Source organism: Salvelinus namaycush, chromosome 28, assembly GCF_016432855.1.
Source record: "Salvelinus namaycush isolate Seneca chromosome 28, SaNama_1.0, whole genome shotgun sequence".
In the NCBI taxonomy this organism is placed as follows: Eukaryota; Metazoa; Chordata; class Actinopteri; order Salmoniformes; family Salmonidae; genus Salvelinus; species Salvelinus namaycush.
In genome coordinates, this window is record NC_052334.1 from 20,905,150 (window position 1) to 20,977,238 (window position 72,089).

Below are 72,089 nucleotides of genomic sequence, written 5' to 3' on the forward strand. Positions count from 1 at the left end.
TTGGCACAACTGTGGGAAGCATTGGAATCAACATGGGCCAGCATCCCTGTGGAACTCTTTCGACACCTTGTAGAGTCCATGCACCAACAAACTGAGGATGTTCTGAGGGCAAATGGGGGTGCAACTCAATATTAGGAAGATGTTCCTAATGTTTTGTATACTCAGTGTATATACACACTAACTAAGCGTGTGTTGGGCTGAAAAACCTTAATGTTTCTCAAGTCCATCTGTGTGTGTAAAGCGGAATGTTTATCCCCATGATCATTGCCTGAACTCTTGTCCCAAGTCCCATTGGGGTCATGCCAGGACATGAGAACCAATGGGGTGACAGTCAAAGCAGCTCACGACACTGCACTGACTATAGTTCAGAATGCCATCTGTGCTACCAAGGATACCAGCTAAAGTATATGTATCTAGACAGACTGTCACGAATACCAAGTGATAGATTTCACCTTCGGGGATCGATGAAGACTATTCACCAACCAACAACTCCTAGAAAGCAGCCTCACACACCAACATTCATTTTGAAAGCGCAGTAATGCACATTTGCTCAATGCTCAATAGCATGTACGCATACTCAAATTTACAGAGCTGCACCAGTAACTCAGTCGAAGGTAGAAAACGACTGTTTAAAAGAGTGGAGGGGAGCTCAATCTAATTTCACTTCTTGACACGCTTGTGGTTCATCCTTGTTTAACTCAAGTTTTATTTTGAGGGTAATTCATGAATTTGCTTTGCTGCAAGGAGGCTATTCAGTCAATGGTTAAAACCAGGTCACAGTGAAACAGTCAGGTTGGATTTTGTGACACTTGACTGGACATATTCAACCTTTACTACTAATCCATGCCACTCAGTCCACTGTAGTGGGCCATGAGTTGCATAAGGAATCCTTGTGCAGGCCTTTTCTGCCAACTCAGCATGTCTCCCTGCCCTGGTTGACGGTCACAATGCTTTCATCTCTGAGCCGTCCCTCCCTGGGCCTTTCAAGTCAGAGTCATCCAAAGTTAGATTTGCGGTATGGCAGACAGAGCGGAAAAGCTACTTTTTTCATGGGATATATTTTATGACTACTTAACGGTGCGTAGGGGTCGAGCAGTTTGGGTTCTCTAGTGGCGACGGAGGGCAGCAGTGGAGGTAGGAGAGATGCCCAGACGGCAGTAAGATCATTCTCTCCAGCCAAATGCCATGTTGGAAAGTTGGGAAAAATGCCCCCCATCAGCACATTTCGCTCCACCCATCCTTCTGGAAGAGGAGGAGTTGAGACAAAAGAGGGATCAGAGAGAGAGAGAGAGAGATGAAGAGACAAAAGTGTTTCCCTCCAAAAAAGCTCTCTCCCTCGCTTTATGAATTACTACATGTTTTATAGTCTTGGAAGACCTTATTGACATTGGGGAAAATTCAGACCATTATGCAGCATTTGAATTGTATGGCTTTACAACTTGCAGCGATACATTTTAGATACATTAGCCACATTGGATGACAAGGCAAAGAGTAAAATTTGAGCTCTCTAGAATGTTTGAATAATATACCTCGACTTTTCCTGTTTCCTTAAATGTCTAGGCTATAGCCTATGTTAAATATTATTAGCCACTATCGGTAGCGACCATAAGTAATAACTATGTATATTTTACTGCCAATTTAGTTTTTGTTCCCTTCTCTACATTGGTATCATTCCATTGTTTTATTTAGCCTAACTTTTGTTCTCTCTGTAAATGCTGTCACGTCCTTGTGGTTGTGGCTCAGGGTCAAGTAATAGTGTATACTGTTTAATGAAGGCCAAATACAAATTGAAGTAAAAATGCAGGCTTAGTAAATCATTATGGAGCTCAAACCATTACTTTAAACTTGGCCCACGGTGCAAGACTTGGCACATCAGTGAGGGTTATTAAGGTATATTTGTCATACTATTGTATACTATTCTCCATATTATAATTATATTGTAGGCTATACTACTTCCAACAAACTACATGTGGCAATTTTCTAAATTAATCAAACCACCTTTCTTTCGTTTGTGCGTAAAGGCTCTATTTTTCCATGAAGTGGGATTCATGATTATTCCCTAAACGTAAAATCGGACTCTTTTTAAATCAACCATGAGATCTGAAATGGAGACAAATATGCATGTTTCATGGCTCTCCCTCTATATTCTGAAAGGATTCTCTAGTCTACATTCAAGTCTTGTTACATTCAAATGAAAAAGGTACACCATATTTAAAGGGATTGCTTTAGAGAAATGAACAGAAAAAACGAATTTAATAAAAACTCCCTGCTAATAAAGGCCACCCATTATGTGTGTTTTCTGGGGTTAAATTCAATTTATTTAGTGTGCGCAAGGGAACCATGCCCTAGGAAAGGCGTAAAATGTCCTACGTTTGAATCGGCTGCATGGGGATTTGTCCACACACCTATAAGCATAAGTAGGCTACACAGTTCATTCTTCAGCATTTCTAACATTCCCACACAATGTCACTGCTAATTACTAGGGCACGGGCTGAAGTTTACGTAGTGCCAAGAAAGGAACACCAGAGCACCCTTGTCATTTGAACCCTGGATTGCTCATTAAACCAATAAAATTCTCCATATGCTCAGAGGACCAATCTTTGAAAGCGCTGACAAAGAATGGTCAAGTGATGATGAAAAAACTACCCAGGGTCAAAAAGCAGTCAGATGTAAAAATGTTATGTTTTTCCTAAAAATCACCCTCTCTCCCCTGGCCCCCGCTCTTCCCTTTACACACCATGTAAGCCAACATCAGAGCTCAGATGGTGACGTGTGTGAGGTCGCTTCTCAGGGAGGCCCATTCAAGCACACAGTGAGGGGATTACTCTGTGAAAGCAGCCCCACCTCGGCTTCTTTTGTCTGGACGGCTTTGGCCCGCTGAAGCAGTGCACGCTGGTAAAAATGCCCATTTTGGTTGCCTCAATGCAAAATGGGAAAGCTGAAGGGTCTGAGGAAGTTACTGCTCGTCTTGCTGTGAATGAGTCAGTGTGGCAGTAGATATATATATATAATATATATTATTTAACCTTTATTTAACTAGGCAAGTCAGTTAAGAACAAATTCTTATTTAAAATGACATGGGTTAACTGTGTTGTTCAGGGGCAGAACAACAGATTTTTACCTTGTCAGCTCAGGAATTCGATGCAGCAACCTTTCGGTTACTGGCCCAACGCTCTAACCACTAGGCTACCTGCCGCCCCAATAAATACCATGATTTGGTGATTCGATCAAATACTATTCCAATAAATTAATGATGTGATTGTGGTGAAACAATCTTTCACACATTTTTTGGAAGCTCTTTTGAATGTATTCAAAGGAGACACATCCCAAGTTTTCAAACTGTCATCTTAGGTTAAATAAAGCATGAGTTAGTTAAGCAGCTCAGTTAATTGGCGGATGGAGTATTCAAAATAACACAAAATACAATTCAAGTAAGCAGTAGGCCTACCACTGCCAAAAAAGGTCAGAGGTAACAGATTAATACACTGCTCTGAGCTGATTTTAGACAGCCTAAACAGAAATGCATCCTATTGGTTATTTATGCATTTTCCTTTCTTTGTAATATCTTGGAAAAAGAGTGATGTGCTACAGGAAGTGCCAACTGAGCTTGACCCACTTCCTGTGGCCTAGATTTGGCGTATCCATGGTGATGGTTTTGTTGAGCGAAAAAGAGGATCCTGCCAAAGAAAACAAGCGTGACCCGCTGTCCAAACCTGAGAAAGATAAACTAACCATTCCCACATCAATCAGTTAGCTGTCTGATGATAAGTTATCAAACGACAAACACGACCTCAGGCCTGAATGAAATCAATTTCTCCAAAGTTCACTTTTTAATATCTCAGTTGACAGCTTGAATGCGCCTCGTATGATTGGTGGTGACACGCAGTCACCCTCTCACTTTCTTTCCCTCTTTTCTTGCCAAACAATAAGGAAAAGTAGGCCGGGGCGATCAGCTATGTGACCCCCTGACAGCACACAACAGTGGTTAAGATACAAAAGGCTAGGGAAGCTACTGCATCTCCATTGTTCAGATCTACATCATCTACCCACTGCCCATGCACCCCTAACCACCACCCCACACAACTGTGCCATGAAGAAAGAGTCCCCTGTTCTTCACCAACTGAAATGTATGTCATTATTGTATGAAGACCACAAGCCTCAACTCCTCAAAGACACTCAATATCCCTCATTATTTCTGTATCTGACTGCACTCAATTTTTTCAGCTTTACTATACACATGACTATATGGTCAAGGCCTTCCTTTTGAATGATACCATTGAATCTTGAGATATGCTTGCATAACTTGGACGTTTGAGTAAATGCATTGACGTCAATGAGATTTGCAGCCATTTAAGAGTTAGGGAGTTGATTTGTCATAGTAGATAATTCATTGTATTTTGCATTACATGAGTTGAACGGTTATCCTTTGTTTCGCCTGTTATACATCTCACTCTGCAGCAACCAACAATGGAGACTAGAAGGCATAGCTTAAACTTTCTTTAGACATCTAATATTTGGATTACATTTGTATGTCATACTCCACTCACGATGAGCTGGGCAAAGTAAAATGAGTTTAACAATTCTAGGTGGGACTAGTGAGGGTAGAGGGTCAAGCACCAAACAGGCGGGAAGGAAGAGCAAGGGAGGCAGACAGTGCCTAAAGCCTCATGGTTTGAGGCCCCAGGCAGCAGTTATTTAAGGAGGGGGTGGGGGTGAATTTCACAGCACCTCCTCCCATTTCAAAAGGGCCAGGGAAGGAGACAGCAGGGCCAGCCATGTGTGAACCAGGGGGATGAGAGGTCAAACGGAGAAAGCTGCTTCCAAGAATTGGGGCTCCATGTTCTCAGGACTTGTCTTCACCTTTTTTTCCTCTTCCCTCCTTTCTTTTTTAATCTGTCTGGACTAGAGTGAAATAGTGGTGGTTTAATATCCACAAAAAGTGTTATGTCATACCAAGGAAGTAAAATATATTTGTGAAGCCATTTAGAGTTGTTGGACATGCCAGTGGATGGACATGTATTTTCGGATGCTAATCATTATAAATGGTACGTCAGTTAATAAAATACAACTTTCCCCATACAACTGAGACCTTGTGTCCAACTGTTGGACTTATTTGTGGATAGCTTTTTCCAACATAGAACTGCATCCCCAGATATCATAAGGCCACTATAAGAACATAGCACAGACCAGGGAGCTATACGTTTAGTATAAATCTTTTATGTGTCAAGCACGGAGCATAATACAGACATGTTCAGTCTGCACTACAGGAAAATTAGGATTGTGAAGTAAAAAAGAACACAGTGAATGTCAGGAGCTTCTCACGGACACACACGTCAAAAAACATGTTTTTACTTTGTCATTATGGGGTAGTGTGTGTATAGATGGGTGAGAAGAAAACACAATTGAATAAATGTTGAATTCAGGCTGTAACAAAATGTGGAATAAGTCAAGGGGTATGAATACTTTCTGAAGGCACACACAAAAGTGCACATACGTGGATGCACAAACTGCATACACCACACAATCAAAACATTTTGCAATCAATAGATAATACACATTGTATCCTTTCATAGCAGCTCCACCAATATATCTTCATAACTGTGTTACAGGACAGGTCACAATCGATCAGCTCACTTTTGCATCACACCCCACACCCTCTCGACTCCCAGACGGTAACAAAGTGTCATTCTGCCACAAATTAAGTTGAGAAATGGCTGTGAGCAGCTGCACAAAAGACATGATTCAAACAGACTGAATCATTTGACTTTGGGATTCTTAATCGCAGTAGTGTCACAGAGTAGTTCCACTACCTCTGCCTCTACCTCAGTAGTGCCCCTGCCTCTACTCCCACCCCCCCCCTCTAAATCCACCTCTACTCCCACCTCTGCCTCTAAATCCCCCTCTACAGGTGTCCTGCGGACCTCCTCAGCTTCTTCCTCTCCTCGTGGTGATCACGCTCTGCCTGCTGCTGCCGCTGTTGCTGCTCCGACTGAAGGAGATCATTGAGAAAGGACAGGAAGAGAGGGAGGCAGAGAAAGAGATACTTTTCATTGGAGTATGATTAGGCGACCTTGTGCAAAAAAATAATAGCTTTTCTATTGTCAAATCTGTAATCAACATTGACCTTGGCACTGCTTCCTCCAGCTCACGCTGTAGTCCAGGGGATTTACCCAACAGACCCTCATCAGTCTCTCTGCACGTGCGGGAGCCTTACCCAAACCTAGCTTGGCCTTGCACCATCAGTGTCCCGTGCAAAACCAATGGTATTGTTTTTTAAAACTGCAATATCCATGCAACTTATTGATAATTGAAGCATGTTTCAAAGGGTGCTGATACAAGATAGAAATACAAGACACAAGAGTGAGTCACTGACTGATTTGGGAGCTCAACCTTTATCTGGGGTTATAACACAAAGCCTAAACAGTCAAAAATGATCATGATCAAAACACAGCATTTCCTGTGACATTGGTCCTCTTCTGCATGCACCATTACAGATTATACACAGTGACTACACTGCAGTGTCAACTTTAACCGGTACTTTCGTATTTTGTGTAAACATCTACGTTTGGGAGAACAGACTGATGGAGGTAAAATGTCAATGACAAGCTCTATTTGTTACTGTTACTGAACCCAGGATCAGCAGAAATCCAGATTAGTAGTCAGTAGTCAAATGGAAAGTTGACCTCACCAACCCACAGTCACCCACACACTCACGTTCCTCATGAATCATTCTGACTGAATGGACTACAAGTGAGAAGAAAATGAAAAGGACTCTGGATAAAAGAGACTGCTCCATTTGAAAAGACAGGACTGTGAATGCAGCATTTGTTGCATGCAAATCACACATTGTGTTGAAATGCAGTACCTAGAAAGCCTGTTTCCTATACTGCTTTCACATAGGATTCCCGGTATTCTGCCTGTAAATAAATTGGGCAATGTTTCTTTCAAACAGCCCTATTTTACTTCTTTCTTGTCGGTATTCACTTTTTATATAGCCATTGCCGGGAAGGAGCAAGAGACATTAAACTTTGACCTGGTTGTTGTAGTCAGTTTAAATTCAGACCCTCCACTGCTTTAATTTCTTCACACTCACAACAGTAGAGCGGGCGGCCGGAGAAAGCAGAGCAAGGTGGGTGGAAAGGACGGAACAGGCAGAGCAGTGACTGTATGCTTGCATGACAGTCCATATCTCCAATCATCTTTGCTGATAGCGATGGGTTTCCATAAGTGGAGGAATTGGTCTAATTTAGTATGTATGGTAAAGCTTCAACCCTTAGCTACCTCTTCCAATTCAAAAGAGCCAAAATGCGTCAGAGGATAACCCGCCAGCCCGGCTTCAGTTGGGTCATTATAATTAAAAACGATGCATTCTAAAATAAATCACCCACATGCCTCGCATGCTTGCCTTTGGTGAGTTTAGGCCATAAGTTAGCAGTTTGCCTACTTGTATTTGGATACTCAAAACTTTGTCAGATATGTTCTGGTAGGCTAAGTATATGAGCTGGCTAGACAAAGAAATACATTATTAATTAGTTAATGCAGGTCCTAAGAAACATAAGACTAATACAATACATTTTTTAAAGAATTTAATAGCATATTTTGAGTTGAATTATGTTACTGGTCAGTGCAGCCCATGGCTACACAGACCATTGTCTGAATTGTGGGTGTCCCTGGCTCCCCAGTGGGTGGGCCTATGCTCTCCCAGGCCAACCCATGGCTGCGCCCCTGCCCAGTCATGTGAAACCCATAGATTAGGGCCTAATGAATTTCTTTCAATTGACTGATTTCCTTATATGAACTAACTCAGTAAAAATCTTTGAAATTGTTGGATGTTGCATTCGTATTTTTGTTCATTAGAGGATCAAAGGTCAAAGAGGGGTAGAGTGGATAAAGTAAAAATAAATAAAAGGCATTTATGCCAACAACAACAATTTATGCCAACAATTTTTGTAATTGCCCTGAAATCTTTGCAAATTGTAAGTGTTGAGAGTGGGGTACACTACAACTACTGTTCTACTATTTACCATTTAGTCTTACTTCACTCTAAAATATTTGCTTTTTAATGAGTTTGAAGCACAAGAACCAAGTAGAGGGTGTTTTACATAATGGGAGGTAACCCTTGGGACACCCTTCCCTTCCTATATTTGACCCGTGTCCTCATTTGTCCTGCTGCATGTGTCCACCTGTCAATACAGTGATGGATGTGACAGCCTCTCTCAGGCTGTGACCAAGGCAGGCCATACGTTTCTGTCTGCTGCAGAGAACACAGCACAGTCAGACACCTTAAGACACAGTCACGTGTTTCCCTGCTAATCATTGTAATGGCAAAAAAAATAACTGACTATATACCATGTCCATGTGAGGGTTGATTATTTGTGCTGATTGACAGTAACAATGTGAAAATGCTTGGCATTTGATGCAATCACTGTAGTACTACTCCATGCTTGCTTTGGATTGTGTGCTGTGACGTTCCGTGGCATCTATTCAAAATGTTATGGTTCAGAGGTTGTTCCTAGAGACTAGAGCATCGCCAGAAGCTCACTGGATCCCGTCCCTCCTCATATATGAGGCGCCGCTGCTCCCTGACCTCGTCCACCCAGCTCTTTTCGTCATCAGAACTCTCGTCTGAGCTGCCACGCCCTCCTGGCTCCTCCTCTTCTTGGTCTGCCTCAGTCTTCAGAGAGGAAGGTGGTGACATTGTAGAATTAGAATGGGTAGAAAGTTTGTTTACATTGAAAGCCACAATCCATATTCGGTGTAGGCTATGATTTAAAAGCGTATCTATCAAACTTCAGTAGGGGTAGTATTGCTAGCTAGTCTTGTTACCTTTTCAGAGTCTGTGGTTTGCTTGGCTAGCAACCGCAGCTTCTTCCTCCTCTTCTGCCCCACTTTGGACACGATGGGGTTGAGCATGCGAAACTCCTCACTCTGCTCCTCCACTTGGTAGTCTGGGTTCTCAAACATCACCTGGAAACGCTCGTTGCTAAGGATGCTGGGTAGAGCCTGGCAGAGAGAGGATTTGATTAACAGCTTAGGCAGCTGACATTCGCTAGATGATCATATTTGAGATATGTAACTAACAAAATAATGGAAACACAAGTAAATATGGGATACAAAGTATATTGAAAGCAGGTGCTTTCACACAGGAATGGTTCCTGAGAATATTAAGCAATTAACATCCCATCATGTTTAGAGTCATGTATAAAAATGCTGGGCAGGCCATTATTTTGGATACCATGGCTATGCCCCCATAAGATGACAATGGTCCCAGGCACGAGTGGTCACTGAGTTTGAGGAGCATGAAAACGATGTAAACCTTATGCCATGGCCATCTCAGTCACCAGATCTCAACCAAATTGAACACTTACAGGAGATTCTCAGTCTCAGCTTGAGACTGAGTTTTCCAGCACCATCAACAAAAGACCAAATCATGGAATTTCTTGTGAAAGAATGGTGTCACATCCCTCCAATAGAGTTCCAGACACCTGTAGAATCTATGCCAAGATACATTGAGGCTGTTCTGGTGCCCAACACCCTATTAAGACACTTTATGTTGGTGTTTCCTTTATTTTGGCAGTTACATGTACATGTCAGTTCCCTCTACATTACCTTAGAACCTAAAATATATAAACACCGCCTTCAGCTCTGAAAAGACCAGTATAGGGCAGTCCCCAAAAGAAAAAATAAATCTTGGTCGACCAAGAGTCGTCTGTTCTTTCGACCAATCAATTGGTCTACATTTGTTAGTAGTATTTTTCCCTATATAAACACACCCAATGTGTTTTAAACCCCCTAGAGTCAATGTCCGCGCATAATAAAATAAAACACCATAAAAATCTGTCAGTTTAAGCTAGCAATATCTGCTAGAGCTAAAGAGCTAAAGCGGTGTTTGGTGGACTTTGTGACATCCCAAAATGTGTCTGTAGCGTCCGAACGGTTTGGCCTACAAACTATTATGACCCTTCTATGGTACAAACTATTACGACCCTTCTATGGTAAGACGATACTCTCGAACACGACTGTGTTCGCCGTTTTGCTCTCGTCTGAAATCGATACAGCCGATCTGACAACTTCTGTCTGTAGCGTCCGAACAGTTTGGGCTACACACTAATATGACCTCTCCGTGAAAAAGTGAGACTCTCACGAACACATACGTCAGTTAATTTTGCTATTGCCAACTATGTAAAAATAGCCTACATAAAGCCAAAAAATTAAAACATTGCAGCCTGCAGGTAGAAAATATCCAGATAAAAATAAATATCCTATAAATCACATTGGCTATGCATGGCCTGTCTGCAAGGAACTTGAAACATTGTATCAACTTGGTTGGCCTGAAGCTCTTGCTAGCAAACTTGCAACATTGTATAAAATATTTTGGCCACTCAGTTTCCCACCAGTGAGCTCCAGACAGACACAGCTGTAGGCTATTCCGCAAGGGATAAGAAGTAATCAGGTAGGCTTATTTTATTACGTTTCCACCGGATCAGAGCATGACATTTTTTTCACCTTTCACGTCAAGTGGTTATTGAAAGAGAGCTGTAAAGATTTTTTTTTAAATAGGCTATGTTGAGGAACTATTGTCATTCTCAATGGACTTAGTTATTAACTTGCTGTTTGAAGTGTAGAAAATATTACTTTTGAGAAGCGCCACAGTTCTCGTGAGTTAAGACAATCAGAAATACTATCAGATCCCCAAATGGGCATATTTAAATGCCTACATTTGCATGCAGGCAAGGTAGCCTAGGCCTACTTCTATGTATAATCAGGTGTGCGTCCTTACTCAACATTGACAGGAGATTTATATTTTTAAAAAACGAAAAAAAAAAAACTTGTTCCTCACAAGTGTAGCCCGCAAACAACGTGTCTACTCCGACAATAAGAACAGTAAAAGACTGTAATAAATATATTGAATGAAATAACAGAAATTACCATAACCTAGCAAACATTGTAGATTAGAAATTATGGGAATTAACAGTAAATGGTGATACTACTGGTGTGCCGTCCCCGTAGCCTCCACAATGAATTAGTCCACTGAAACAGGAGTGAATCAGACAGGCGTCTTGTGTGCCATAAAAAAATATACACATATTTGTAACTGCTCGACAAAGAAAAATATTGGTCGACCAACAACCTATCGACCAAACAATCGACCAGTCGACTAAATGGGGTCAGCCCTAGACCAGTAGCATGTGAAACCCGAGTGTGTGTGCAGGTGTATTTGCTCCTACCTTCTTCCTGGCAGACAGTTCCTCCTCGTTGTCTCCCTCCTCCATCAGTTTGAGAGCCAGCTCTTTGTTCACCTTGGGCAGCTTCTGTCTCAGCAACACAGAACATTCATACAACACAACACACAATATATTAGCTATATACACACTTCTTAGATAACATCGTCTGTATCACCATGTCCTTCAATTAATCAATAAAATGTGCACTACATGAAAATTACTATGTGAACATCTCATTCCAAAATCATGGCCATTATTATGGAGTTGGTCCCCCCTTTGCTGCTATTATTCTAAAATTGATTCAATTGTTTTTTCCCCCTCATCAATCTACACACAACACTTCATAATGAACATGATGGTCACTCTGACAGAGATCTAGATTTCTTCTGTGGAGATGAGAACCTTCCAGAAGGACATTCATCTCTGCAGCACTCCACCAATCAGGCCTTTACGGTAGAGTGGCCAAACGGAAGCCACTCCTCAGTAAAAGGCACATGACTGCCTGCTTGGAGTCTCAGACCATGAGAAACAAGATTCTCTGTTCTGATGAAACCAAGATTGAACTCTTTGACCTGAATGCCAAGCGTCACATCGAGAGAAAACCTGGCACTGTCCCTACGTGAAGCATGGTGGTGGCAACATCCTGCTGTGGGGATTTCTTCAGCGGCAGGGACTGGGAGACTAGTCAGGATAGAGGGAAAGATGAACGGAGTAAGGTACAGAGAGATCCTTGATGAAAACCTGCTCCAGAGTGCTCAGGACCTCAGACTGGGGTGAAGGTTCACCTTTCAACAGGACAACGACCCTAAGCACACAACCAAGAAAACTCAGGAGTAGCTTCAGGACAAGTCTCTGAATGTCCTTGAGTGTCCCAGCCAGAGCCCGGACTTGAACCCGATCTAACATCTTTGGAGACCTGAAAAAAGCTGTTCAGCGACACTCGCCATCAAACCTGATAGCGCTTGAGAGGATCTGCAGAGGAGAATGGGAAAAAGGCCCCAAATATAGGTGTGCCAAGCTTGTAGCGTATGAATACTTTCCGAATGCACTGTAACAGCCTCCACTCTTCTGGAAAGGATTCCACTAGATGTTGGAACATTGCTGCGGGTACATGGTTCCATTCAGCCACAAGAGCATTAGTGAGGTTGAGCGATTAGGCCTGGCTCACAGTCGGCATTCCAATTCATCCCAAAGGTGTTTGATGGGGTTGAGGTCAGGGCTCTGTGCAGACCAGTCAAGTTCTTCCACACTGATCTCGACAAACCATTTCTGTATGGGCCTCACATTGTGCACAGGGGAATTGTTATGCTGAAACAGGAAAGGGCCCTCCCCAAATTGTTGCACCAAAGCGTGATTCATCACTCCAAAGAACGTGTTTCCACTACTCCATAGTCCAATGGCGGCGAGCTTTACACCACTCCAACCGACACTTGGCATTGCGCATTGGTGATCTTAGGCTTGTGTGCAGCTGCTCGGTCATGGAAACCCATTTCATGAAGCTCCCAATGAACAGTTATTGTGCTGACGTTGCTTCCAGAGGCAGTTTGGAACTCTGTAGTGAGTGTTGCAACCGAGGACAGACGGTCTCGTTCTGTGAGCTTGTGTGGCCTACCACTTCGCGGCTGAGCCGTTGTTGTTCCTAGACGTTTCCACTTCACAATAACAGCACTTACAGTTGAGCGGGGTAGCTCTAGCAGGGCAGAAATTTGACAAACTGATTTGTTGGAAAAGGGGCATCCTATGACGGTGCTACGTTGAAAGTCACTGAGCTCTTCAGTACGGGACATTCTAATGCCAATGTTTGTCTATGGAGATTGCATTGCTGTGAGCTCAATTTTACACAACTATCAGCAACGGGTGTGGCTGAAATAGACAAATGCACTCATTTGAAGGGGTGTCCACATACTTTTGGTGATGTCATGTATTTTTGAAAAGCCTTTTTACATCCTTGTCTGTCTGAATGTATTATATTTTTAACAGTGACAGAGTATGATATCCCACCTTGATTTGTATTCTCTGCGCCCTGGACTCCTATCTTTTGGCGAATCTTGTCCTTGCGGTACTCATCGTAGGCAAATGGATTGGCCATGGTCTTCACCTGGACAAGTCACACAAAACGTATTTAGACACACAACTCTAACATCGACAATCAACTAGGAATATGCAGTTATACACACACAAATAAGAAGACAAACACACACCCTACCTTATGGTACAGTCTGATGTCCATGAAGAAGCCATGCATGTAGGCCCGCAGTAGAGAAGATCCCACCAGGTCAGACAGACCTATAGTTGAACACAGGGCAGGTAGCATTATAGATTGTAGTGACATTAATCATACATATTTCCTGAATGAAATTCATTAAAATATTTGTACTCTTTCAAATTGGCTGACATGCCAAGGACAGTAAGGCTGAGTAATTAACTTTGTGAAGCAGCCTGTTTGAATGTGCTGGAAGAAAATGACATGACTGTAGACAACTATTTTTTGCCCTGAGGCTGTGTGACATCAAGGCTGGTTGCTCCCATTTAAACTGACACATTCAGGACAGTGGGGAACAGAGGGTAGGCCTATAAGTGGCGATTAAAATCTTAAGCTTTAACTTCATATAACAGATTTTAATTTTAACTGCTTTGTCCAAGCTCACGTCTTTCAACAGGACCGTAGTGATAGCTTGTTTAATTTTTCTGTCAAAATAGGCCTTTCTGCTAACATAGCTATTTGGTAAGAAACCTTTTGAGAGTTTAGATAAAGTTGTGTAACATCAGTCTCCAGACACCATTCCTTCAGCACTGAATAAACTTGTTAGTGACTGCCATGAGGCTTTTTGGTCCCTGTAAGATCACTTTAGTTCAGGAATGTGTGGTAGTTGTGGCACACAAGGACTGTGTGTGTGTGGTAACCAGATAGAAACCCTCTTTCCCCAGAAATCTTACTCTATACGCCCCGCTGCCGGTCTGTTACATAACAAGGACACATTTCACAGTTGCAGTGAACTGAACTCCCCTCCCCCCTAGGTCCCTCTCCCCCCTCCCATCTACTCCACCCTTATCTCTCCTTCCCTCCCCAATAACCGCCTTTCTCCTCCATGTCATTTGATCTCTTTAGTGCTGACCCAAGCATTCCTCTGTTCTTTCAACCCACTCTGTTCTCCGCCCCTTCCTCTTTCCCTATCCCTCCCATCTCTTAATTTCTCTCTCCATTCCGCCAGTGTTTCCCTTTTAGGCGGGACGGGTAAGCCTGGAGTGTATTCATTATGCCGATTCTGTTGCAAAACGTTTCTTAAACGGAAGCAAACGGAATGGTGGGGTGGACCTAAATAAACTTTTGTTTTAGTTGCAAAAATGTGTATACCCCTGACCTAGCAGTGTTGCCCCAACCTGCCTAAATACAAATACAAAATGGCCTCCACTGAATGAAAAGTGTAGTGTACACAGCCCTGGAAGGTTCCTTAGGAACTTTAGGCCAAAAATAACTTGAATGCTCCATTCCAATTCAAGGCCCCAAACCTCTATGTAATAGGTACTTGTATTTCTGTAGATTTGAGAGGAACAAATAGATAATAGCTGATACGTAATATGCCAATAGCTCTACCTCCACCCCCCTCTCACCCAGGTTCTCCAGGTCCTTGCGGGTGACAAACTTGTAATCATCGTAGGTGGTACTCTCAGGGCTCTCCTCCAGCTCCTCTGTCAGGTTGTCCAGGAAAGAGCATCAGCGAGGAGCAGGCCCCAGTGCCTACACAGGGACAACATGTAGGGGAGGAAGGAGAGACAAGAACAAGGGATGAAGTGAAGGAGGGACAAGGAATGAAGAACGAGGAAGATTCATGGAACATTTGAACAATTCTAATTCAATATATTTCTACTGCTCTTGAGGGCTGGTAAGGGAGGTAGGTGTTGGCAACGTTCCTATGGCTAGGTGTAGTTTCTTGCACCTATCCAATCCTCTAAGGGCTCTGAGGATGAATCGACAAGGATTGCCTGCGTTACCAGATTGGAATCACCCCTTTACTTAAGATAATTGAATGCTACTGGGTTCAATCCGAACTGACTTCTGTTTGTCTATAAAATCAGAGCTCAAAGTCTACGGAATGTCCACTTTGCTGGATTGAATCCCTGAGCTGACAAGGTAAAAATATGTTGTTCTGCCCCTGAGCAAGACAGTTAACCTTTACTTAACACCCATCCCGGATCCGGGAGCATCCTCATCAGTAAAAGCTGACTAGCATAGCCTAGCACCACAAGTAAATAATAGCATATAAATATCATAAAATCACAAGTCCAATACAGCAAATGAAAGATAAACATCTTGTGAATCCAGCCATCATTTCCGATTTTTAAAATGTTTTACAGCGAAAACACAATATGTATTTATATTAGCTAACCACAATAGCCAAAGACTCAACCGCATATTTTCACCATGTTTCTACCGCATAGGTAGCTATCACAAAACCGACCAAATAGAGATATAATTAGTCACTAACCAAGAAACAACTTCATCAGATGACAGTCTTATAACATGTTATACAATAAATGTATGTTTTGTTCGAAAATGTGCATATTTGAGGTATAAATCATAGTTTTACATTGCAGCTACCATCACAAATATCACCAAAGCAGCCAGAATAATTACAGAGAGCAACGTGAAATACCTAAATACTCATCATAAAACATTTATGAAAAATACATGGTGTACAGCAAATGAAAGATAAACATCTTGTGAATCCAGCCAATATTTCAAATTTTTTAAGTGTTTTACAGCGAAAACACAATATAGCATTATATTAGCTTACCACAATAGCCAAACACACAACCGCATTTATTCACCGCATAGATAGCATTCGCAAAAACCAGCAAAAGATATAAAATTAAATCACTAACCTTGACCAACTTCATCAGATGACAGTCTTATAACATCAGGTTATACAATACACTTATGTTTTGTTCGAAAATGTGCATATTTAGAGCTGCAAACCGTGGTTATACATTGTGAATATGTAGCATCGATTCACCAGAATGTCCGGAGCTATTTTGGACATTCACCTAATCTGACCAAAGAACTCATCATAAACTTTACATAAAAATACTTGTTGTATGGCAAATGAAAGATACACTGGTTCTTAATGCAACCGCCGTGTTAGATTTTTTAAAATAACTTTACCATAACAAACAGCTTGCGTTATTGCGAGACAGCGCCCGCCAAAATGGCAGAGAATAGGAATCAACATTTTCCACAGAAATACGAAATAACATCATAAATTGTTCTTACTTTTGCTGCGCTTCCATCAGAATCTTGTACAAGGAGTCCTAGGTCCAGAATAAATCGTTGTTTGGTTTTAGAATGTCCTTTTCTCCTGTCGAATTAGCAACCTTAGCTAGCCATGTGGCGCGAACATGCCCATCTTCTCTTGATGCAAAGAACGGAAAATTCCAAAAGTCCCAATAAACGTTGAATAAACTGATACAACTCGGTTGAAAAAAACTACTTTATGATGTTATTATCACATGTATCAAATAAAATCAGAGCCGGAGATATCCGCCGTGTATACCGAACGCTTTTCAGAAGCCAATGTCGACGTACTTCGCGCACCAGAGAAGACAAAGAAATTTCCAGACCTGTCACTCCAAAAGCTCTTATTCGGCCTCAGATCAAGCTAGACACCCCATTCCACCTTCCACTGCCTGTTGACATGTAGTGGAAGGCGTATGAAGTGCATGCATATCGATAAATATTAGGCAATTGAATAGGCAGGCCCTGAAACAGAGCCTCGTTTTCAGATTTTTCACTTCCTATCTGGAAGTTTGCTGCAAAATGAGTTCTGTTTTACTCACAGATATAATTCAAACAGTTTTAGAAACTTGAGTGTTTTCTATCCAATAGTAATAATAATATGCATATTGTACGATCTAGAATAGAGTACGAGGCAGTTTAATTTGGGCACGATTTTCCCCAAAGTGAAAACAGCACCCCCCTATTGACAAGAAGTTTTAACACACTGTTCCCCGGGCGCTGAAGACGTGGATGCCGATTATGGCAGCCCCCCGCACCTCTCTGATTCAGAGGGGTTGGGTTAAATGCGAGACACATTTCAGTTGAATAACTGACTAGGTATCCCCCCGTTCCCTCAGTGTAATCATTGACGAGCCAATGGCTAATGTTAACTTCCAAACAATTCCCTACTGTTCTATAGGCAGCTAGGGAGGCATGCGTTGAAGGCCTTTGCACACCACTCGAATTAAAAATCAACTCTCAGGAACTGGAATCATAAACCAAACAAGTTGACAACTTTGTGTTGGTTACCATTGATGTTCATAGCACACAACTTTGTGTGATATTTGGGGTTACCTGAGTGCATACCCGAGTGAAAAATGTAACTATTTATTCAGGGCAGTTTGAGCACTGCTATATCAATGTTTAATATCGGCCGCTGAAGTATTCTAAAACTCCCAATAGCAAAAAATATAACGCCTTTGCCGTTAACAGATAAACACAATATTTCCTAAGTTCAGTATTAGCTCTCTTTAGGCCCAAACACACGCTAGTTAAGACCTTGTTGTTCTGTAGCTCAACACCACAGTGATCTAATCAGTGGTTGATGAATGGGACAGTACTTAGAAACTAATCATGTGTCAGGGTCGACACATCTTTCAAAGCAGACTACTTTACAGTACACACACAATCTTACTAAACAGAGACTACTTTACAGTACACACATCTTCCTAAACAGAGACAACTTTAAAGTGTACACACGCTTTTCCTAGAAGAACTGAAAAGCTGGTATAGGGGTAGGCACAAGACGACCTGTTGCTGAAGAACATGCACAACCCAACAAGGGCACTTTCTAGGTGAAACCAGGTGGGCAGCTTTCTACGAATAGTGCCCTTGGTTTAGCTTTTTTGCAGACCATAGAAAACCAGCCAAACCAAACAAATGAATGTCTCAAACACTAAAGCCCTCAAATAGAGATCGTCCTTTCGTGCCTTCTCTATACTGCCTTGGTCTGTTTGGTTTCAATTCCCACCCTGGAGTAAATCCATCTCATGGAAAGATTTGACTTTCAAACCAAACCTGCGGCACACTGAGATATGCAAAACTAGCCTGAGGGAGTGTGAGGATTGTAGAACTCACAGTGATGTAGAACGTATTCATCTTGGGGTCTTCATTGCCAGTAAAGAGCATACCTGTGACGTTAAAAGAGAAGAAAAAAAGCGTGAGATAAGCTAACGATATAGACAGATCATTTTCAGATACTGAAGTTAGCAAAGTAATAAACTAAGAAAGTGGAACTGTACAAAGGCGTCTGCTGGTTTTGTTTGACTCCAGTTAAAAACCCTAACTGCATGTACATGCAGAAAGCAAAGCCCACTTAAGCATAGGATGACAGTAGTACGTTTGCAGGCAGACTAGACAGGGACAAGTAGACAACAGCAAAAGAACCAAAAAGTCTTGCTGGGTTTTAAAATGTATGTTACCATTACTGACAAAAGCCTGGCTTGTACCATATCTTCACCTGACCACAAATCATTCATAAATGGTTCTGGGAATTTGCTAAAAATGTGAAATTACAGTGATTATATCCTGAATTAATAAAGCAGACAATGGGCCTTTTTGAGCAGCTCCATTCTTTGTTTATTACTTTGCTAACTCTAGTATGTGAAAAATAATGTAAGCATGCTTTAACAAAATCAAGAGAGCCCTGCGTGAGGGCCCCCGCCAACCCAGAGGACTGACTGAACTCTCTCTCTGAGGCTGACATGAGTCATGTTTTTAAACGGGCCAACACTTGCAAGGCCGCAGGGCCAGATGGTATTCCAGGGTGTGTACTCAGGGCATGCGCAGACCATCTGGCAGGTGTCTTCAAGGACATTTTCAACCTCTCATTGTCCCAGTCTGTAATCCCAACATGTTTCAAGATGACTTCCATCATTCCTGTCCTCAAGAACTCTAAGACATCCTGCCACAATGACTACCGCTATGTAGCACTCACATCTGTAATCATTAAGTGCTTTGAAAGGCTGGCCATGGCACACATCAACTTCATCCTTCAACCTTCTCTCAACATCAGCAAGGCCGCAGTGAAGCCAGTCAAGAGCTTCAAGATCTTCTGTATCCACATCACTGAGGACTTATCATGGTCCTCTCACACCAGCACAGTCCCTCAGGAGGCTGAAACGATTTGGCATGGCCCCTCAGATCCTTAGGAACTTTTACAGCTGCTGCATCGAGAGCATCCTGATTGGTCATATCACCGTCTGGTATGGCAACTGCACCACCCTCGACCCGAAGTCCCTACAGAGGGTGGTGAGGACGACGCAGCGCATCACTGTGGGTGAGCTCCCAGCCATCCAGGACATACATGCCAGGCGGTGTCTGAGAAAGGCCTGAAAAATTGCCAAAGACTCCAGCCACCCGATACATGGAGGGTTCTCCATGCTCCAGTCCGACAGACAGTACCGGTGAATCAAGGCTTAGACCAACAGACTCCTAAACAGCTTCTATCCCCTGGCCATAAAAATCGCTAACAACTACTGCACCGCCTCACACCAACACTTCTGCTAAAACTATTATTGATTACTACCACTACGCTGCTGTTTACTGATTACCATTAGTATCTATTTATCCTGCTACTGGTTACTATTACTGAGTGTACAAGATATTAGGAACAGCTTTCTAATATTGAGTTGCACCCCCTTTTGCCATCAGAACAGCCTCAATTCTTTGGGGCATTGACTCTACAAGGTGACGAAAGCATTCCACAGGGATGCTGGCCCATGTTGACTCCAATGCTTCCCCCAATTGTGCCAAGTCGGCTGGATGTCCTTTGGGTTGTGGACCATTCTTGATATACACAGGAAACTGTTGAGCGTGAAAAACTCAGCAGCGTTGCATTTCTTGACACACTCAAACCGGTGCGCCTGGCACCTACGACCATACCAAATTCAAAGGCACTTCAATCTTTTGTCTTGCTCATTCACCCTCAATGGCACACATACACAATCCATGTCTCAATTGTCACAAGGCTTAAAAATCCTTCTTTAACCTGTCTCCTCCCCTTCATCTACCTGATTGAAGTGGATTTAACAAGTGACAACAAAAAGGATCATAGCTTTCACCTGGTCAATCATGAAAAGAGCAGGTGTTCCTAATGTTTTGTACACTCAGTGTAGGTCACACACTGAATCAAACAGATGTCTGTACATGTGCATAGCCCTGAGGGAGGGAGGGTTACTGGAAAGAAGAGGGAGGTAGGTAGGACAGTATAGTGGGAAGAGATGGCCTAGATGCCAATAGCCTAAAATGGCCTCCTTTCCTCTCCTTCATGGCCAGTTATGAGTGAGAGAACACATGGGAAGCGCTAGGTGCCTCAAGTTGAGTAGTAACTGGCAGAGCACTCCGGACGCTTCAAGTTTCCTTTTGGTAGCCGCGCCAACCCCCAACAACACGTTTCACGTTTTGTGTGACTAATTAGTGGAACATCCTCCATTCCTATTCGTTCCCTTTCCCAATTAATGAATAGTTGTAACACCCCATTGACACACTTCCACACCCCCCCTACACACTCGTCCCCAAATGAATAACACTGGAACTTCAGAGACTGTTTAGAGCAAGAGGGTGGGGTTAACAAAATAAATATTTGGTAATTTCACACAAACATCTCATGCCAGGAGCACCTGAATTGGAGACAATGCGTGCCCATCATGGGATGGTTGGGAAAGAGGCACGGGCGTAGACAAAACTTAAATGGCATGTGTGTCTGCAACGGAAATACCAAAGAGATGAGGTGTGTGTGTGATCTCTGTGATGAAGTCACGCATGGAGAGAATGTACATGCCAAAAAGAACTGAAGCAGGATTGTAATAAATTGGGGCTGAATAAGGGATCATAAACTTTACCTGGATTCACCTAGTCAGTCTATGTCATGGAAAGAGCAGATGTTCCTAATGTTTTGTACACACTAGTGGTAATATATACCATAAATATTGATATATTCCTGCTACCAGTCACTTTCCAGCCCTGTTTACATGTATATCACACCTACACTCTCACACACACCCACCACTTATGCTGCTGCCATACTGTTGACTATTTATCCTGCTACCAGTCACTTTCTCCTAATACCCGCCTATATGTACATCTCTACCTCAAATACTCCAGTATCCTTGCACATTTGTTATTGTCACTGACCCTGTATATAGTTTCCCATCTAATGTTTCGTGTTTTCTTTATTATATATACACATACATCTTTTATTAGTGATACTATTTTGATATTGATTATTCACTGCTGGGTAGAGCATGCAAGTTAAGCATTTCACTATACTTGTGACAATAAAACATGAACTTGAATGAGCGTCTTAAACAGTTTAACTCAAGTGCTCAGTAAAGATTGATGTAATTAGACATAATTGCTGGTAGAGAAGCTGTCAGTGGACAGTGTGGCAGTCTTACTTAAAAAGCACAGTCCAAGCCCTCTTTACAGTAGCACAGGGGAAAGCAACTAAATTCAGCCGTAGGACGATTTTTGTTGGAGCGAATGGTTGGGGGTACTGAAAAAAATTTGTACACTGCAAATTGACCATAACTAAGCCCAAAAAGGGATTGTTCTTTTCAAATACAATCATTTCAAAACTTGATCACATTGAGATACAATCACTTGTATTTTTTTTTTGAAGGGGGCTTGGGACACACACCTGGAAACAGATTTCCAAATTTTTCCCGAATTCATGGTGATTTTACAGTTTTTTGTAACATAAAACTAAATCACTTGTGGGCTGTTTCTGTTGCCGACCCTGCAGGAGTGTTAAGGACTTGTTGATGAGGTCAATGGGCACCATCTAGTGGTAGTTGAGCATACTGGTAAATGACTACCCAAGAAAATAACAAGAGTGTCTGTTGGCCAACCCTCAGAGATAAACTTGGTACAGAAGCAATGTTTAATGTATCTAGCTCATTGCTAATAGAATGTATCTGGTGATCTCACCAGAATCAGGGTAGATGCACACATCACTGATGTTAGTCTGGGGCTCAATGGAGGAGAACACTTTCCCCTAGGGTGAAACAGACCAGAGGTATGGTTAGAATATCAATTCTAGCACTGTGATAGTTGATGAAGGACAGACCACTAATTAACTAAGTGTCCAATGACAAACACATTTTTACTATCAAAAATGCAAAGCTATTTCCCCAATATTACCACAACATTTATTGTAAATACTTAAAGCTGGAATGTAACACTTTTTGGGCAACCTGACCAAATTCACATAGAAATTTGAGTTATAGATCCTTCTAAGAAAGTCTAAGAAGCAGTAGATCTGTTTTATGTGCGCCATTTTTACGTTTATTTTTGTGCCTTTTATTTTCGGTTTTGTACACCAGTTTCAAACATCGGAAAATAAAAAATGTTTGGTTATGGAAAATATATATCACAGCGGTTTAGACTGTACAATGATTCTCTACACTATACATTTCTTGTTTGTCACAAACTGAAATTAGGCGACCATTAGAATTTTAGCATACCAGGAAATGCAGGTGGGATTTCTGCATATTGCACATTTAATTCAAAGTGAGTTTGGAATAGCGCAGTTGGCAATACTTTCTAAACCAGCATAAATCATCTTTGCTGTTTTTGGAACATCCAAACAATAAAAACACTTAGGTTTTCAAATGTCCAATATGTCAAAATGTCTAGTTTTAAAAAAACAATCACATATTTTTTGCAACATTCATAAACATTTACCGTGTCTTTGTTCCAGATCTTGATGATCTTGGAGTCTGTGGTCAGAACCAGGTCTAGGTGGTCCTGAAAGTTGACAGACTTGATAGGAAGGCCGTAGTAATGGTATTTAACCAGCAGGGGGTGACTGGCGCGCAGGTCGTAGAGGAGGACCTACAGTACCCGGCAGACCGATCTTCAATAGGGAAACTTGTGGGGAGGACTACAGTTAGGCAATAAGTCAAATTCAACATCTATTCCAGAGTTTTCCGCAATATCCCAGCTATTACGACACCATCATTGTAAAAGTTCATACCTGACCAGTGCTGGTTCCCACAGCCATGGTGAGAGAGCCGTTAAACTTGAGTGTGTTGACCGACGGCAAGCCCTCCACTCTAAAGACAAACACATTCACATTATGGATTAGAACAATGGTGTTTTTCTAGATGCATCTAACTGTTCATGTTCTAGTGGTGTACTTACTTTGTTCCCTCTGTGACACTGCTCAGGGCACAGTCTAGCATCCCCACCCGACTTCGTACACGAGGGTCCCAGCATTCCACTTTCCTTAACCACCGACAACACAGGGAACACAATTAGACACACACAGGCACACACACTCAAAATGTTCAATCCATTAACTCTTTGCGGCACATAGGCTCCACCCACCTCCGCGGTTCCTGAGGCCAACACTTGATGGACAGGGTTGATGTCACACACATTGTGCTCCCTGTCAGTCATAGAAAGGGCAAAACGAGACATGATCACACTACATGCATACTGCCGAATCTTGTAATGACTGTGTTTACAGTATTGTATTTTAATGTACAGCTGCATTCACAAATAAAGTATTGTACATGTATACTTACACAGCATCTGTCTAAAGGGAGTTGAGGAACCTGCCTTGCTCCAGATTGAGTCTGAATATCTCTGAGCTGAGACACGAAAAAGGTCCGTCTTACTGTAGTGTCAACAGTAACACAACTCCAACTTGTCAAGTTGAAGCCAAGTCTAATGATACATAGGAAATCAAGACAGTGAATGATCCAGCTTCTTTTGGCTTTTAACCCTTACCTTGCCCCCAACAAAGTACAGGTCGCAGGAGGGGTAGTGGTAAGCAAAGTCCCTACCAAACTTGGGAATACGCGTCTTGTAGTAGTGTCCATGCTGCGAGTGGAACTCCACGTACCGGTTACAGTGGAGAAACACCAGCTACACACACACACACAATATCAGGTCACATTTATTTATTGAAAAAATAAAAGTTAAGGTAACCCACACTGCAGGAAACAACCAAGGAAATCTGTCTTACCTTCGAGTAGTTGTCGGACAGAATATCAAAGGCCACAACTGTGAAGGGGAAAAAACACTTTGAGAACTAGCTACAAGAAAAAAATAACATCTACAACATCGGCAAAGACTGTTGCACAATGCAAAAGCTGTATTTATTGGTGTCCATCACAGCATGGCAATTGTTGGGTGTGTGTTTACTGAGAATATGTGCCTGACTGTACCCTAGTTAAATATTAAATGTGAGACATGTGAACGCTGCGTGTAACACATCCGGTGTCAGGATAAATAAAAAGCAAGGTCTGCTAACTTTCTTTAATTATGTTTAATTACCGCAAACAATGAATGGCAAATGCAATTTTCGGGTTCGCTGTATCACCGCGCAGGGTTCACAGGGAACTAGCAGGAAGTACGTAAACAGCTGTTCTTATACCGTGATGACGTAGTTTCAACGCGTCTGTTGGCCTATCACAGTAGAGGCGGGGCGTGGTTTAGACTTTGCCCCGCCTTTGCTGGCCCTCGGATTTGTCCAAGCCCCTTGGCGCGTTCCTTTTGTCCACATCTGGTTGCTGGGTAGATTAGATCCGTCTTGTGTCTGTCGATTCTACACTGAAACAGTTCCTAATATGGTATTGTCCAGTATTCTAACCTCCTGGTTGGTCTAGAGAGATGCACCCCTCCCCTCTCCAGACTGTCCACAGCTTTTATGGCCTGTGTTGGTCAGTCCTTACATCTACACACACACCCCCCTCTGTATTGTTTGTGTGTGTAACAAAACAATATTCATCTTCAACCAATATGCTAACAGCCTATAGTGCATAAACATAAATCCTAACAGACACCATCACTGAGATAGCTGGATCCTCTTCTTATGGACCAGCCACTCACTTCACAACAAAAGGAGGGACGGATACTTGCAGGGATTCCCATAGCACATCGAAGTTCCAGAGGACCATAAAAGCAAAATAGTTTTTTTTTTTTATGCAACTAGTGGGTCTATCACTTACCGTCTGAATCCAGACAGCGCTCAAACTTCAAGGACAACTGATACATGTCATAGCATCGGATTCTGGGTTTTGTATGTGCCTGAAAGGATGTTAAAAGAAGTTGACAAATCCATACATAACAGTAATTACTTATAATACTGTCTACTCTAGTGATATATGCCAAATTTAATCTGAACGTGACAGCAAGCCAAATGCTCACCTGCTGCTAGAATGAACTGCCCATCCCTTGACACTTTGATAGAGGTGCACACTGTGGGCATTTCAAAGTCCTGGATGAGCTCGATCCTGCGTTGGATGTCTGAGAAAAAGCAGTTAGGGAGGTGAGGCGTGAAATAATAGCCTGGCCACTTTGCCAGCACACAAACACCTGTAAGCCATTAGTTAGTAAAGGAATACTCACCAACATCTTTATTTTGCAAGGCCCGTTTCTTGAGAGCCACTGGGAAACAAATATTGAGACGTGTGCTATCACATACTGTGGTTATTAGAAGCTACTGCATACTCTGACCTCAAACACAATTTTACAGCAATATATAAACTTGCTTGATGACCTGGATGCAGCGTTAACCAGCTGCCTGACTGGCTAGTTGCTTAGCATGCCTTTGCTTCAAGTGCGCAATAACTAATGAAAAAAGGACCTAACTACAAAATGTAATTGGTTATCAATTGGTGATCAAATAATATTAGCAGTAGCTAACTTGCTTGCTTTTTATTGTAAGTTAGCTTGCTAAACTAACAAGAAAACTAGCTAGCTAACATTAGCTATTCATGCAACCGTGTTATAAATCAAGTTATACATCTTCACACTGGATATCTGCATTGTCGAGGCTGTCAAATACACTTTCCACTCATAACACCAATGTACAATATTTGTAAATTCTGAATATTAGTAAATATTCATGCCCCACGTTGCTACAAACAACAGGACGCGTTGGTCTGTACTTTTAGGTCCGTGTGGAAACGTGGACGCCACACCACAAAACAACAGATGGTGTTCGCATTGATTTCTGTAAAGAAAGTCTGTAGGTTTTGTTTTTGGATGTTATATCAAATTAAGAATATTGATAGCGCAAACGAACACACTTAAGCATGGTAATACAATCCTCCTGATAATCATTTTACATTCTAGTCATTTAGCAGACGAACTTACAGGAACAATTAGTGTTAACTTCCTTGCTCAAGGGCACAAGAACAGATTTTTCATCTAGTCGGCTCGGGGATTCGAACCAGCTAAATAATTAAACTCTACTGTACTGTACCATACTATACTGTAATGGTCACTCACACATTCACCTACAAGCAGCCTGGTCTCATAGACTAGACGTAACATAGTAAATGTCCATCCTGGACACTTAAATTAGTATGAAATGTTATGTTTGGTATGGTTACATAAGACAGATGGTTACTTAACCAAAAATACAGTGTTAAGAAAAATATTTACTAAATAAACAAAAGTTTAAAAAAATAAAAGCGCAACAGTAAAATAACAATAATGAGGCTATTGTGGGTACCGGTACTGAGTCAATGCGTGGGGGTAGTCGAGGTAGTTTGTACATGTAGGTAGGGGTAAAGTGACTATGCATAGATAGTAAACAGCGAGTAGCAGCAGTGTAAAAACAAAGGGGGTTGGGTCAATGCAAATAGTCCGGGTGGCCATTTGACTGGGGGTAGAAGCTGTTAAACCTCTTAAGGATCCGCCCCTTTTTTAAATTTTCGCCTAAAATGACATACCCAAATCTAACTGCCTGTAGCTCAGGCCCTGAAGCAAGGATATGCATATTCTTGGTACCATTTGAAAGGAAACACTTTGAAGTTTGTGGAAATGTGAAAGGAATGTAGGAGAATATAACACAAAAGATCTGGTAAAAGATAATACAAAGAAAAAATAACTGTTCTTTTGTAATTTTTGTTGTACCATCTTTGAAATGTAAGAGAAAGGCCATAATGTATTATTAGATTTTGGCCACTAGATGGCAGCAGTGTATGTGCAAAGTTTTAGACTGATCCAATGAACCATTGTATTTCTGCTCAAATGTGCCTGATTTGTTTATTAATAACTTTTCGTGTTCAAAATTGTGCACTCTCCTCAAACAACAGCATGGTATTCATTCACTGTAATAGCTACTGTAAATTGGACAGTGCCGTAAGATTAACAAGAATTTAAGCTTTCTGCCAATATCAGATATGTCTATGTCCTGGGAAATGTTCTTGTTACCTACAACCTCATGCTAATCGCATTAGCCCACGTTAGCTCAACCGTCCCGTGGAAGGGACACCGGTCCCGAAGAAGTTGGAGTCTTTTGGATCAAGACTTGGTGCTCCGGTACCGCTTGTTGTGCGGTTGCAGCGAGAACAGCCTATGACTTGGGTGACTGGAATCTTTGGCAATTTTTGGGTCCTTCCTGTTACACCGCCTAGTATATAGGTCCTGGATGGCAGGAAGCTTGGCCCCAGTGATGTACTGGGCTGTACGCACTACCCTCTGTAGTTCCTTACGGTCAGATGCCGAGCAGTTGCCATACCAGGCGGTGATGCAAAAAGTCAGGATGCTCTCGATGGTGCACCTGTAGAACTTTTTGAGGATCTGGGAACCAATGTCAAATCTTTTCAGTCTCCTGAGGGGGAAAAGGCGTTGTCGTGCCTTCTTCACAACTTTCTTGGTGTGTTTGGACCATGATAGTTTGTTGTTGATGTGGACAACCAATGAACTTGAAACTCTCGACCCGCTCCACTACAGCCCTGACGATGTGAATGGGGGCGTGTTCGGCCCTCCTTTTCCTGTAGTCCACAATCATCTCCACGATCATGACCATGTACAACCTTGTGTTACAGTACAGTATGTTGATTAGGTGAATGTGTTAAGGGTCTAGCCTCATTGTCTACAGCTGGACAGCCATTCTCACCGATGTACCATAGCAGGAAAGTCCTCATTGAAAGTCCACTACACAACAGAAGGTTAGGTAATACCATGAGGGTCTAGCCTCCAAAGAACATTACAAACTAAAACAGCAATGTTTTGCTGTTTTCTTTCTTCACAATTTACAAATCACAATAAAGACTACCATAATGACAGTCACTTCATCCAAGTGTGTAGCTCACAACATGATGTATAAACAGTCATCAACCAGGGGAAGATAACATACAATTGAAGTCGGAAGTTTACATACACCTTAGCCAAATACATTTAAACTCAGTTTTTCACAATACCTGACATTTATTCCTAGTAAAAAAATCCCTGTTTTAGGTCAGTTAGGATCACCACTTTATTTTAAGAATGTTAAATGTCAGAATAATAGTAGAAAGAATGATTTATTTCAGCTTTTATTTCTTTCATCACATTCCCAGTGGGTCAGAAGTTTACATACACTCAATTAGTATTTGGTAGCATTGCCTTTAAATTGTTTAACTTGGGTCAAACGTTTTGGGTAGCCTTCCACAAGCTCCCCACAATAAGTTGGGTGAATTTTGGCCCATTCCTCCTGACAGAGATGGTGTAACTGAGTCAGGTTTGTAGGCCTCCTTGCTCACACAAACTTTTTCAGTTCTGCTCACAAATTTTCTATAGGAATGAGGTCAGGGCTTTTTGATGGACACTCCAATACCTTGACTTTGTTGTCCTTAAGCCATTTTGCCACAACTTTGGAAGTATGCTTGGGGTCATTGTCCATTTGGAACACCCATTTGCGGCCAAGCTTTAACTTCCTGACTGATGTCTTGAGATGTTGCTTCAATATATCCACATAATTTTCCTACCTCATGGTGCCATCTATTTTGTGAAGTGCACCAATCCCTCCTGCAGCAAAGCACTCCCACAACATGATGTTGCCACTCCCTTGCTTCATGGTTGGGATGGTGTTCTTTCTTCGGCTTGCAAGCCTCCCCCTTTTTCCTCCAACAGTTCTATTTTTGTTTCATCAGACCAGAGGACATTTCTCCAAAAAGTACAATCTTTGTCCCCATGTGCAGTTGAAAACCGTAGTTTGGCTTTTTTATGGCGGTTTTGGAGCAGTGGCTTCTTCCTTGCTGAGCGGCCTTTCAGGTTATGTCAATATAGGACTCATTTTACTGTGGATATAGATACTTTTGTACCTGTTTCCTCCATCATCTTCACAAAGTCCTCTGCTGTTGTTCTGGGATTGAGTTGCACTTTTCGCACCAAAGTAGGTTCATCTCTAGGAGACAGAACGCGTCTCCTTCCTGAGCGGTATGACGGCTGCGTGGTCCCATGGTGTTTATACTTGCATATTATTGTTTGTACAGATGAACGTGGTACCTTCAGGTGTTCGGAAATTGCTCCCAAGGATGACCCAGACTTGTGGAGGTCAACAATTGTTTTTCAAGCAGAGGCACTGAGTTTGAAGGTAGACCTTGAAATACATCCACAGCTACACCTCCAATTGACTCAAATGATGTCAATTAGCCTATCAGAAGCTTCTAAAGCCATGACATAATTTTCTGGAATTTTCCAAGCTGTTTAAAGGCACAGTCAACTTAGTGTATGTAAACGTCCGACCCACTGGAGTTGTGATACAGTGAATTATAAGGGAAATAATCTGTCTGTAAACAGTTGTTGAAAAAATTACTTGTGTCATGCACAAAGTAGATGTTCTAACCGACTTGCCAAAACTATAGTTTGTTAACAAGAAATTTGTGGAGTGGTTGAAAAATGAAAAATTAATGACTCCAACCTAAGTGTATGTATACTTCCGACTTCAACTGTATGTGCGCATATTTTCCAAACCAAATTCCAACATTTACTGTAGGGTGCCACGTATGATAGCAGCATCCTGGAAAGACACTTGACCAGCTGGTGTGAGGAAGTAGTCCTTGAGGTTGTTGCGCTTGTCTATAGCAACTCTGGTTGCCCTGTATGTTGAGCTGTTTCTTGGGTCCAGGAAGCTGATGTTCCCTTGTACCAGCTGTCTCCACTCTCCAGTACGCAGGTCCCCAGTGGGTGTGAAGCTTTCAATAAACGTGAGATGGATGTATTGTGTTGATGACTGTGTGGTCAGTGTCTGTAGTGCAAAGGTAATTGTGGAGAGCCACATAGGCCTTCACAATGGTCTCAGCTTTCTCTGGGGCAACCTCAAGGGCTAATCCCAGGATCCTCCATCTTGCAGAAAGGATCCCAAAGCAGTTCTCTGAAATTCTTCTGGCTATTGAGTGGTGGTAGTTGTAGATCTTGTTGGAGTCATCAAGGCCAGAAGAACCTTTGAATAAAATAAGTGTTTCCAGGCTCCTGAATTGCACAGCGGTCTAAGGCACTGCATCTCAGTGCTAGAGGCGTCACTACAGACCCTGGTTTGATCCCGGGCTGTATCACAACCGGCCCTGATCGGGAGTCCCATAGGGCGGCGCACAATTGACCCAGCGACGTCCGGGTTAGCGGAGGGTTTGGCCGGGGTAGGCCGTCATTGTAAAATAAGAATTTGTTCTTAACTGACTTGCCTAGTTAAATAAAGGTATAAAAACAGGAACATGAAGGCTATCAAATGTGTACTGTAACAACTGTGTAGCCCCGGGTTTCCCAAACTTGGACCCCAAGGGGTGCACATTTTGTTTTTTCCCCCTAGCACTACAAAGCTGATTCAAATAAACAACTAATCATCAAGCTTTGATCATTTGAATCAGCTGTGAAGTGTTAGGGCAAAAACCAAAACGTGCACCCCTTAGGGTCCTGAGGACCAAGTTTGGGAAACGCTGGTGTAGCCTATGTTTCGGACATACAGTCCATCTTACTGGGATGTCAGATCCCTTTTATGTGAGGCATATAATTACAACGTCTATATTGGTATAATTTTCACATCATATGTATAATCAAATGTATTTAGTATATCTTACATGGATATGGTCGCATCAGGTTTACCATCAGCGGGAATGCCTCGTCTCCCACAAAGACAAAAGGGCTCGTGTTTGGGTCCCCCGACAAGCACTCTGGCCTTGGTAGCAGCATCTGGCCTGCAATGAGTTGGGAGCCGAAGTTGCTCCTGACTACGATCCCACTTCGATCATGGTTTAACGCAACAAAAAGAGTCAGCTACCCCCCAAAACCGACTCCACCTATGAACATGCAAACACGTAGATCTACGCACGTAAACTGTGTAGCCGCCTTAACTCCTAACCCTAACATCTAGCTGAGCTAATGTTAGCCAGCTAGCTAACGTTAGCCACCTAGCCACCTTTTGCATATTTGTAACATATAATACGAATTTTCATTTGTAACATACTGTATATAGGCCTAAGGCCGAGACAATAAAAAGACAGAGTGGCAGAATAAATTCAACCACACATTTGTTTTATTATAAAACCGGAGATCAACATCTGTCTGGTGAAGTCCACAAAACATATTGCACATAACAAACAGTTACATGACCCAAAGCATGTTCAAGCTAGGTAAGTCCAAATCCTTATCTCCATCGATGGCTAATTTAGGAAAGGGACGATTTTAGCTAGCTAGCTAGCCACTGGAGGATAACAACACAACGAGATGCAACAATTCAAGTTTTTTTCTGTCAATAATGACGTTTGGCTTGTGATGTGATTGGTCTGAAACCAAATCCAAACTGGCTTCCCATGTTTTTTTGTTTTTTTGTTGGTCATTTTTGGGGGGAAGCCTGGATTCCCTTGTCAGCGATAAATACACGCCACTGCATACAGAATAATACGAAATGCTCTGAGACCAGGTTGTTAAAAGTCAGTGCATAGATATGGGAAACTTGAGAGGATGCCTCTGAATAAGCAATGAGTCACTGGCTGTAGGTAAATGTTTGCGCATTACCTGTTCGTTCTCAATAATGTAACAATGCTCATTTTAGCAGATGGCTGTCCTGTCTTCGCCCAGAGGTTCGGCGCGGGAAGCTGTGAAATTCTCTTCCCACGCCACCAATTTCTGATCATTGTGAGCGTACAGTAGCTCGGAATATGGGATGGGCTCTCATAACTAACGATAAACTGATTTATATCTTTACAGTAGCCTTAGCTGTCAAATGTGTTTATTTTGACATGTCAATTATTCGTTTTTGTCAAACTATTAAAGTGCTCTTCATTACGGCGATGGACTCAATGATAACAATATAGGGAAGAAATCAGATTTTTTTCCCCACGTAAAATCCACTTGAGCTAGCCTGTTAGATTAAGGTGTATGGTTCCTCATTATTTTATTAATGGCCATGATGACAAAACCATGTCCAGTAGCTACATGTTCTAAATTATTTAATAAATTGCAGTATTCTATGCTGTGTTATAAAGCTGCATTGTCCTATATAGCCTATTTTATATGGAATGGGGTCCACATAATAAATTACTATTTCATTTTCTATGTTTTTGGAGATTAGGGGGCGCCACATGGAAGGCAGAGAGAGGTGGCACCAGGGTGCACAAGTCATGACAGGCTTCTGGAGAAACTCAAGCACTCTGTAGCCAAAACCAAACTTGCCACCAGCTTCAAGTTCTCCATCCCAGAATTGAAGGTTAGGATTTGTGTCTCATAGCTACCAAGAGGCTCAAATAGACAAACAAAGTCACTTGGCTTGGAGCGTACCTCCTTCATCGACCTCCCAAGCATGACATAACATTAGCATTTTCTATGTACAGTAGCAACTCACATCTGACAACACAGCAGCTCTATGGTAATGAATGACAACACTGCAATCCACTAGAAATGAAGGTTTAACGAGACCACAGTTGGACAAGTATTTCCACCTCACAGTCAATATTCCACGCAATACATCTGCGATGACTGATGGTGTTCAGGTCAGCAGTGGTCAGACTCAAGAGTATTATATATTTACAGGACAAAGGTGTTCAGTTGCTTTCTCTGGTGAAGTGGTGGGCTTAGATTTCACTCTTCAAGTGGTGGTTTAGAGTCTTTCAGAAGGTTTTCCATTCGACCCATTTCACTCAACTTGATCGATAAGGTCTACTAGCTTGTCCTACGTTTCAATTGGGGGGAAAAGCTAACTGAAACGGGCTCCTTGTTTTGAGGCTAAGTGGAATGTTACAATGTAATCACCTGTTATACGTTTACACTTCAAGTGTTATGATTGTAACATTTACACTTCTAATCTCCCAGGTTGGTACATTGGACGTCCTCCTGGGTGTGTGAGATGACCTCTCCAGACTGGACACTCACTCAAACTGAGAGGTAAAAGCCCTTTTCAGGGTCATGTTGGCGTATTTTGTGCTTGTGTGTTTCCTCACTATGTTATAGGCTAGTAGTAATTTACTCTACTAACTCAATACCTCTTTAAGTTCTTCTTTCATGATTCATTTATGCTAGGAGGATGCTGACATTTTGTTTCCTGCTTTTCCATTGGCTTGAATTAGATTTTGTCCACCAGATGGCAGCAGTGTGTGTGTGCAAAGTTTACGACTAATCCAGTGGAGAATTACATTACTACACAATATGTTGTATCAAGTCTGCCAGGAGTTTGCCCAAATGTGCCGAATTGGTCAATTGATACATTTTCACCTTCCAACAGGACAAGGACCCTAAGCACACAGCCAAGACAATGCATGAGTGGCTTCGGGACAAATCTCTTAATGTCATTGAGTGGCCCAGCCAGAGCCCGGACTTGAACCCGATCGAACATCTCTGGAGAGACCTGAAAATAGCTGCGCAGCGACACTCCCCAACCAACCTGACAGAGCTTGACATTATCTAGGGAGAAGAATAGGAGAAACTCCCCAAATACAGGTGTGACAAGCTTGTAGCATTATAACTAAGAAGACTCGAGTCGGTAATTGCTGTTAAAGGTTCTTCAACAGAGTACTGAGCAAAGCGTCTGAAAACTTATATAAATGTGATATTTCATTATTATAATTTTTTTAAATTTGCAGAAATTTCTTAAAACCTGTTTTTGCTTTATTATGGGGTATTGTGTGTAGATTGATGAGGGAAAAAACGATTTTAGATTTTAGAATAAGGCTGTAACGCAACAAAATGTGGAAGAAAGTTCTGACAGCTGACATTCTACAGCTAAGAGACTAGCAGTAGTATGCTCACTGTTCTCCCCTCATCTCCCCACCACATCTACCCTCATCAGAGGGGAGATGTTTTTGTCTTTGACACAAAATTGTCAGACTCCAGCCACCCTAGTCATAGACTGTTCTCTCTACTACCGCACGGCAAGTGGTGCCGGAGCGCCAAGTCTAGGTCCAAAAGGCTTCTAAACAGCTTCTACCCCCAAGCCATAAGACTCCTGAACATCTAATCAAATGGCTATCCAGACTATTTGCATTTTCTCCCTGGCTACCCAGACTATATGCATAGTCACTTTAATAACTCTACCTACATGTACATATTACCTCAATTAACTCGACACCGGTGCCCCTGCACATTGACTCTGTACCGGTATCCCCTGTATATAGCCCCGTTATTGTTATTTTACTGCCGCTCTTTAATTATTTGTTATCTTTATATAATACTTTTTTTTAGGTATTTTCTTAAAACTGCATTGTTGGTTAAGGGCCTGTAAGTAAGCATTTCAGTGTAAGGTCTAGACCTATTGTATTCGGCGCATGTGACAAATAACATTTTATTTTATTTAATCATAAAGTCTCCCAGTCACCCTCGAAAGCTTACTTCAAGGGCAAGCTGGGTATTTTGGCTTGTTTTGGGGATTTTATCTTCTTTGTTTGCAGGATTGTAATGGTGATGCAGAGTTTAGTTGGTTTGATGGATGTGTTTTGGATAGTTTTCTTAATTTAGTCTTTACTCTCATGCACATGTATACTGAACAAAAATATAAACGCAACATGCAACAATTTCAAAGAGTTACAGTTCTTATGAAGAAATCAGTCAATTTAAATAAATTAATTCAGCCCTAATCTATGGATTTCACATGACTGGGAATACGGATATGCATCTGTTGGTCACAGATACCTTAAAATAAATGGACCTCACAATGGACCTCAGCTTCTCATCACGGTATCTCTGTGCATTGAAATTGCCATCAATAAAATGCAATTGTGTTTGTTGTCTGTAGCTTAAGCCTGCCCATAACATAACCCCACCAACATCATGGGGCACTCTGTTTACAGCATTGACATCAGCAAACCGCTCGCCCACACAACGCCATGCACGCTGTCTGCCATCTGCCCGGTACAGTTGAAACCGGGATTCATCTGTGAAGAGCACATTTCTCCAGCGTGCCAGTGGCCATCGAAGGTGAGCATTTGCCCACTGAAGTCAGTTACGACACCAAACTGCAGTCAGGTCAAAACACTGGTGAGGTTGACGAGCACGCAGATGAGCTTCCATGATACGGTTTTTGACAGTTTGTGCAGAAATTATTCAGTTGTGCAAACCCACAGTTTCATCAGCTGTCCGGGTGGCTGGTCTCAGATGATCCCGCAGGTGAAGAAGCCAGATGTGGAGGTCCTGGGCTGGCGTGATTACATGCGGTCTGCGGTTGTGAAGCCGGTTGGACGTACAGTACTGCCAAATTCTCTAAAACAACGTTGGAGGCGGCTTTTGGTAGAGAAATTAACATAAAATTATCTGGCAACAGCTCTGGTGGACATTCCTGATGTCAGCATGCCAATTGCATGCTCCCTCAAAACTTGCCATTGTGTTGTGTGACAAAACTGCACATTTTGGAGTGGCCATTTTATTGTCCCCAGCACAAGGTATAATTAATGATCATGCTCTTTAATCATCTCTTGATATTCCACACCTGTCAGGTGGATGGATTATCTTGTCAAAGGAGAAAGTCTCACTAACAGGGATGTAAACAAATTTGTGTAATTTTTTTTTTGGTGCGTATGGAACATTTCTGGGATCTTTTATTTCAGCTCATGAAACATGAGACCAACACTTTACATGTTGCGTTTATATTTTTGTTAAGTGTTAGTAGATTGTCCCTCCTATCACTGCGGGAACACTGTTGAGATATTATGCTCTCTGTCTCCCTCTGTCTGCCAGGTGGCCCTTGAAATGACAGGATTGAGCGCTGTGTTTCCGCAGGACTACTACTCCTACATCTGTGTCCAGATCAGTGTCACGCTTCTGGATCATAGCTAGTATCCAATGAGGAGTGAGCCCCAATCCCAAATTAAGTTCCCTGTTAACTTCAAAAGCCTAAATAAGTCTTAACAATATTGTGGGCCTCTACCTTGCCACCAGAGGGTTAAGATTGAGAGATGGTCATATTGTTAATACATATCTAGTCCTTTCAGTTGGATGAAGGGAAGTCAAAAAGGCTCTAAGGTTAGGAAGGAGGGATTGGTTTGGGATTGGGTTGTCAATGCATCCTGAACTCCCCATGGACTAGAATAAACCCTGTAAAAATACCAAAACCCTTTAAATAAGTGGTTGATCTTAGCAAAGATTTTTTAAAGATTTAGATATTATTAATATCAAGATAGCCAGGAATTCAAATTTCAGTCGCCACTTTTTCAGCTTTGATGATCTTCAATGACTACAAGCAAGCAACCTTTTTCAGATGTTGATTCCAAGAACACAGGATGAGATGTTACTATCCTTTGTGCAAGCACTTCCAAGAGTTCATGAACAGTGAGCCTGGTGAAATTTGGGGAGCGCATCGTCAGTAGTGTACCTTTGGTTCCTAGGGTGTTTCGGCCTTTCACACTATACACCCTCCCCAAAGGCGGCCAGCGACAGGGTGATCAATCCTACGCTTGCGTCCCATTCCCAATTAGTCATAGGAGTTGCCTTGTTGTTGATAGCCAACATCCCATGGGACTATGCATGGCAGGGGCGTCCTCCTCCCTGAGTCAAGCATTGTTGACCGCATACCTCCTGGCCCTCTCACTTCGGGGCCCAGCTGGGGTCTTTCCTCTTCATCCAGAGCCATTGACTGCTGCCTTCTGCCGCCTCTGATACAGCTTTGATTGCCGAACGCTGGCTCTGGCCCTTAATTCCCAGGTCTCTAAGCAGTCTGGTTGTAGATGTTGCCACAAAACCTCTGCAGCCCACCTCAGCTGGTCGGACATCTGTGTTCCAGCCATGATGCCGTGCTTCGGCAGCTAGATCGGCATAGCGCAGATGTTTTCGCTCATAAGCCTCATCTACTGAGTCCTCCCAGGGTACTGTGAGCTCAATGATGAAGACCTTCTTGAGTGAACGGGACCAGAGCACCATGTCAGGTCTTAGGGTGGTGGTTGCGATCTCCGGAGGAAACACAAGTTGCCGGCCAATGTCAGCTAGCATTTTCCAGTCGCGGGCCAAGCGCAGCTGGTCTCGCTCTAATGGTGTAGAGCCGCTCTTCGGTGGTTTAGCCCCTTCGCGGACAAAGGTCGTCCGTAAGGGGTGTGATGCTGCTGGGGGTGGTAGGGAGTTGGTGGCAGCTCGCTTGTCCTCCAGGGCGGACGCAAGGTTTTTAAGGACTTGGTTGTGACGCCAAGTGTAGCGTCCTTGGGTGAGGCTTGTTTTACACCCTGTGAGAATGTGCCTGAGGTTGGCTGGCATGGAACAGAGGGCACAGTCCGGATCTTCACCATACCATTGGTGAAGATTAACTGGTGTTGGAAGGACGTCATATGTTGCTCTGATGGAAAAGCTCAACCGCCTCGCTTCCATGGCCCACAGATCCTTCCAGCTGATCTTCCTCTTCTCCACACTGTCCCATTGAGTCCACTGTCCCTGTTTGGCAAGAGAGACTGCCTTGGCCCACCTTGCAGCCTCCTCCTGATGGCGTACTTCCTGCACTACCATCTTCCGCCGCTCTGGTGCAGTGGCCTTACTCCAAGCAGCACGGCTAGTTAGCCCAAGGCCTCCTCTCCCTTGCTGAACATGACCCACAATGTCAGCATGTCTGAGGGCTGCTGTTGCCTCCTGGACTGCTTTTCCTGGCCTCCATTTGCGCCCAGTTGCCAAGGTCGGCGCGTTGTTGCTCACCACTGGGTCTCGAGATTCATTCAGTGTCATCTGGAGCCTGGTTTTTGCACACTTGAATTCTTCTGTTAGACTGGTGAGGGGCAGCTTGAGGACACCATCTCCATAGAGGCCTATGGTGGTAAGGCATCGTGGAACTCCGAGCCACTTCTTTAAGTAGCCTGTGACTCCTCTTTCCATCTTCTCCACTGTTGAGATTGGAACCTCATACACTGCTAGGGGCCACAACACCCGGGGTAGGAGACCAAACTGCAGACACCAGGCCTTTAACTTTCCAGGTAGCTGGGTGTTGTCGATGGACTGTAGGCTACTACTGATGTCTTTGCGCAGCTGTTGCACCTGGTCTTTGTCCTTCAGGCTTGCATCATACCACCTTCCAAGGCTTTTACCGGCTGCTCAGACACTGTTGGGATTTGGTCATCTCCGATTAAGAATTTCAGGTCAGAGAGTACTCCCTTCACAATCGAGATGCTGCGTGACTTGGATGGTTTAATCTTCATACGGGCCCAGCTGATGTTCTCCTCGAGTTTTCTGAGCAGTCTCCTGGTGCATGGGACAGTGGTGGTCAATGTTGTAATGTCGTCCATGTAGGCTCTGAGTGGAGGGAGGCGGAAACCAGAGTCGACTCGCTGTCCACCAGCAACCCATTTTGAGGATCTGATGATAACCTCCATTGCCATTATGAATGCCAACGGAGAAATGGTACATCCCGCCATTATACCTACATTCAGGCACTGCCATGAGGTGGTGAACTCTGAGGTGGTGAAGCAGAACTGCAGATCCTGGAAGTACGACTTCACCAGGGTTGTGATGGTGTCCGGTATGTGGAAAAATCTGAAGGCAGACCACAGGAGTTCATGGGGCACAGAGCCAAATGCATTGGCGAGGTCGAGGAAGACTACATGGAGGTCCCTTTTCTCCACCTTGGCCATTTGGATCTGGTGCCAGATCATGTAGGAATGTTCCAAGCAGCCAGAGAACCCTGATATTCCTGCCTTCTGTACAGATGTATCGACGTACGCATTCCTTTGCAGGTACTCGGCCATCCTCTGGGCAATGACCCTAAAGAAGATTTTACCCTCGACATTCAGTAAGGAGATTGGGCGGAATTGGCTGATGTTCACTGCATCCTTCTCCTTAGGGATCAGGACCCCGCCTGCCCTACGCCACACTTTGGGTATTATCTTCTTTTGCCAAGCTGTTCTCATAAGCCTCCAGAGGACCCTCAGGACGTCTGGTGCGTTCTTATACACTTTGTACGGGACTCCATTTGGCCCCGGGGCTGATGCTGTTCTTGCCCGTCGAACTGTGTTTTCCACCTCTTTTCATGTCGGAGGGCTGGTCTCAATATGATGTTCCGGGGGTTCAATGGGTGGGATATCTGATGGGATGGCCAGATGTTCATGTCGCTTTGAGTCAAAGTTTGTTGTTATCAGGTGCTCCTCTAGGTCTTTCTTTGTTGTTTTTAGAGCTCCACTTTTTTCCTTCGTGAAGAGACTTTTAAGGAACTTGAAGGGATCTTTATAGAATCGAGTTCTAGTTTGTTCTTTCTTCCTTCTGCGTTTCCATAGGTTCTCTGCTCTACGGAGGGATGCCAACCGGGTTTTAATGTCAGCCTGAAGTGCCTCTATGCCCTCCTTTTCCACTTCCGAGGCCTTCTTCCACTGTTTCTTAAGCTGTCTCCTTTCTTGAACGAGGCGCTTGATTTCTTGTTGCCTCCTGGAAACTGGTGGGGTTGGAACCTTTATCCCGCCTTTTGCCTCTTGCACTCCAAAGCTTTCTGCCCCGTACTCATAGATGATGTCCCCCATCCTCTCCAACTTCTTCTCCACTGTGCCTCGAAGTTTCTCGAGGGTCAAGGTAAGGTCAGTATTCACTGCTTCCCACAACTTCTTGTCACTGGCGCCAGGCCACTTCACATACGGTCTGTGCCCTGGTAGTCTCCTCTCGACTGCAGGTCTGGGAGGCTGGGTGAGTTCCACTCCTGTTGTTGGTTCCACCTCAGTTGTTACTTCGGTGCTTGAGTTTACGTCCTCCATGACAGTGGTACTGATGCACTGCAAACTATGGTTTGCGTCCAGTTGCTGTGCTTCATTCGACTGATTTGATCGCTTTCGCAGAAAGTGATCAATGCGAGGCCTCTGTCTCTCTTTACCCAAACACCCCTTCTTCCCCTGGTGGATTCTCAACCCATGGTGTGATGTAACTTTCCTCCAACCACAGACACATACCTGCATCTGTTTGTGGCCCGCTGTTGCAGCGGAACTTGTGACAGTTGCTGTGGTGTTCTCTTGTGCTGTGCTCTCATTACTCGTAGTCGTTTCCGGTCCAGTCGTTACCATGTTGTCAGCCGATGAGTCATCTTCCGCCCCCGCTCTCGCAGACTCTAGGGGTATTCTCGTATGTTGACTTTCTGTAGCTAAAGCGGGTGTTTCCAACATACTGCGAAGCATGGGAAACTAGAGAAATGGGAAGCTACCCCATGACTGTCCCAGAGAGAATCCATTTCTAGATATGATCTACAGACCAAAGAAAATATATGTACTGCTGATCCTTGATTTGGCCCCACTTGGCCTACATGGTATTATGTGACCATATGAATGTATACAAAATCTATTGCAGGTCGGGACCAATGATATGCAACAGAAAATACATCCATGTTGTGCCTACAGAATTCACCCTAAAAGTGTGGACTAAACTACCAAGTCAACAGCAACAGTTCTATTTCTTGCGCCCAATCCGAAATCCACCCAGTTCTGGACTCGATCTGAGAGGATTGGTATGAAGCTAAATCCTCATGACACCAACTATCTTGTGTGTATATCAATTAGGGATGTGATTCTGAGGTATTGCTGATACATGACTGTGGATCTGTGATGTTGTGATACTGATCTTTTTGCCTCACAAAAACCATAACAGAAATGTCACATGTTTTTACACTTTGTGACTGCAATAGAAGTTTTTGTATGGTAAATGTGATGTCCTTGTGTTATCTATAATTGTTCATGCTGAACATGTACAGGTAACTAACAAAATAATGGAAACACGAGTAGGCCTAAATGAGGGACACAAAGTATATTGAAAGCAGGTGCTTCCACACAGCTGTGGTTCGAGTTAATTAAGCAGCTAAAATCCCATCATGCTTAGGGTCATGAATAAAAATTCTGGGCAGGCCATTTTTTGCCATTATTTTGGCTACCATGGCTATGGTAGGCAAAATGCCCCCATAGGATGACAATGCCCCCATCCACATAGCACAAATGAATGGTTTGATGAGCATGATGCCATGGCCGTCTCAGTCACCAGATCTCGGCTAAATTGACCACTTATGGGAGATTCTGGAGCAGCACCATCACCAACACACCATCAACCAAACACCATTTGTGGAAGAATGATGTCACATCCCTCCAATAGAGTTCCAGACACTTGTAGAATCTATGCCAAGGAGCGTTGAAGCTGTTCTGGCTCGCGGTGGCCCAATGCCCTATTAAGACACTTTATGTTGGTATATAGGAAAAGGCCCTTTGTCAGTTGTGAAAAGATGAGATAGGTTTAGCACCTGAGCACGAGATATCACCGTACATTTAATCTGACCCACTGGACTGGAATCTTACAGTATGTCAGAGCGTCTCAAATTCTGCAATTGTATCTGTTGTTAGCAGAGAGCGCCCTAACTCAGTTTTCTGGAGACGTGTGTAATTGCACAGCTGTCACGTTATCAAAAGTTATCAAAAGGGCAACAGCAGATGGTGATGTAATTTAGTGGTTACGCTTTGACATTACCTCTGACAATAACTTCGTATTAATTTCCCAGACTACGTTTTTTTATTTTCCTATGTGTTGTCAAGACAGATATGTATTGTAGTGTGCCATGCACTCACCAACAAGTTCTGCATCAATTCCCACTCACACAGCAACGATTTTAGCATATAAATCTTGGTGGGGCAAAAAATAATAATAATAATATGCATGCCAGCAAAGCCACTACACAACACTAAACAATACATGAATTGTAACATAACGGTGACAAACGGTGCCCACAAACTGTTAGGGACTACATAAAGCTGTCCCAACAGCAGTCCCAACACATTACCACTGCTACACCTGGCTATCAGCGGAGCCTCTTGCAGCGAAACAGTTCATTCAGCCTCATTTTCTGTCTTTAAAAAAAACATAGCTGGTATGGCTGACTTGCTTAAACAAATGTGGTTTCTACTGACAATTGAGATGTGGTGATTAATTTCTTTACCATCAAATGCAGAGAGACAAACTTATTACACAAGTCAGAGTTATACTAAACCTACATTTTTATTCACTTATTAATAAGGGTGCAGGTCAATACAACACACACAAATAAAGTGAATCGATTGAGTGCTCTACGATAATGAAGGCTGGTCGAAAGAATCACCCTCAGATGATTCGTTGAGAGCCCCGAAACAAAAGTATTGTAATGAAACTGGCAAGAAGCAAGTCTCGAACCCTCGACCTTCTAGCCCGAGGTCCGGCGCGCTATCGACTGTGCCGCAAAAGCATGCTCGTGCGGCAGAGTAGATATCCACGCTTATAAACCCAGGGTCGTTACACTACTCCCTCCTTTCAAAGAGCGCGTCCTCGCGCTAGCTTGCAACGCAACGTCTTATAGGAACGCGCTCACCGGCCAAGCACACGCACTGTCGTGGATGCAAGGTCCGATCACTTCTGACACCAATGTAATGAAACAGGTAAGGAGCAGGTCTCGACCTTCTAGCCCAAAGTCCAGCACGCTATCGACTGGGCCGCAAAAGCATGCTCGTGCGGCAGAGTAGATTTCCGCGCTTATAAACCCAGGGTCGTTACAGTATAAAGGTATTTTATAGCCAAGATACACCACTTTCAGTCTACATGACGAACAACAGATCCATGTATTGGGTCACAAGGTTACGATTTGTATGAAAGATACTAATAATTCTCAGCAGACAGTATCTGCTGTAAAAACAGTTATCTTTGTGTAGAGACCAAGGTCTGGCTCTGGGGTCATCTCTCCCGGGTACCCTATAGAACAGAAACATTAACTCATGCTCTGGAATGCGGCCTCTTTAGGTTTTATCACCCAAAAGACATCGTAAATCTCCTGTCAGTGTTATCTCACTTTCACTTTCAGTTCACACAGACACAAGCGTTATAAGAACCCTCTATTCTGTTGCATAAAACAACCACTTGATGCAATAAAAGTATTATAACATAATCTTGTAATTTCCACCATAATGTACAAACTACGGCATAAGGGGACGACGAGCGGATAAGAGGCAATCCGTAATTTCGATTAAGGCATTCATGAGCGAGCTAGGATGGACATAGTCAATATAACTATTTGTTCAGTACTTTTGAAATGTACAGCTACAGAATTCAGAACATGGGCCGTTCTTACAGTATTCTCTCTGTACACCAAGTCAGAATTGTAGGATAAATAAAGGGGGCATATAAGCAGACAATGAAAGCTCTTACAATATTTGATTATGACATTTCTCGAAAACAGGCTATAGGCTATATGTGCACCACCAAGTCAGAACAGTAGGATAAGTTATGAGGGGAAAAGGGACCAAATTATTAGGGTGAGGCACATGGGCTACAAACAGCTTACTTCACAACAAACACTTAGTATTACTTTCTTAGCAATGGTGTACATATCTCCCTGGTATATTACATAATTTATGCAGCAGCATACAAGACATTTTTGGACTCACCTTGTTGTGCTGTGCTCACTTGAACAGGAAGGTGGCGCGGTGGTCCTTCATGGAAAACTTTGTCATCAAAGTCTGGCATTCTCTGGATTTATGTTGCTTTCAAGACAAATGGGAACTCAGAAAAAACAAGGTTGAATCATGATGTCAGTGATCTTCAGGTCGCAGCTCTAGAAAGAGGCCCGGGTTCCCGACTTGGAATTCTGAGTTAGATGTCCGTTCAAAACTTATTTCCCAGTTCTGAGTTTCCAGTTGTTTTGAAGGCGGCAAAAGTCATGCTGGATTGACAGCATGGCTAAATGTTGAATGTTTATCCTTTTAAGCTTGAAAAATAGACCCTTAAACCCAGACTTTGACCACACACCCACTCCAATGAATAGCAGGCTAGTGATTGCTTTACAATGCTTGCAGTTAGCTACTGATTCCTTCCAAACCACTCAATGTTGAATTTGGGATTTCCAACTTGTGTTATGTTTATGTCCAATGCACCGATATGTTTTATCTCTAATTTCTCTTCATAATTTCTCTTCATATAACAACGATTGTAAAGGATTTGTCAGTAGATTGTCGACTTGATTCGTGATGATGACTGCTAGCTTGCTAGCTAAGATTTTGAAAGTATGATTTTGACATGATCAGTCCATTCAAAGCTATGGTAGATATAACGTGATTTGACGTAATTTTATCTGTGGCCAATGACCTTGAGCCTTCTTGGATGGGCACTTCTAATGTAACTATATGGCAGCACCCATGGGGCTTGAATTTTCGAGCTCTCCCCGTAGATTTTGCAATGACATAGTGTCCCCATGAGTGACAGAACACTGAGCCAATCACGGCGCAACTAGCGAACATTACTAACCCCTATGTTCCGTATTTTCCGCTGGTTGCCCCACCCCCACAGAAAGCACTGACCTAGGCTGAAACACCTGCATTTTCGAGCTGCCTTACTCCAGAAAACAAAGAGACCATGTTTGTATGTGGCTTTATTAACTAAATTATAATTTATTTTTTTACATTGTTTGCGAACTGATATGTGACACGTATTAATTTCAAAATAGCATGCAAAACAGGTAGCCCCAACTGCCCTGAATGACGGGTCGCCACTGTACTCACATCATATCACCTCACTTCAACCATACGGAATAATTGTGTTAATTGCCCATGCCGGTTTGGTAAATTCAAAACTTCAAGCAGAGTAATATCGCCCACAGAGGATATCCGCCCACAGAGCTCAGAGGCGCAGCAGCAGTGTGTGTCAGTGTGAGTGTGTGTGTGAGAGAGAGAAAGAGCGAGAGAGAGGAGAAAGGAGAGACAGAGAGAGAGATTACTTAATTGCTGCTTTGGTAATGGGAGAACACGGAGCGGTGTTTTGCGCAATGGCTTTCCTCCTTTTTAAAATTAGTATAATTTATAGGCTACCTGCACTTTAAACTGTTCATGCACATGAAACACAAGTCTGTTTATTGCATTTCGACATTTTTGACGCCAAAAATAGCCCACGACAGCAGGAAAGATGTGGACTATACCCAAACCCCGATATAAGAACTGCAACAGCTTGGACACGAGGGATGAAGCCGAGATAGCCGTGAATATTGGCGGGGTGAAGCTCGTTTTATACGGGGATGTACTTAACCGCTACCCGGAGAGTCGACTTGCAGAACTTATCAACTGCTCAACTCTGAGTTACGACATTATTTACTCACTTTGTGATGACTACGACCCCGGTAAAAGGGAGTTTTATTTTGACCGGGATCCTGACGCTTTCAGATGTATCATTGACGTGTATTACTTCGGTGAGATTCACATCAAACGAGGTATCTGTCCCATTTGTTTTATTAAAGAGATGGAATTCTGGAAAATTGACCAAAGCTATTTGGACGAGTGCTGTAAAAGTGACTTGACTGAAAAAGAGGAAGAGCTGGCTGAGATTGCCAACAAAGTGAAGCTTATCTTGGATGATCTAGATGTGGTCCCTTCTTTCAACCGCTCAGCGCGGTACCAAAAGTCCCTTTGGAAACTCATGGAGAAACCGGAGTCCTCATTGCCTGCGCGCATTATCGCCATTGCATCTTTCCTCTTCGTCCTTGTGTCATCCTTGGTGATGTGCGTGGGTACCATTCCAGAAGTCCAAATGGAGGACGACGAGGGGGACCTTGTGGAACACCCAACGCTGGAGGCCATCGAGACAACCTGCATAGGCTGGTTCACCGTAGAATATCTGCTGCGTTTTATGTCCTCCCCAAACAAACTGCACTTTTTCCTATCCTTTATGAACATAATAGACTTCCTGGCTATCATGCCCTTTTACGTGGTGCTGACCCTAACTTACCAGGGTACGGCCATGATGGATCTGGCCAAGGTCCAGCAAGCGGTCCAGGCGCTTCGCATCATGCGTATTGCCCGCATCTTCAAACTGGCGCGTCACTCCTCCGGGCTACAGACTCTCACCTATGCGCTGAAGAGGAGTTTCAAAGAGCTGGGGCTGCTCCTTATGTACATGGGCATAGGGATATTCGTGTTCTCAGCACTGGGCTACACCCTGGAGCAAAGCCACCCGGACACCCTCTTCAGTAGCATCCCACAGTCCTTCTGGTGGGCTATTATCACCATGACGACCGTAGGCTATGGAGACATTTACCCCAAAACCACGCTCGGAAAGTGCAACGCAGCCATCAGCTTCCTGTGTGGGGTGATAGCCATCGCGTTGCCCATTCACCCCATTATCAACAACTTCGTTATTTTTTACAACAAGCAGAGATTGCTCGAGACTGCGGCCAAGCACGAGCTGGAGCTCATGGAGTTGCAGTCTAGCGAGGACTCAATGGTGAAGGCCACGCGCAAGTCTGGAGCATTGGGTGCATTGGAGAGCTCTATGCGCACCTCTCGTAGTGATAATTCTATACCACTTATTGAGGAATCAACCAGGACTTTTAAGTCGAGAAAGTATTGCTCCGAAACAGAATCGTTTTAACTTGACATAGACATAGGCCTATTGTAGAGTAACGTGTTTCAGTTCGATGAGGTATTTCCTCCTGTAGCTTCTACACAGTAAATCAAGAATAGTTGAAATCAGTGTTAAAATCATCATCATCATTTGGGTTAAATTGACTCTACTGGGAGTTATTTTAACCCTCAATAGAGTGATATGCTCTGTGGAGTTAGTGTTGATAACTGGAGTTGATTGGGACAGAGTACTTTTAACTCCCTTAAGAGAAACCAGAGACAAGGAATTAAATATATGGAGTTGTCTACGATGTGGGAGGAGCATCATTGGCATATTTCACAGCTTGCTCTGTTGGAGCTTGATTTTTTAAATTGTTTGTTTCAATATCTGTGTTTTTGCATGCACATTGGTTGTTTTTGATCTTATGCTACACAAAGATAAGAAACTTAGATTTTTCTAAACTAATCCAATCGGTAAATGGTTGTATTTCTAGCAACCAGTAGTGAGATAGTTGTTCCAGTTTACATGGTGTAGTTGGTAGTCCTGATGTACTTTATTTTCTTCCCTACTATGACAGTATTCTATAAGCAAATTGTGGGGATGTAAAATTGTTGGATATCTTCCTGCAAGTTGGATTCCAGTAGAAATGTCATTTCACATTACAAACCACCATAATGTGAAACATTAAGAAATATTCATATATTTTTTTAACACCCTTATAACGTAAAGGAAGTAAACTGAAAGAGAAATGTACTCTGCTGGAGGTGATTGTTAATTCAAAACAACACTGAAAATAGTAAAATGTCAATTGGTGTTATATTTAAGCAACTCTCTGAGAGTTGGACATTTACTCCATTTTGTGTTGTTTTAAATCCCAAAATATCAACACCATGATCAGAGTAGTTTTAACACAAAATGGGGGTGGGACCATATAAACCCCCAAATAGTGTTACATTTCACTCCATTGGAGTTGAATTAACGCTTGTGATTTTACCATGTACATGTGGGTCTAGTGACTCTAGTCAGTCTACAGCAAACATCAAGAATGGAGTTTTTCGGGGAGAATTGTAATTGTATTTATTCAATTAGCATCGAATAAAGCGTTTGCATGAGAAACATTGAAATGGACCTGAGTATCCAAATCTGGAGACATAGGCGTACTAATGTGGAGCTTAACCACCCCATTCCCATTTCTTCTGAGGAAAGTTATTTTGAAATACAGTGCTCACTCCTATGTCTTTGATGTTTGTACAGGGGGATGCCTGTAATTATTATACCGGTGCACAGACCTTTTATGCACAGATAGCCTAATGGGTATTTTTCTTAATCCTCAATGCAACTTAAACATTTTATGCATTGGCTTGTCTTCTGGACCTGCAGGGGAAAGAATGGCATTTCGTTTTTTATCTGAGGTACATAAAATATTAGCCTCGTAATTACCAGACTGATTAACATTCATATAAGCTTGCAAGATCAGGCAGCTTGTGAGGCTAATGAATATATAGTGAACAAAAATATAAATGCAACGTGCAACAATTTCAAAGATTTTACTGAGTTACAGTTCATATAAGGAAATCAGTCAATTGAAATAGATTCATTAGGCCCTAATCTATGGATTTCACATGAAAGAGAATACAGATATGCATATGTTGGTCAGAGATACCCCCCAAAAAAGGTAGGGGAGTGGAAAAGAAAACCAGTTAGTTTCTGGTGTGACCACCATTTGCCTCATGCAGCACGACACATGTCCTTCGCACAAAGTTGATCAGGCTGTTGATTGTGGCCTGTGGAATGTTGTCCCATTCCTCTTCAAAGGCTGTGCGAAGTTCCTGGATATTGGCGGGAACTGGAACACGCTGTTGTATACGTTCATCGCCCACATGACGCCATACACATGGTCTGCAGTTGTGAGGCCGGTTGTAAGTACTGCCAAATTCTCTAAAACAACATTGGAGGTGCTATATTACCATTAGTCATTACCATTGGTCGTCTACAAGACCCTGCTAGGTAAAGTCCCCCCTTATCTCAGCTCGCTGGTCACCATAGCAGCACCCATCTGTAGCACGCGCTCCAGCAGGTATATCTCTCTGGTCACCCCCAAAACCAATTCCTCCTTTGGCCGCCTCTCCTTCCAGTTCTCTGCTGCCAATGACTGGAACAAACTACAAAAATCTCTGAAACTGGAAACACTTATCTCCCTCACTAGCTTTAAGCGCCAGCTGTCAGAGCAGCTCACAGATTACTGCACCTGTACATAGCCCATCTATAATTTAGCCCAAACAACTACCTCTTCCCCGACTGTATTTATTTATTTATTTATTTTGCTCCTTTGCACCCCATTATTTCAATTTCTACTTTGCACATTCTTCCACTGCAAATCTACCATTCCAGTGTTTTACTTGCTATATTGTATTTACTTCGCCACCATGGCCTTTTTTGCCTTTACCTCCCTTATCTCACCTCATTTGCTCACATTGTATATAGACTTATTTTTCTACTGAATTACTGACTATGTTTGTTTTACTCCATGTGTAACTGTGTTGTTGTATGTGTCGAACTGCTTTGCTTTATCTTGGCCAGGTCGCAATTGTAAATGAGAACTTGTTCTCAACTTGCCTACCTGGTTAAATAAAGGTGAAATAAATAAAATAAAAAATTATAAATGAACATTCAATTGTCTGGCAACAGCTCTGGTGGACATTCCTGCAGGCAGCATGCCAATTGAACAGTCCCTTAAAACTTAAGACATCTGTGGCATTGTGTTGTGTGGCAAAACTGCACATTTTAGAGTGGCCTTTTATTGTCCCCAGCACAAGGTACACCTGTGTAATGATCATGCTGTTTAATCAGCTTCTTGATATGTCACACTTGTCAGGTGGATGGATTATCTTGGCAAAGGAGAAATGCTCACTAACAGGGATGTAAACAAATTTGTGCACAAAATCTGAGAGAAGTAAGCTTTTTGTGCGTATGGAACATTTCTGGGATCTTTTATTTCATGAGACATGGGACCAACACTTTACATGTTGCATTTATGTTTTTGTTCAGTGTGTTTACCAAGGACACAACGACCCTTCAACGACATCTAAGCGCCACTGAATTGACATGTGAATAAAACTATACATTTGGTTTTATAGGCCAATAATAACAATCATTATAGTCTCAATTACCCAACTTCTAATCACAAAATCATGATATTGATGTTTATATAACTGTTCTCTCTGATTTTCTGTCATGCAAGCTCCATATACTGCCGCCTCCTCCTCAGCGCATCTGTTAGTGTCTGTCTGACTCTAACTGAAGCTCACTAATAAATGCCTCTACACATTCCCTTTCACAACACACTTTCCTAACCCCTGTTCCCATTTCTGTAAACAAAATGGCTGTAGAGTGCCTTCAAAAAGTGTTCACACCCCTTGACTTTTTCAACATTTTGTTGTTTCAACCTAAATTAATTTTTATTACATTGAGATGTTGTGTCACTGGCCTAAACACAATACCTCATAATGTCAAAGAGGAGTTATGTTTTCGAAATGTCTTGAGTCAATAAGTATTCAACCCCTTTGTTATGGCAAGCCTAAATAAGTTCAGGGGCTTGCTTAACAAGCCACACAATAAGTTGCATGGACTCACTCTGTGTGCAATAATAATACCTAATATGATTTTTGAGTGACTACCTCATTTCTGTGCCCCACAGATACAATTATCTGTAAGGTCCCTCAGTCGAGCAGTGAATTTCAAACACAGATTCAACCACGAAGACCTGGAAGGTTGTCCAATGCCTCGCAAAAAAGGGCACCTATTGGTAGATGGGTAAAAAAAAAAAAAGCAGACATTGATTATCCCTTTGAGCATGGTGAAGTTATTAATTCAAATCAAATCACGTTTTCTTTGTCACGTGCGCAGAATACAACAAGGGTAGACTTTACCATGAAATTACTTAATTTTGAGCCCTTTCTTAGCAATGCAGTTTAAAAAAGTCAGAAAATTAACAAATAGATGAAAAGAAAATAGTAACACAATAAAATAACAATAAAGAGGTTATATACAGGTTATATAGAAGGAGTACCGGTACCAAGTCAGTATACAGGGGTACGAGGTAATTGGCGTGTTTGATTGAGTTTGGTTAGATGATGTACATGTACAGTAGGTAGGGGGTGAAAAGCAGAAAGTCTGGGAAGCCGTTTAATTTACTGTTCAGCAGTCTTATGGCTTTGGGGTAGAAGCTGTTCAGGAGCCTTTTGGTCCCAGACTCCGGAACTGCTTACCATGCGGTAGTAGAGAGAACAGACTGTGACTTGAACATTTCTGTCTAGCAATGATCAACAACCAACTTGACAGAGCTTGAAGAATTATAAAAAAATAATCATGTGCAAATATTGTACAATCCAGGTGCGAAAACTCTTAGAGACTTACCCAGAAAGACCCACAGCTGTAATCACTGCCAAAGGTGATTCTAAGGATTGGGTTACACAAAGCAACTTTCACACAATTTTAGTTGCAGTTGCAAGTTGCAAGCAACTTTGCCGTTACATGAAGCAACTCAAATGCGATTAAAATGGCATGCAACAGCCAATCAAATTTAAGCTGCTTGTTTAAGAATTATAAACTCACTCCATGTCATCTGCTGCATTACATTGTGTTTTCACAAATCATTTGTTTATCCAACTGTTGTTTATTGTAACAGCAAGGATATGGAAGAAATGCAGGCTGTACAATTTAGTTAGCTTGCCAAAATAAAATTGCAAACACCAACACAGTTAACCAATCTAGCAACGAACTAAGCTTGCCAGCAGAGTTCAGGGTGGACAATTTCAGTTGAAACTGGTCAGGGAGAGATTTGGGTTCTCTTCAAAATTACATTTATTGACTGCTAAATCATAACTTGTACGATAATTTGTATACATCTGCTGTTGTGCTAGTCTCTGTTCTGTCAACCCTGATTCGCGGGTTGAGCAGCGCAGCACTGAAAGCTGTGTTGACATGACAACTGGGTCAGAATTCCGAACCTTCGAATAGATAATGTGGCAAAAGTGTTTGTTTTGATTGGCTCTTTCTTGCAACTATCAACACAGTTGAAGAGTTTCAACTGGATGCAACCAAGTTGCAGATGAGTTGCTTAATAGTTGCATGGGGTGTTTCACAAAGCAATCAAGAAGCAACTCTGTTGCAAGCAACTAAAATTGTGTGCAAGTTGCATCGTGTAACGGCAGCCTAACATGTATTGACTCAGGGGATTGAATACTTATCTAATCAAAACATATGAGTGTTTATTTTTTGTGATTTTTTAAAACAAATTTTGACATTAAAGAGTATTTTGTGTAGATCCTTGACAAAAAATGACAATTCAATCTATTCGAATCACACTTTGTAACAACAAAATGTGTAAAAAGTAAAAAGGTGTGAATACTTTCTGAAGGCGCTATACATCACACTGACAAGACATTACTACATCTGTCAACCACATTGATTAGATGTTTTGATCAACTGAAAGGTTAACTACTGATATGCCAATTCTAAACTACCGCAAAGGTTACATTCACTGCTTTTGGTTCCATGTGTGAAGTTCTCCAACAATTGTCCCGTGTCAAACAATATTAGAATAATTTAAAACAGGCCTCCCGTGTGGCGCAGTGTTCTAAGGCAGTGGTCCCCAACCTTTTTTTCACCACAGACCGGTCACGACATGACCGGAATATCGATTAGGCCTATAAATAAAATGTAGCTTTGAATGCAGCCAATTCATTTGCCAATTTAAAGACAGTCGTCATTCTCCTCTGAAGTGACAGATTGAGTTCGTTGAGCGGGTTGAATATGTCGCACAGGTAAACGAGTTTTGCAACCCATTCCTCGTCATTGAAATGTGCTGCCAGTGGTGACTTTTTTTCTAAAAGAAATCACTGCAGCGGCTCTCGTAACTCAAACACTGGTAGGCGATCTCCCCCTGGATAGCCATCTTACTTCTGTGTATAAGAGAAGGTGTTTGTGCTCTGTGTCCATTTCCTTACAAAGCTGCCCAAACAGACGCGAGTTAAGGGCGTGTGCTTTGATGTGATTGCTAACTTGAATAACATCATTCAATACGACGTTAAATTCAGGTGAATTTTTAAAAAATCTCCTAAGAGTTCACGCAAATGTCCTTAGCAGCAGGTAGAATCAACTACTTGCCAATAGTGAAAGGCTTCTTGGCCTTAGCAATACGGCTAGCAACTAAGTATGACGCTCTCAGTGCAGCCACATTTGTTGATGCGTTGGCTTTCAAGACTTGCTTCTGTCCTTCTTGTTCACGTTTTCTTCGCTCAAAGAATTCAACAGGTTTGTCTTTAAGTGCAGGGTGCTTGGATTTGATGTGCCGAAGCAGTTTTGAGGGCTTCATTGCCTCGTTAGATAGCCTATCTCCACATACCACGCACAGGGGCATGCAAGTCACCTGTCGCGATAAAGCCATATTTTAGGTAGGACTCATCATATATTTTAGGTAGACTCATTCGGTAGGACTCATCATATTTTCAAATTTTTGCAGTCTCGGGCTCTGCTGTCTCTGCATTATCGGCATTGTCATTGGGCCTTTTATCTCCCTTACCCCTTCCGAAGAAGCTATCCAGCGTCGTTTGTTTGTTTTTATTTATGTCAGCCAACGTAGCTAGCTAGTACAAAGTTGGTGGGCAACACAGCTCACGCAGACCGCGATGAACTCGCAGCGTTACTCAAGTTCAAAACCTGTAAACTGTTGTGAGCATGAAAGAGATATTAGAGTGGTGAGAAAAGGACCAACAGACTGCACCAGGTTCAATGTAATTACTGCACAAATAGCCTATAATTGTATATAATTATTATTTTATTTTACAGATAAAAAGAAAATATATATTTATCCTTTCCGTGCGGCCCGGTAGCGAATGTGCCGGTCCGCGGCCCGGTGGTTGGGGACCGCTGGTCTAAGGCACTGCATCACAGTGATAGCTGTGCCACTAGAGATCCTGGTTCGAGTCCAGGCTCTGCCGCGACCGGGAGACCCATGAGGCGGCGCAAAATTGTCCCAGCGTCATCCGGGTTAGGGAGGGTTTGGCTGGCAGGGATGTTCTTATCCCATTGCACTCTAGCGACTCCTTTAGCGGGCTGGGCGCAATGCACGCTGACACGGTAGCCAGGTGTACGGTGTTTCCTCAGACACATTGATGCGGCTGGCTTCCGGGTTAAGCGGGCTTGTGTCAAGAAGCAGTGCTGCTTGACTGGGTTGTGTTTCGGAGGACGAATGGCTCTCGACCTTCGCCTCTCCCGAGTCCGTACGGGAGTTCCAGCGATGGGACAAGACTGTTACTACCAATTGGATACCACAAAATTGGGACGAAAAAGGGGTAAAAAAAAACAAAAAACATGTAAAAATATCAACGTGCTATTACCACCAGGTAGCATCAGTTTTCTCGTGGTTTGCTAGAGCGTTGTGAATTTCCGTAGCGCAACGTCTAACCAGTGTTGGGCAATTTTTTATTTAATCATGAGCACTGAGGAAGGTATATAGCGACGTACTCAGGACCTTTTCAAATGTCCAAAATCACTGTCTATTTCTTCTCTCTCTATCTCGTACTAAAGGCTGAGACAGTGTGCTAAAGGCCAGAGTGAAGGGCAACATGATAGATATTCACCCCAAATAATGAAATATATATTGTTTTTTTTCTCCCCTTTTTCTCCCCAATTTCGATCTTGACTCATCACTGCAACTCCCCAACAGGCTTGAGAGGCAAAGGTCGAGTCATGCGTCCTCCGTAACATGACCCGCCAAACTGTGCTTCTTAACACCCGCCCGCTTAACCCAGGTGCCAGCCGCACCAATGTGTCGGAGTTCGACCGAGGTCCGCCTGTAAATCAAATAAAATCAAATCACATATTTAGCAGATGTTATTGTGGGTGTAACGAAATGCTGTTGTTCCTAGCTCCAACAGTACAGTAGTATCTAACAGTTCACAACAATACACACTAATCTAAAAGTAAAATAATGAAATTAAGAAATATATACAGTGGGGCAAAAAAGTATTTAGTCAGCCACCAATTGTGCAAGTTCTCCCACTTAAAAAGATGAGAGAGGCCTGTAATTTTCATCATAGGTACACTTCAACTATGACAGACAAAATGAGAAAATAAATCCAGAAAATCACATTGTAGGATTTTTAATGAATTTATTTGCAAATTATGGTGGAAAATAAGTATTTGGTCACCTACAAACAAGCAAGATTTCTGGCTCTCACAGACCTGTAACTTCTTCTTTAAGAAGCTCCTCTGTCCTCCACTCGTTACCTGTATTAATGGCACCTGTTTCAACTTGTTATCAGTATAAAAGACACCTGTCCACAACCTCAAACAGTCACACTCCAAACTCCACTATGGCCAAGACCAAAGAGCTGTCAAAGGACACCAGAAACAAAATTGTAGACCTGCACCAGGCTGGGAAGACTGAATCTGCAATAGATAAGCAGCTTGGTTTGAAGAAATCAACTGTGGGAGCAATTATTAGGAAATGGAAGACATACAAGACCACTGATAATCTCCCTCGATCTGGGGCTCCACGCAAGATCTCACCCCGTGGGGTCAAAATGATCACAAGAACGGTGAGCAAAAATCCCAGAACCACACGGGGGGACCTAGTGAATGACCTGCAGAGAGCTGGGACCAAAGTAACAAAGCCTACCATCAGCAAGGGCATTGAAGATGAAACGTGGCTGGGTCTTTCAGCATGACAATGATCCCAAACACACCGCCCGGGCAACGAAGGAGTGGCTTCATAAGAAGTATTTCAAGGTCCTGGAGTGGTCTAGCCAGTCTCCAGATCTCAACCCCATAGAAAATCTTTGGAGGGAGTTGAAAGTCCGTGTTGCCCAGCAACAGCCCCAAAACATCACTGCTCTAGAGGAGATCTGCATGGAGGAATGGGCCAAAATACCAGCAACAGTGCGTGAAAACCTTGTGAAGACTTACAGAAAACGTTTGACCTCTGTCATTGCCAACAAAGGGTATATAACAAAGTATTGAGATAAACTTTTGTTATTGACCAAATACTTATTTTCCACCATAATTTGCAAATAAATTCATAAACAATCCTACAATGTGATTTTATGGATTTTTTTTCTCATTTTGTCTGTCATAGTTGAAGTGTACCTATGATGAAAATTACAGGTCTCTCTCATCTTTTTAAGTGGGAGAACTTGCACAATTGGTGGCTGACTAAATACTTTTTTGCCCCACTGTAAATATCAGATCGAGCAATGTCGGAGTGGCATTGATTTGCCGAAGGGAGGGTGGGGAAGGGCCTTGTAGGCATTTCAAAAAATTGAGTAGCAGTGGTTCAGTGTTTTCCCAGCGTGAGTACTACAGTCAATGTGTTGGTATAACTTTGGTAGCGTTTTCCTCAGATTTGCTTTGTTAAAATCCCCAGCTACAATAAATGCGGTCTCAGGATATGTGGTTTCCAGTTTGAATAAAGTCCAGTGTAGTTCTTTAAGGGCTGTCTTGGTATCGGCTTGAGGGGGAATATACATGGCTGTGACTATAACCGAAGAAAATTCTCTTGGGAGGTAATACGGTCGTCATTTGATTGTGAGGTATTCTAGGTCTGGTGAACAAAAGGACTTGAGTTTCTGTATGTTATCACAATCACACCATGAGTAGTTAATCACGAAACATACACCCCGCTTTTCTTCTTCCCGGAGAGTTCTTTATTCCTGTCTGCGCGATGTACTGAGAACCCAGCAGGCTATATGGAAGAGGACAGTATATCCTAAGAGAGCCATGTTTCCATGAAACAGAGCATATTACAATCCCTGATGTCTCTCTGGAAGGAGATCCTCGCCCTGAGCTCGTCTACTTTATTACCCAGAGACTGAACATTAGCGAGTAATATACTCGGAAGCGGTGGATGGTGTGCACGCCTCCTGAGTCGGACTAGAAGTCGACTGCAAATACCTCTTCTCCGCCAGAGGTGTTTTGGAGCAGCCTTTGGAATAAGTTAAATTGCCGGCTGTATTTAATAACACAACCAATTCTCTGGGCCAATAATGTAGAACTAACACACAAAAAAACGAAATAGTGTAAAGTTTCTTAGGAGCTAGAAGCAGAGCTGCCATATCTGTCGGCGCCATCTCCTTGTGGCACCCAGCCCACCAAAAGGAGTTTCTAGAGTGTGATGACCCAAGTAAAGCCCCCCCAGCCAAACCCTTCCCTAACCTGGACGATGCTGGGCCAATTGTGTGCCGCCTGATGGGAGTCCCGAACACGACCCGTGGTGAAACAGCCTGGGATCGAACCCGGGTCTGTAGTGACACCTCTAGCACTACGATACAGTGCCTTATACCGCTGCGCCACTCGGGAGGCCCCCAACTAATTAGTTCTAAAGGGAAATAAATACATAAATAAAAGTTGATATACACTGAGTGTACAAAACATTAGGAACACCTGCTCTTTCCATGACATAGACTGACCAGGTGAATCCAGGTGAAAGCTACTGTATGATCCCTTACTGATGTCACCTGTTAAATCCACTTAATCATTGGAGATGAAGGGGAGGAGATAAAGAAGGATGTTTAAGCCTTGAGACAATTGAGATATGGATTGTGTATGTGTACCATTCAGAGGGTGAATGGGCAAGACAAGGATTTAAGTGCTTTTGAATGGGGTACAGTAGAAGGTGCCAGGCGCACCGGTTTGAGTGTGTCACGAACTGCGACGCTGCTGGGTTTTTCACACTCAATAGTTTCCTGTGTGTATCAAGAATGGTCCACCACTCAAAGGACATCAAGCCAACTTGAAATAACTGTGGGAAGCAATGGAGTCAACATGGGCCAGCATCCCTGTGGAATGTTTTCGACACCTTGTAGAGTCCATCGCACAATGAGTTGAGGCTGAACTCAAGGGCAAAAGGGGGTGCAACTCAATATTACGAAGGTTTTCCTAATGTTTTGTACATTCAGTGTATATACAATGCATTCGGAAAGTATTCAGACTCCTTAAATTTTTCCAGATTTTGTTACGTTACAGCCTTATTTTAAAATGCATTATAATTGTTTTTTTCACCTCATCAATCTACACACAACACCCCATAATGGCAAAGTAAAAACAGGTTTATAGAAATAAAAAAAACTGAAATATCACATTTAAATAAGTTTTCAGACCCTTTACTCAGTGCTTTGTTGAAGCACCGTTGTCAGCGATTACAGCCTTGAGTGTTCTTGGGTACGATGCTGCAAGCTTGGTACAACTGTATTTGAGGAGTTTCTCTCCAGAGATGTTCGGTCTCTCCAGAGATGTTCGATTGGGTTCAAGTCCGGGTTCTGGCAGGGCCACTCAGTGACATTCGGAGACTTGTCTCAAAGCCACTCCTGCATTGTCTTGGCTGTGTGCGTATGGTTGTTGTCCTGTTGGAAGTTGAACCTTCGCCCCCAGTCAGAGGTCCTGAGCTCTTTAGAGCAGGTTTTCATCAAGTATCTCTCTGTACTTTGCTACGTTCATCTTTCCCGCGATCCTGACTAGTCTCTCAGTCCCTGCCACTGAAAAACATCCCCACAGCATGATACTGCCACCACCATGCTTCACCGAAGGGATGGTATTGTCAAGGTGATGAGCGGTGCCTGGTTTTCTCCAGACGTGACGCTTGGCATTCAGGCCAAAGAGTTCAATCTTGGTTTCATCAGACCAGAGAATCTTGTTTATCATGGTCAGAGAGTCCTTTAGGTGCCTTTTGGTAAACTCCAAGCGGGCTGTCAGGTGCCTTTTACTGAGGAGTGGCTTCCGTCTGGCCACTCTTCCATAATGTCCTGATTGGTGGAGTGCTGCAGAAATGGTTGTCCTTCTGGAAGTTTCTCCCATCTCCACAGAGGAACTCTAGAGCTCTGTCAGAGTGACCATGGGGTTCTTGGTCACCTCCCTGACCAAGGCCCTTCTCCCCCGATTGCTCAGTTTGGCCGGGTGGCAAGCTCTACGACGAGAGGTTCCAAACTTCTTCCATATAAGGATGATGGAAGCCACTGTGTTCTTGGGGACCTCCAATACTGCAGAAATGTTTTGGTACACTTCCCCAGATCTGTGCCTCGACACAATCCTGTCTTGGAGCTCTACGGACAATTCCTTCAACCTCATGGCTGGCTTTTTCCTCTGACATGCATTGTCAACTGGGGGACGTTATATAGACAGGTGTGTGCCTTTCCAAATAATGTCCAATCAATTGAATTTAGCAAAGGTTGACTAATCAAGTTGTAGAAACATCTCAAGGCCGATCAATGGAAACAGGATGCACCTGAGCTCAATTTAGAATCTCTCAGCAAAGGGTCTGAATACTTATGTAAATAAGGTATTTCTGTTTTTATTTTTAATACATTAGCAAAAATGTCTAAAAACCTGTTTTTGCTTTGTCATTATGGGGTATTGTGTGTAGATTGATGAGGAAAAGGCTGTAACAAAATGTGAAAAGCGTGAAGGGGTCTGAATACTTTCTGAATGCACTATATATGCATTTACCAGCCATGGTAAGGGCACATCCACTTACAAAAATAACAATGTGCCAGTAACACGTCAAAGTGATACAAAGGCTTTGTTTACACAGGCAGCCCAATTCTAATCCTTTGCCCAATTATTAGTTGCTTGTGTAAATGCAGCCTAAGAACTTTTACAGATAACTTTTCTCTGATCCAATAATTTTGTTCTGAAGTTTTTGAATTTCAATTTCTGTAAATTACACAGCTACAGCCAAGTCTCTGGAATGTCAAATGAGCTTCCTTTATCTGGACAGAGAAAGAGAAAGGAGTTGTGGAGCAGACAGTCCAAACTGAAGAAAGACAGATTGCTGCAGTCCAAGGTTTTAATTGGTTAATTACTTGGACCAGAGATGGCTACCATATTTCTCCCCATTGATTAATTATTAATTAATTAGCCTCCAAAGGACACTGTTACATATAATAACAGTGATATCAATATCACATAATTAAAGAGAAAGATAAATGATCATGGTTTTATATTTTTATTTTCTACCTATGCTGTGTTTACACAGCCACCCTGAGAACCTACATTCATTTTTTACTGTCCAACCTGTTTTATATGTGACACATATCAGATTTGCGCATTCACTTTGACAGTGTTTACGTAGGCAGTCCAAGTATGATATTTTGCCCAATTACTGGCAAAAGAGCTGATTCGATTGATGAAAAGATCAATTAATATCTGGAAAAAACTGAATTGGGCTGCAAGTCTAAATGCAGCCACTGATGTAGCCGCTGAAGTAGCACACACATACAATGCTCATTTTCTGTCACTGATCCTTTACCTTTTGGGTTAGTTGTCGGGGTAATGACAGATCATGTAATAAAATAATAATAATAGATTTAATTTATATTGCGCTTTTCATTATACAGATCATCTCAAAGACACAAAGAAATGTGTTTTTTGGTCTGGAAAATGGTCTACTACTTCAGAGCAAAAAAAAACTGATCTGAACATCCAGACTGAGGTAACATGATATGGAGCATCTGAATAGTATCAGGAGGGAGATCCACATATGAATGTGGTATAAATCTGAACTCAAAAGATTTGATTTCATGTGATTTTTTAAAACTGTTTACACATTAGGGAAAAGATCAGATAGGTATCAGATATGCCAAACAATTGGCAAAATATATGTAGTAGTCTTTTACTGTGAATTTCAGCTGTGTGTGAATTGAGCCCTGTGTCACTGAGTCACATACTACTTGCATTCGTACAATACCACTATACTTGCGTACACACTCAAATAATTGCCATGTGTACACACTCTCCACCACACAATTGAGCCAGAAATAACTCATAAGGAGGAAGACACGAGTAGAGAACTACCTCTTTACACAGACATTTTGTTATGGATTTACAGTACCATTCAAAGTTTGGACACACCTACTCATTCAAAGGGTTTTCTTTATTTTGACTATTTTCTACATTGTAGAATAATAGTGAAGACATCAAAACTATGAAATAACACATATGGAATTATGTAGCAACCAAAAAAGTGTTAAACAAAACAAAAAAATATTAGATATTTGAGATTCTTCAAAGTAGCCACCCTTTGCCTTGATGACAGCTTTGCACACTCTTGGCATTCTCTCAACCAGCTTCATGAGGTAGTCACCCTGAATGCATTTCAATTAACAGGTGTGCCTTGTTAAAAGTTCATTTATGGAATTTCTTTCCTTCTTAATGCGTTTCGGCCAATCAGTTGTGTTGTGACAAGGTAAGGTTGATATACAGAAGATAGCCCTTTTTGGTAAAAGACCAAGTCCATATTATGGCAAGAACAGCTCAAATAATCAAAGAGAAATGACAGTCCATCATTACCTTAAGAGATGAAAGTCAGTCAATACGAAAAATGTCAAGAACTTAATTCAAGTAACAGACACATCTCAACATCAGCTGTTCAGAGGAGACTGCGTGAATCATGCCTTCATGGTCAAATTGCTGAAAAGAAACTACTAAAGGACACCAATAAGAAGAAGAGACTTGCTTGGGCCAAGAAACATAAACATTGGACATTAGTCTGGTGGAAATCTGTCCTTTGGTCTGATGAGTTCAAATTTGAGATTTTTGCTTCCAACCGCTGTGTCTTTGTGAGACGCAGAGTAGGTGAACGGATAATCTCTGCATGTGTGGTTCCCACCGTGAAGTATGGAGGAGGAGGTGTGATGGTGTGGGGGTGCTTTGCTGGTGACACTGTCTGTGATTTATTTAGAATTCAAGGCACACTTAACCAGCATGGCTACTACAGCATTCTGCAGCGATACGCCATCCCATCTGGTTTGCGCTTAGTGGTTCTCTTATTTGTTTTTCAACAGGACAATGACCCAACACACCTCCAGGCTGTGTACCGGCTATTTGACCAAGCCAAGAAGGAGTGCTGCATCAGATGACCTGGCATCCACAATCCCCCGACCTCAACCCAATTGAGATGGGATGAGTTGGACTGTAGAGCGAAAGAAAAGCAGCCAACAAGTGCTCAGCATATGTGGGAACTCCTTCAAGACTGTTGGAAAAGCATTACAGGTGAAGCTGGTTGAGAGAATGCCAAGAGTCTGCAAAACTGTCATCAAGGCATCATTTGTTTAACACTTTTTTGGTTACTACTGTCACGTTCTTTCAAAATCGAACCCAGAAGCAGACCAGGACAAGGAGAGTAGGAAGAAGGTGAGTATTTATTTACAAGTGAATATGAAGGGGTAGAAATATCCAGGTGGCGTAGCGGGCAGCGGTGGTGAGTTGATGGGAGTGAATAGGTGGGTCCAAGGAAGTAGCGGAAGCCTCCGACGACCAGGCAGGAATGGGGTAAGTGATCCGGGTGAATAACTGAAGACAGAACAAACGGAGGTAAGTTTAAGGCAAGCAAGACGTTACAAAACAACAAAACAAATTCTATCAAGCTGGAGGCTGATACGCTGGCACAACATACTGTTCATGGCTAACGATCCGGCAGGGAATGGATGTCAGGTCCGGGCTTATGAAGAGGAGAGATGATGATCAGGACCAGGTGTGCAGATAGCTGATGGGATACAGGTGCGGGTAATCTGAGATCTCCCAACTAGCTAAATCGCCCGGCAACCAGACAGGGTGCGTTCCAGGACACCGGAAAAAAACACTCCAGAACAGAACACAGGCAAAAAACAGACTCAGGAAACGGGATTCGTGACAGTACCCCCCCTCCGACGAACGCCACCGGGCGGACTACCCGGAGCGCCAGGGTGGAGGCGGTAGAAGTCACGAAGCAGGTCAGCGTCAAGGATCTGACGCCGAGGAATCCAACTCCTCTCCTCTGGACCATATCCTTCCCAATCCACTAGATACTGGAACCCTCGACCCCGCCGTCTTGAGTCCATGATGCGGCGCACCGTGTAGACAGGACCAGCTCCGATCATCCGAGGAGGAGGAGGACGAGGAGGAGGGGGCAACAGAGGACTGAGGAGAACCGGCTTGAGGCAGGAGACATGAAAGGTGGGATGTACTCTAAGTGTTGCAGGCAACTTGAGTCGGACCACAACAGGATTAATGATTCTCTCCACTACAAACGGACCAATGAACTTCGGTGACAGTTTCCTCGACTCAGTCCGTAGAGGAAGATCCCGTGTAGCCAACCAAACCTTATCTCCGACCGTATAAGCGGGGGCAGGAATACGGCGACGAGTCGCCTGGATCTGATACCGGTCAGAAACTCTAAGGAGAGCCTTCCTGGCCCTATGCCAGGTCCGGTGGCAACGACGAATGTGGGTCTGGACAGAGGGAACCGAGAGATCCCTCTCCTGAGAAGGAAACAAGGGAGGTTGGTAACCGTACAGGCACTGGAAGGGAGACATCCCAGTAGCAGATGAAGGGAGAGTATTATGGGCATACTCGACCCAGGGTAATTGAGAGGACCAAGAGGTGGGATCAGAGGAAACAAGACAGCGCAGCGTGGACTCCATCTTCTGGTTGGCTCTCTCCGCCTGACCATTAGATTGGGGGTGAAATCCAGAAGTGAGACTGACTGTAGCTCCAATGGCCAAACAGAAGGATCTCCAGACAGCAGAGGTAAACTGAGGACCACGGTCAGAAACAATGTCACAGGGCAACCCGTGGACCCTGAAAACCTCCCTAACCAGGATCTCGGACGTCTCAGTGGCAGAAGGCAGCTTGGAGAGGGGGACAAAGTGAGCAAACTTGCTGAATCTGTCCACAATGGTCAGAATAACCGTGTTACCAACAGAAGAGGGCAACCCCGTGACAAAGTCCAGGGCCAGATGCGACCAAGGTCGCCGGGGAATAGGTAGGGGGTGAAGAAGCCCAGAGCTGGGCCGATTGGAACTCTTATTCTGCTCACAAACAGGACAAGCGGCAACAAACCTCCGGGTATCTTCTCCCATGGCAGGCCACCAAAATCGTCTGCGCAGTAGCGCCATAGTCCGAGCAACGCCAGGGTGACAAGCTATCTTGCTGGCGTGGGCCCACTGAAGGACAGCAGAACGGACCGACTCAGGCACGAACAACCGACCGGGTGGACCGTTACCGGGCCCGGGCTGCGTCCGAAGGGCCGCCATCACATCCTCCTCAATCCTCCATGTAACGGCTCCCACGACAACATTCTGGGGAAGAATCGTCTCAGTCTTGGCCCCACTCTCCTCCGTCTTGGAGAACATCCGGGACAGGGCGTCTGCCTTCCCGTTCTTCGACCCAGGTCGGAACGTCAGGGAAAAATTGAAGCGTCCAAAAAACAAAGCCCACCTGGCCTGACGGGAGTTGAGACGTTTAGCCGATTGCACGTAAGCCAGATTCTTGTGGTCAGTCCAGACCACAAACGGTTGCTCCGCTCCCTCCAACCAGTGACGCCACTCCTCCAAGGCAAGCTTCACAGCGAGAAGCTCCCGGTTACCCACATCGTAGTTTCTTTCAGCTGGAGAAAGACGACAAGAGTAGAAGGTGCAGGGATGGAGTTTACCGTCAGTGGAGCTACGCTGGGACAGGATGACGCCCACCCCCACATCAGACGCGTCCACCTCAACAACAAACTGACGGGAAGTGTCAGGTTGAGAGAGAATCGGGGCGTTGGTGAATCGGCTCTTCAAGTCCAGAAATGCTCGGTCTGCCTCAGGAGTCCAACAGAAATCTCTGGTGCAAGACGTCAGGGCAGTTAAAGGGACGGCCACCCGGCTGTAATCACGGATAAACCTCCGATAGAAGTTCGCAAACCCCAGGAATCTCTGGAGCTGCAATCTCGTACCGGGCTGGGCCCAATCCCGAACCTTCTCTAGGTCCATCATGATCTCTCCCCTGGAGATGATGTACCCGAGGAAGGACGTCGTGTGGGCGTGAAAATCACACTTCTCAGCCTTCACGAACAGACGGTTCTCCAATAACCGCTGCAGGACCTGCTTGACATGCTGGACGTGGCTAGAAAGCTCCCTCGAGAAGATGAGGATATCATCCAGGTAAACGAACACAAAAATACCAATCATATCTCTCAGAACATCATTCACCATACTTTGGAACACAGCAGGAGCGTTGGTCAGTCCAAACGGCATCACCTGGTACTCGAAATGTCCCATAGGAGTATTGAACCCAGTCAACCACTCGTCCCCCTCTTTGATCCGAACCAAATGATAAGCATTACGTAGGTCAAGCTTCGTAAAAACCGTAGCACCCTGTAAAGAGTCGAAAGCAGAGCTCATCAAGGGCAGGGGATACTTGTTCTTGACCGTAATATCATTCAACCCCCGATAATCAATACATGGTCGAAGAGAGCCATCCTTCTTACTCACAAAAAAGAATCCTGCTCCCAGAGGTGATGACGAGGGGCGAATGAGACCTGCAGCTAGAGATTCCTTGATGTAGGTCTCCAAGGCTTCACGTTCAGGTCGAGAGATACTGTTTAACCGTCCCTTGGGAAAGGCAGCTCCAGGGAACAGATTAATCGCACAGTCATAAGGTCGGTGGGGAGGAAGGGACAGAGCCTTCTGCTTACTGAATACTTCACCCAACTCGTGATATGTTTCTGGAACCAGGGACAAATCAGGAGGAGCAGAGTCACTGACCTGACTGGGAACAGCAGGAGAACAGGCAGTCCTAAGGCAGTTAGCATGACACTCAATGCTCCAACTAGTTACCTTACCCGTCACCCAATGAAACGAGGGATTGTGTTCCTTCAGCCAGGGGTAACCAAGAACCAGAGGAACATGGGGCGAGGACAGAATGAGGAAGGAGATAAACTCTGAATGATTCCCCGACAACAACATCTTAACCGGTTCAGTCCTCATAGTGATCCGTGCCAGACTACTGCCGTTCAGAGTGGTTGCTTCAATGGCTTCCGGCAATTGCTCCTTGGAAAGCCCCAGCTGTTCCACCAAGTCGGCATCAATAAAGCTGCCATCGGCACCTGAATCGATAAAAGCGTTCATCTCTAAGCTCTGATCTTTATTCATAAGGGTCGCAGGAAAACAGGGTCTGACAGGGTTCTTGAGAGGTTGAAACTGGCTCGCAAAAATTCCTCCCAAAACTAGCGAGCCGGGCAGTTTAACGGGCGCTGTGGACAAGCGGAGATGTAATGTCCCGAGCTACCACAGTAGAGGCAGCTGTTGGTCTCACGTCTACGTTGGCGCTCCTCCTTAGTTAGCCCGTGTCGCCCCACTTGCATTGGTTCAGGATCTGGTGGCAAGACCCCTCCACTAATCCCGTGTGGGGAATCATGATCAACACGTTCTGGTCCATTTCCTGAACCGAATGGTAACCGAGTTGCTGATTGATTGGACGGGCCCCACTGCTTCTCCCTCCTCTCTCGGACTCTATTATCTACCCGAATAGATAAAGTGACCAAGCTGTCTAGGTCACTAGGCTCTGGATAGGATATCAGCTCGTCCTTGAGTTGCTCCGACAACCCCTGGTAAAAAGCCGCTTGTAGTGACTCCTCATTCCAACCACTCTCCACAGCCAATGTCCTGAATTCGATCATAAAGTCTGCCACACTGCGAGCTCCTTGGCGAAGAGGGAACAAACGTTTAGCTGCGTCCTTACCTCGGACTGGATGGTCAAAAAGCTTTCTCATCTCCGCCGTGAACTCCTGGTATGAAGCCAAGCAGGTGTCCTGTCGTTCCCAAACGGCTGAAGCCCATTCCAGAGCTCTACCACGCAGCAGTTCAATCACGAAAGCTATCCTAGCCTTATCTGTGGCGTAAGAGTAGGGCTGTAGATCAAAAACTAAGCCACACTGCATAAGAAATGAACGGCATCTTCCGAAATCCCCCTCGTACTTATCAGGTGTCGGAACCTTGGGCTCACGGAAGGAAACCTCTCCAGAATCGGCAGGTGAGATGGGTGAAACAGGTGGTGGATGTCCCGCCGGCAAACTGAGCTGATCCTGGATATTCGTCAAGCTAGCAGATAAGTTCCGGACTGAACCCGCTATCTCCTGTAGCGCCGTGTTGTGTTGTTCCAATATCTTCCCCTGCTGGGTAACGGCATGGCAAACGGAGTCCAGGTCCGCTGGGTTCATCCTTGGCCGGATCGTTCTGTCACGTTCTTTCAAAATCGAACCCAGAAGCAGACCAGGACAAGGAGAGTAGGAAGAAGGTGAGTATTTATTTACAAGTGAATATGAAGGGGTAGAAATATCCAGGTGGCGTAGAGGGCAGCGGTGGTGAGTTGATGGGAGTGAATAGGTGGGTCCAAGGAAGTAGCGGAAGCCTCCGACGACCAGGCAGGAATGGGGTAAGTGATCCGGGTGAATAACTGAAGACAGAACAAACGGAGGTAAGTTTAAGGCAAGCAAGACGTTACAAAACAACAAAACAAATTCTATCAAGCTGGAGGCTGATACGCTGGCACAACATACTGTTCATGGCTAACGATCCGGCAGGGAATGGATGTCAGGTCCAGGCTTATGAAGAGGAGAGATGATGATCAGGACCAGGTGTGCAGATAGCTGATGGGATACAGGTGCGGGTAATCTGAGATCTCCCAACTAGCTAAATCGCCCGGCAACCAGACAGGGTGCGTTCCAGGACACCGGAAAAAACACTCCAGAACAGAACACAGGCAAAAAACAGACTCAGGAAACGGGATTCGTGACAACTACATGATTCCATATGTGTTATTTCGTTGTTTTGATGTCTTCACCATTACTCTACAATGTAGAAAATAGTAAAAATAAAGAAAAACCCTTGAATGAGTAGATGTGTCCAAACTTTTGACTGTATGTCTCTTTAACCTGCAACCTTTACTGCTCTATTCACCTACCTTACCTTTATGTCAAGGACTAGGGCATATTTTAACACAAAGAGTATTTTCACTGATGTCCTTCAAAAAGCAAAGCACAGGTTATTTGTCCATTTCCTAGTGTTCCTAATCCATAATGTATTGAATTAGTGGACATTGTCTGCCACATAGCTAAGAGAGAATGGCCAAGACAGTCAATATGGAGTGAGGTCGGTGTAAGCTGGGTGTAAACAGAAACAATGGCTTGAATATGCAAGTGCACATCTTTCTGCACAGCATATGGAATGAGGTTATTTCTGTTTCAATGGAGAATGTACTCTGTCTCTGCAAGGAAAACTGCCTTCTGGTTATAATGAAAATCAATCAAATATAATCATGATGACCTTCTTATTAAAGGATGTAAGCCCAGGGGCTTAATTTATTAAATATTCTTAAACACAGATCGGATTGTAAGTACTTTGAAACCACGCCAATATAAACATTGGACTTGGTTATCCTGCAGCAACAATAAATGTGAGTTATTATGTGGATTATAATTAATGGACATTTTTGCAGGGGTTGATGTATTTTTCATAAGGGGAAATCAAGTCATAAATCTCAAAGTGGAAATTGAAAACTTCTGAAGCCTACTAGCTCACTGACTCGTTGGGGTCTGTTTCTAGCTACAGCTTCAAATACACTACAAAGTTTGAAGTACAGAATCGTCTAGAATGTCATTGTATGCTGTAGCGTTAAGATTTCCATTCACTGGAACTAAGGGGCCTAGTCCGAACAAAAAAAACAGCCCCAGACCATTATTCCTCCTCCACCAAACTTTACAGTTGGCACTATGCATTGGGGCAGGTAGCGTTCTCCTGGTATCCGCCAAACCCAGATTCGTCTGTCAGACTACCATATGGTGAAGCGTGATTCATCACACCAGAGAACATGTTTCCACTGCTCCAGAGTCCAATGGCAGCGAGCTTTACACCACTCCAGCCGACGCTTGGCATTGCGCATGGTGATCTTAGGCTTGTGTGCGGCTGCTCGGCCATGGAAACTAATTTCATGAAGCTCCCGACGGACAGTTGTTGCACTGACATTGCTTCCAGAGGCAGTCTGGAACTCGGTAGTGAGTGTTGCAACCAAGGACAAAGGATTTTTACGCGGTCCAATTCTGTGAGCTTGTGTGGCCTACCACTTCACAGCCGTTGTTGCTCCTAGACCTTTCCCCTTTACAATAACAGCACTTACAGTTGACCGGGGCAGCTCTAGCAGGGCAAAAATTTGACAAACTGACCTGTTGGAAAGTTGGCATCCTATGATGGTGCCACGTTGAAAGTCACTGAGCTCTTCAGTAAGGCCATTCTACTGCCAATATTTGTATATGGAGATTGCATGGCTGTGTGCTCGATTTTACACACCTGTCAGCAACGGGTGTGGCTGTCATAGCCGAATCCACTAATTTGAAGGGGTGTCCACATACTTTTGTAATTATAGTGCATTTGTTTACTGCGGCAGTTCGTTTGGAGAGAAAAAAAATGCAGTCTTAAAAACAAAAAGCCGCAAGTCAGTTATCCTTTTAGTTATTGTATTGGTGTTAAGATATTTACTGCACATATATGGATTGGAATAACATTTATGACAATCGTTTCAAGTGTTATAATCTATGTATGTAATTATGTTGCTGGAATTGATATGTGAGAGTATTTGAGTTGAGAAGGGGTCTTCTTATCACAGACACAAGTTTTACTCACGTAGTTCACTTAACTTCCAGTTGTGAAAAAATACTGCAAAGTGTGCAACCACTGCAGTCTAACACTATTTATTATTTTTATGCGGTGCACAGCAACTCTTCAACTGTTGAACTTTGAAGAAATATCAAATCATTGCCAAAAATGATATACAGAGTGACACACTGGCATACAAACTCACACACCAACACACATTCTCTCACTCTCTCTGCCAGGTGCCACATGGGGCCATCTCTCCCGTGAAGCATTAAGGGAGGGAGCAAGAAAGAGAAAAGTAATATAGAGGGAGGGAGCAAGAGAGAGTGTAAGAGGGAGCGAGAGAGAGGCAGATAAGGGAAATTAATAGAGATGAGAGGGAGAGCGACCATCAGCTAACATACCGAAACTCTATTTAGCTGTGACATTAAACATGGTTTTAATTAGAGCAAACAAGCCTGTGGCTGCATTTACACTGCGTTTATTTTTGACCAATCACATCATATTTTTTCACATCAGATCTTTTTCAGAGCTGATCTGATTGGTCAAAATATAAATTAGTGAAAAAGAGATCAGAATTTTGCTGCCTGTGTGGGTCCCGAACATGTATTAATAGCCCAGAGGCCTGAGCTGTGCAGCGAAGGGGATGATGTGTGTAATTATCAGGGATGAGTATAGGATCTAAGCGAACTTTCTGCACATTAGACAGTGGCAGTCAATGTTTCATGCCCTTACTCCATCTTTTAAATAAAATACCCTTCTGAAATATTTAAGGGGAGGATTTACTGTAGGAGGAATCTCTTCATAGTACGGAGGTTAGTGATGTCTTAACATGTCGCCAAGGACAGGAAGAAGTGGAAGGTAGCCTTATGTCCCAAAGTGGATGAGGAGGATTAAATAAAGGAGTAACAAAGGTGATGTGTCATTTAATGTGAGGTGATGTGTGATCCATATAATTTAATGTTCCTTCTACCCATTTGCTACTGTACGTTTTGTAGAATGTTAGTTCTTGACCCAATTCCCATAACATTATTTGTAACTTGTGGTGTATTGAATACGTTAATATACTGCTGGAATCCCTTGCATTGCACAGAGATTTCAGTCATGCTTAAGGAAATATTGCAACTCTGGCACAACACAGCCATTGGGTCACAAAGTTACAGTAGCAACTTTAGTGTGGTTCCCCCAAATTGTAAATATTTATTGTATAATCTTGAAAGTGAACACACAGTACGATTGCTTCACTTTGTCACTCACATGCCTGCATGCACAATGATGCACCCTACACATCAATATGAAAGCACACAGGTAAAATGCATGTGTTGCAATTGTATAAGCTTACGTAAGGCCTCTGCAGTTTGTGAACCCTAATGCCAAAGTGTGTAATCATGTCAGATTCTTTGCTGTTTGATCCATGGTTTCAGCTGAGGAAGCTGTGGACCTTTGCTCTGTGCAGTAAGCGTTGTCTAACATTTCCTAAAGATGTTTTATTTTGTAAATGCCACATACATAAGAGAATTAACAATAGTATGGCCAGGTCACTCAGCCTTTTAATAATTTAGATGATAATGGGAGCTAAAACCTCTGGAAGGCAGATGGGAGAAACTCCATGAAGTCAATAGACAGGCCCCAAAAGGCTCAGGCAGTAAATGTTCAAGGCTTTGATATCTTCAGGCACACTATTTGAACTCCATTGTAACATTACTTCATTCAATTGTGTTGTGTTTGTGTATGTCAGTCTAAATCTGTCAGTGTTAGTAGTTGAAAGAACCCAGAAATGGTCTAAAATGTGACAGGGGGAAATGCTAGTCTTGTCTCTCAACTGTTCCAGCTGTGATCTTCTCTTTTCTGGTAGGATGTGGAAGCAGATGCACAATATGTATTGGTGTGTTAAAAAATGACCCTAACATCACACTTACAGAACATGTGTTGAATAACGTGGCTGTCACAGAGAGCTGAAGTACTCCCATCAAAAGGACTCAGTGCAGAGGGAGGCAGACTGATCAAGATATGATGGCCATCTGAGTCTCATGAGATACTGTTCTGTACTGAACTTGAACACACACAAAAAACTGGCCAAAAACTGAAAGCTAATGTAGCTTGTTAAACATTGTAAACAGTTTAGCCCACAAATCCAAGGTTGTATTATTGCGGTGTGAAGAGAATAATATTTTTTTATTCATCCCCAAAAATGGGTCACAGTGATTGAACAGGCCCCTCTCAACTGTTCCAGCTGTGATCTGTTTCAGAAAAAAAGAGGCAAAAGTTTGTTTTTACCAACTGAATCTACATTAGTCACTTGATTATAATAAGCGTGCTCCCTCTCACTGTTCAGCATTTGTCATTGTTAAACTCAGCTAAAAGATGAGAGAGATAGTTCATAGGAAACACTGAGTGCTAGTTCTAAGACAGAATATGACCCTAGCCTGATCATAACTGCACCATGCTGCATACTGATGAATTCTGTGACCTCATGGGACTAGTCCCTATAGTCCTTACTTGCAAGAAATCATATAGCAAAAGCGCCCATATTTAATCAGTGGATACTCTGCATTGACATTAACAGTCTACTCCTCCCCCTACATTTTAGAAAGTTGGATCTGACGGTGAATGTCTTGGGTACGTGTTTTGTACAGAGGAATGGCTAATGTTGCATTGCAGCCAAGGTGTGTGTGAAACAGATGCTCCCTTCTCTGTTGTCATGGTTATTAAAACACAGACTGACAGGCACACATTTGCATCCACAATTAAGCATACACTTATGTAACGGTACTGTTCTCTCTGTGTGTGAATGCCAGAAGCAAATCATCATACTTTCCTTTATTCTGGGATTTTAAACGTTCTAAAAAGAAAAGTATCCTTGCCTACAGTTTCTTTTGCACACTCCCA

At 43.1% G+C, this 72,089-nt stretch overlaps 1 protein-coding gene and 1 pseudogene across 1 annotated transcript; one reads left to right on the forward strand and one right to left on the reverse strand.

The window, feature by feature from the left end:
• Positions 1 to 5,877: 5,877 nt before the first annotated feature.
• On the reverse strand, positions 5,878 to 25,644 carry LOC120023256 (annotated as a pseudogene).
• Positions 25,645 to 45,327: 19,683 nt separating this feature from the next.
• Positions 45,328 to 46,785, forward strand: LOC120023257 (potassium voltage-gated channel subfamily F member 1-like). Its single transcript, XM_038967300.1, has one exon. It carries the CDS (start codon positions 45,328 to 45,330, stop codon positions 46,783 to 46,785), a length of 1,458 nt encoding a protein of 485 aa, XP_038823228.1.
• The last annotated feature ends 25,304 nt before the right edge of the window (positions 46,786 to 72,089 follow it).

Excerpts from the sequence above, each read along its gene's own strand:
- LOC120023257 (XM_038967300.1), top strand. The coding sequence starts at position 45,328 with ATGTGGACTATACCCAAACCCCGATATAAGAACTGCAACAGCTTGGAC.